The following is a 72,089-nucleotide window of genomic DNA, read 5'->3' as shown; positions in this document are numbered from 1 at the left end:
TTAACCATACCAAAAAGAACTCTTTCAAACATCCAGGCTAACATAATTCAGGCAGGGCAACTGGTGATTAAGAAATATCGGGGGAAATTTGAAACCTTACACCCAGATGGTGGGCAGTTAAATTGAAGCAGAGGATTTACCCACTGGCTTTCCACTCCAATTTGCCTCACTGTAATTTTAAACCACAGGCAGCTAGGACATCTAATCCTTCTACCAATCACCTTAAAACTGTTTAAAATCAAGCTTCAAAGGTGATAGGTGCCTGGAATTCGCTACCTGATTGGTGGTTGGGATAGAAACCCTCAACGCATTTAAAAGGTAGCTGGGCCTACCACTGAAGTGCTGTAACCTGCAAAGTTACGGACTGGTGCAGGAAGGTGATAGGTGCCTGGAGTTCGCTACCTGATTGGTGGTTGGGATAGAAACCCTCAACGCATTTAAAAGGTAGCTGGGCCTACCACTGAAGTGCTGTAACCTGCAAAGTTACGGACTGGTGCAGGAAGGTGCGATTGGAATGGGAAGCTAGTTTTTTCAGCTGGAGCAGACATGATGGGCTGAATGGCCTCTTTTTGTGCTGTAATTTTTCTACGGTTCTCTGGTTCTTTGGAGTTAATTCTCAATCTTCAATGTGATGGAAGGTGTCATCAACAGTGCTCTCAAGTGGCACTTAGCAGCTCACTAATTCTCAGTTTGGATTCCGCCAGCTAGCCACCACTAGGCTCCAGACAGCATTTCAGCCTTGGTCCAAAAATGGTCATAAGAGAGGAATTCCAAAGGTGAGTTAAGGGCACTGTCTTTGGCCCAACTATCTTCAGCTGCTTCATAAATGACCTTTCCTCCAACATAAGGTCAGAAGTGGGGGTGTTTGCTGATGATTGGCTGCAGTGTGCACCATTTACAACTTGCATTACAGAAACTCGCTACAGCACCTTCCAAACTCACAACCTCTACCGTCTGGAAGGAGCAGCCACCAGATGTATGGGAGCACCACAATCTACAAGAATCCCTAGAAGTCACACAACATCTTGACTTGGAACCATATCAGTGTTCCTTCTCTGTCGCTGGCTCAGAATCCTGGAACTGGCTCCCTAATAGCTTGTCGACATAGCTACATCACACAACCTGCAAAAGTTCAAAAAGGTGACTCACCACTATCTTTTCAATAGCAATTAGGGATGGGTAGTAAATGCTGGTCTTGCCAGAGCCACTCAGACTCCATAAATGAATAAAAAAAGGTGGAGCTCCTGCCTCAAAGCTGTCCCTAAAGTATGCACAGTGTCTGTGGCTATGTTGGTAGCTGTGAAGGTGAGAGTGAGTGACTGTCTTTCTTCTTCATCATTGCCTACTTACTCTTCCAATTACTTCTCTCCCCCCACTCTCTGGCCAGTCTGTAGATTGGTGCCTGAAAAGACAAAGGCACAAGCAAAAAGTTGAGGCAGGCAAGTGGTAGAGATGCATGCCAGAGATGCATGCTTTTATACCATTTGCAGCTTGTAAATCAGAAAAGATGAGGATGACGGAGTAGTTTTGCTATTCTTTCATGGAATGTGGACCTTGCTAGCATCTATTGCCCATCCCTAATTGCTCTTGAGATGTGAGATAGAGATAATGAGATGTGAAAAGGAGGATTAGGTATTGTTATGCCAATAAGATATGAAAGGAATCCAAACTGTCTACATCAGACTTTATTCTTTTTTTGCTATTTTTTAAAAATGGACTTTCTGCTGAACCCAACAAAATGGCTGCTACAAGTCACATGACCACAGGATTGGCCCTTTGCTCTGGAAGCTACCAACAGAAGGTACAAGAACAAAATAATCCTCCTCTCATGTCATGGAATCTCACACCCAGTTGGAAGGACATTATAATCATGAAACCAGGGAGCTCGTACGTCGAAGCTTGTTATCCCTGCATTGTTGTTAATGAACACATCTCACACCTGGGACTGTTCAGGTCAATTACAAGAGGGCACCACTGAGGGGACAATGGACATCATTTGCATCTTGATAAGCTTACCCCTCTAGTGGAGTCGGAGGGTCTGCCCAGACAATGGCTTCCTCACACAAGATCCTCAATATGGATGCTAACTCTTTCAAAAGCTAATGTCTGAGTTGTTATCAGTCCTGAAACCAAAGCCAGTCCCAAACAACAGATAAATATCCCCTTTGAAATCATTGTGGAGAAAGAAGGTCACATGACTCAAGTGACCATTTTGAAATTTCTATATTCCTTTGAGAGTTGAGAGACCTCAGTCTGCTGAATTACCAACTAATCAAACAGACCCACAGCAGGACTCCCAGCTGACAAAGAAGCTGATCACCTTGTCTCAACTCCTCGAAACCTGTCTGATTTTTAAAAGTCTCTGATCATGGCTTACAAAGCAGTCTAAGCACAGAAAGCCCATTGTGCTACATTTTCATTTGTTTCAAAGGGCAGAATACTGAGCTCGGCGGGCGGACGTGCGCCCGACCCAGCTGAGTTTAAAATGACACATGATGACGTCAGGTGAGCGTTCCTATGTCATCGCATAGTCCCGCGATATTTTTTCGGCGGGCGCACACCAGAGCGTTCCCAATAACAATTAAAAGGCCTAGTTAGGCCATAAAAAAATAATTGATTTCAACTTTAAGCTGCCTGTCCAACCTTACGGTTGGCGGGCAGACAAAAAATGTCAAGCAGCCTTTGCACTTTTTAGGAAACCTCATCCACAGACAGGATAAGGTTTCCTAAAGCAAATAAAAATAAAATGAAAATTTCACACTTGAATTAAAAATATGTCCCTGCTCATGCGACCACCCCTGCCCGCCCCTGCTGAGCACCCTTGCAAAGGGCAAAATTCTGCCCAAGGTGTTTTATGTTGCTGCCTCCAACCAGAAACCCATCTGGACTGGACTCCACCATGAAGGAAATACCCTCTGGTCTTTGATTTCTCCAGACTTTCCATGATTATTTTCCCCTTACTCTGTGTGTGTGTGTGTCTGTGTGTGTGTGTGAGTGTGTTTGTGTGTGTATGTGTGTGTGTCTGTGTGTGTGTGTGTGTGAACAATCTCCCTACCAACCAGGTTTGAATGTGAAATAAACTAACCTTTTGAGTTAATCATAAATAGAGTTTGCTGCGTGTTAGTTATAAAATTGGACTACACATTTGAGGGTTTGGGGAAACACACCACAGCCTACTTTAAAAGTAATTCAAAAACACCTTTGTTTACAGATAGATGGTGAAAGGATAAAGAAGTTCAGTTTGCCACTCTCCTGTCTGTAACAGTATGAGCTAGGCTTCTGTCCTACTGCTGGTCATAGCTTCAGTAGTGGTTACCCCAATGAAGGTAAGCACTGTTTCACCCATGGGGGTAAAGACATGCAGCTTTGTCTGCTCCCCACCTCCCAGCCCACCCCACATTTAGTTAGGTGCTACTGCATGTGGTTATGTACCATTTTGCCCTTCCACAGAGCACAAAATGTGTTATTGAGTGCACTGCATTGTGGTTGAATAGATGGCAGAGTGTGTAAATTGCAAAATTTGGGTGTGAGTGTTGCAGCAGTGCAAAATCTGTGAGGGTGAGTATAAGGGACAGAATCTTGGGACAGAATCAGCCAGGGGCAGCCAAAATTTATAACTGCACAAGAAAACAATGGCTTCCATTTCATTATTCTTTTTGCAGAATCCCTCTACTGGTACAAGTGTATTTGGTAGCTTCAAGTGAACAAAATGTACATTACAGTCTTTAATACACTACATCCCTACTCTGCTTAGTAAATGAAAGACAAGTATGTTTCAATGGTTTGTCACCAAAGTGTAAACAATAAACTTAAGCATGACAGGAACATTCAACTTACTACATGTCTATCTGTTTGCTAAATCAAAAATGCACTCAGTCCTATACAAGGAGATGAAAAAATTTGTTCATCAGTTGAAAATAGTTCATTTTGTGACATAATCACTTAAGTATGTTGGACATTTCCTCTCACAAGTAGGATATTGTCTAACATCAGGTGTGGTCTCAATTAACTCATGTTCTGCATCTAAGATGTTGATGTCAGATTCAATGCTTATGCAAGGTGTTTTCAGTGCTTTGAAGAATGATGCATTTCATGTGATGATTTGTGAACCATGCTTAGCAGTGATCGTTGAACCTTTTGTATTGGTCACAACAAATGGTTAGATGTCATTAGGGGTTTTTTATTTTCCAACATGACCATCACATTTCACAAGCACTTTATCTCCTGGCTTTAGCGGTATAGCTTTACATTTTATGTTTCGCTTTGCATTTACTTTTATTTGATTCTTCTGTTCCAAATGGTGTCTGCTTACATGTTGATCATTAGCTCCGTGGGATAGCTCAGGAAGATGTGTGTGCATAGGATGTGCAAAGATTAGTGTAGTTCTGTAATTGCGAAGAAAGTGATACAGCTTTTGCTTCTATGACTTGCTCTCAGCTCAGGCATGCATCAATCTCGCGACTTCTCCATTAGCCCTCGGCCAATGGGGTATGATTTTTCAGTGAGTGAATCCTAGATAGTTTGCAAATTTACTGAACTCATCGCTATTGAATGGGGGTCCATTGTCACTTCTCACTGTTTGAGGGATTCCAAACAAGGTGAAAATCTGGCCAAACTTTTGGATGACTGCTTCTGTTGAAGTTGATGTAAATACTTCCACAACCTAGAATCCACCATAGTCATCAATGACAACAAACAGGTGTTCGTCAGTGTGCAAATTTGTGAAATCAGCAATAACCTCAATCCATGATCCTGGGGGTAGTTCAGACATCTTGAGAGGATGATGAGGATTTGTCATTGTGGTTGTTTGACATGGCATACACTGCTTGATTTTACGTTCTACCATGCAGTCAATTCCTTTTCCCTAAGGAATTGTTTGGTTTTGATAATTCCCTGGTGACCTTCATGTGCTATATCAACAACACGCTCCCTCAATGATTGTGGAATGACAATGCTGTTATTGGGTTACAGGAGTTCAGATGTAGTTGTAACAGTGAGCTCACTTTGAACATTGTGAAGACCTTGTAGTGTGTGAGTGATTTCGTTTGTGGATGTATTTTCAATCACATCTTTCCAATTTTGTGATTTCATAGCCATCACACATAATTGTAACACCTCATATTGTTTTGTTGCCACTTTGATGTCAACCAGTTTTAGTAAATTGCATTTAGGTTTATATAGTTAAGATGTTGTTCAGCAATCTTCTCCTTATGACCAGTAATGCCAATTGTTGGCAACAGATGTTGTGGAAAGATAATCCATTAGGTTTAATTGCCCGGTTGATACTTAACACAGAACTCATGCTCTTGTAGCTTGAGTATTCACTCTACAGGTGTTAACAATCTGCTTGCCATTGCAACAGTCGATGGGCTCCCTAAGATAGGCTTTGCACGATAACTGCACCCAAGCCAGCCGGGCTTGCATCCATGACTAGCTGGGTAGTTTTGCCAAGGTCAAAATAGGCATTTGTGCAATTTGTTGATAACTATCGTTTGATCTAATGTACAGCCTGTTTGTGTGATGCAATCCATTTTGGAGTCTCTTTTGTTAGATTGTGTAACAGGGCAAATAGCGTAGCAAAACCAAGAATGAAGCAACTCCACAACGTGATAAGCTCCAGCAGACCCCCGACTTCCTGCATGTTTGTAGGATCTGCAACATTTGCAATGACTTCAACTTTCTGTGGATCAAGTGATACTCCTTCACTGCTGAACACATGGCTGGAGAATTTCATTCTGCTTTCATTGAACAAGCACTTTTCTTTATTCAAGGTGAGATTCACTCTATAAGACATTGTAGGCATGCATGCAGCTGTGTCTCATGTTCACTTTCAGTCTGACCGCAGATGAGAATGTCATCGCTTGAAGTCCAGACTGAATCATGTGTTGAAATACCTCAGCTGCTGAATTGACTCCAAATTTGAGCTTCTTGTATCAAAAAATTCCAATTTGAGTGGAGAGCACTGCAAGATTCTTCCGCAGGCTAGTTTTGATGGTATCCTGAATTGAAGTCGAGTTTAGCGATGTGTTTATAGCACCATTAATTTTCACTGTGATGCCATCGATTGTCAGTGTCTGGTGTCTTTCTCATTGTACGGCTTGTTCTGGTGACTGTAACTCAATGAATGTTCTAACCTGGCTAAAAGCAAAATCTGAAACAAAAACAGAAAATTCTGGAAAAACACAGCAGGTCTAATAGCATCTGTGAAAGACAGAGTTAACGTTTCGAGTCCGTATGACTCTTCTTCAGAGCTGGCTCTAGCTCTTGGGTTTTTTGATGACTTGTATGGGTGAGACACAAGTGTAGGCTCAGCCCCAACTTTCTCAAGGTCAAGTAGATGCTGAAGTTCCTTCTCAGTCTGCTTCCTTACATGAAATGCTATTCACTGCCTTTGATTTGGGGGTACAATGGAGTCTACATGCAACTTGCATATAACACCTTTCAGTTTGTCAATGCCAGAGAGGTGGTCAGCATACAATTCAAGAATGTTGTTGGTATGTATAGGAATCACATATGTGACAGCAACCATGTACAGATCTGTTGTTATTGGCAAATTGATAACCCTGTTACATTCTCCAGATATGACATTAACTACAACATTTGTTCTGGTGTCTTTGAATGAGATTGGCATTTCAAAAGTCCCGCGGATTTTCAGTGGCTTGTCACCATTATAAGGGAAATTTTTCAAATTCCCTGGTTTGCATAGAATAGGGCAATCTTGAAGTTTCTTGAACATTTTGTCTCCCATGACAGCATATCAATAAGAGCATCTGCATCTGAGCACCCAATGGTCACTGTCACACGTGGTTGGTCGCTGTGCCTGAAAGAGAGCACAAAAGTACATTCAGGACCATCTGCCTCTACATTGGCTACATTATGTCAACCTTTTGCTGTGGTATGCATACATGGCACCCTTCTATTGGCATTGGTTTTAGTAGTTGACTTTGTTGATGAGTGGCAAACATGAGCAAAGTGGCTGAGTTTTCCACAAGCCTTGCACGGTTTGGCAGTAGCAGCACACTGTCCGTTGTGGGTAAGCAATGCCACAGTGGAAACTGTTTGTGAGACAGCTGTTGTTGCTTCGCAGGTGGCTTCCGAGCATGTGAGTGATGAATAGCATTTACAGGAGTTGAACTTGGACTGTGGCAGCCTCAAATTCAGTAGCTCTGGACTTTGAAAGCGATAGTGATCTTGCTAATGCCAACAGCTCTGAAAGCTTTCTGTCTTTCTTGAGGGCTTTTCTGTATTGTTAACTAGAGACATAATCTTCAATTATTTGTGTTTGATTTTCCCATTCAACATGTTCAACATAATCAAAGTCACATTTGTTTGCTAGTTGTCTCAAACACATGCGATATTGATCAATGGTCTTGTTTGCATCTTGCCTAGTGCATCAGGAGACAATTGTTCTGATTATTTTATTTTTCTTGTACCTGAAATAGCTTGTTTTTTTTTGCTGAGTGGCAGTCATTTAGCTTGAGCATAAGTGTCTCAAAGATATCTTCCAATTCCTCACCACCATATTGGAGAAGTAAGGCCCTTTTGTCATTTGTGATTGAAAAACTTGCATGCCTTTCACATGTCACAACCAGTTTGGCCAACGATGGCTCTGAAAGCACACCAAAATGTGGTAGTTTGGGCATAGCCAATATCACATTCATCAGCAAAGTAGTGATGAAACTTCTCAATTATCTGAGATTAATGTTTTTGTTTTGATCAGGATGGTTGTTTTTGCAAGATCAGTGTGTATATGTACACTATGCAAGTTTTCCTGCTTGTTGGACCTGAGCTTGTGTGCATTGAACACAAATGTGTCTCTGAATCTGTAACTTAAAATGCTGTTTTGTTCTGCAGAAAGTAGGAAAAACCCTCCAAAGCATTCATACCTGGAAGCAGCGCTTCTTATTTTTCATAATTCACAACATTTTTTCGAGATTCCTTGGACAGAAACAGCCAGAGACACCCAGAATTTATAATTGCACAAGCAAACAATGACTTACTTTTTATATGCAGACTTCCTCTGCTGGTACAAGTGTCTATGATAGCTTCAACTGAACAAAATGTACATTGCAATTTTCAATATTCTACAGTGAAGTGAAGCTATGACCATTAGATATGAGCGTTGATTGAAAGAAATTGTCGGGAAGTGAGTTATGGGAATCTGCTGCATTGAACAGTGTGAGGCTATTGGGGTAGTTGGTGTGATATGGCATTTGAAGATCACTGACATTGATCATTCATGTGAGGTCATTTAACTTCTTGTGGATTGGCATCCCATGGCCTTGGCTAGACTCCTGACATTCACCACCATTATTTTATCCCACTGTCTTCTCAAAGTTTATTTGGAGGACCTCCTGCCCCCCATTGTGGATAGATGATGTCTCTGCTGCTCCCCAGTGTCTGTAGCAAAGCCAGTAGTGCAGTGCTTAAAAGTCTTACAGCCCACTCTGTGCCATGCTGTAGCATGCTTATGTCTTTCCCAGATTAAACTCGCTTTTACAGTGACTTCCAGAACCAGCTTCAGCCATTTATCAGGTGCAGGTTGGCTTTAAGTATTGCAGATTTGCTTTAACTCATGCTAGCCTCCAATGACTTTGTGCCCCTGGTCAGGGAAGCAGTCACTCAACAGCAGACTTAATACAGGCTGGATACAACAATGTTTACATTAGTAGGCAGCATGAAATTTGCATGCTGCTTGCATCAGAAGCAATGGTCATTTGAACATTGTGGCTTCCTGTGGCTGTTTTTGGGGTTATCGAATTTCACAGCTGAACTGTTTCCAAAGGCTGAAGCCTCAGTTATCAGAGGGCACAGGTTTAAGATGAGTGGGAAAAGGCCCAGAGGTGACATAAAGAAAAACTTCTGGCTTGACGAGAGGTTAGGATTTGAAATGCATGACCTGATTGGGTGGTGGGTATAGATTTAATGACAGTCTTTATAAGGGAATAGATCAATGCTTAAAGGATGACAAATTACGGGGATATGGGGGAAGAGTGAGGAGAGTGAAACTAACTAAATGACTCTTCAAAAGAATCAATGCAGACTTGATGGTTCATATGGCATCTTTCCATACTGTACTGTTATATGATTTTATGATAAGGATAAATGTTTCCACTGGTAGTAGGGTTACTAAGCAATGGATACAGATTTAAGGTAATTAGCAAATTAATTGGAAGGAAATGAGGGAAAGTTTATTGTACACAGTAAGATATGATCATCTGAAATTCACTACCTGAAAGGGGTTCAAAACGTTCAAAAGGAAATTGGATATATACTTGAAAAGGAAGCATTTCTACAGGGCTACAGGGAAAAAATGGGGCTGGGGGACAACTGGAAATCCCAGAGTACTGTGTAAAGTTTTGGCCTTGTTCTTTAAGGAGGGACATTCTTGCATTGGAGCCAGTTCAGAGAATGTTCACTAAGTTGATTCCTGGAACGAAGACGTTTTCTTAAGAGGAAAGGGTGAGCATTTTGGGCCTGTTGGGCAGGTTGGATTTTAGGAGAATGAGAGGAGAATTTACTGAAACATTTATTGAAAGATTCTGAGATGCCGAGAGGATATTCACCCTCATGAGGGAATTGAAAATTTGGGGGCACAGTTTCAAAATTAAGGGTCTCCCATGTAAGACAGAGATGAAGAGGAATTTCTTCCCTCAGAGGGTCATTCATCTTTGGAATTCTCTACTACACAGTTCAATAGAAGCTGTGTCATTGAATTTATTCAAGGCTGAGTTAGACAGAACTTTGATCTAATAGGGAATCCAGGATTATGTGGTTTGTGTGGGGGAGGTGGTGGGGGTGGGGGAACTGGTAGGAAACTGGAGTTAAGATCACAATCAGATCAACCGTCATAGGATCACAGAGTGCAGAAGAGGCCCTTTGGCCCATTGATTCTGTACCAACACATGAGAAACATTTGACCTACCCACCTAATCCCATTTACCAGCACTTGGCCCATAGCCTTGAATGTTATGATGTACCAAGTACTCATCCAGGTACTTTTTAAAGTGTGTGAGGCAACCCGCCTCCACCACTCCCGCAGACAGTGCATTCCAGACCGTCATCACCCTCTGGGTAAAAAAGTTTTTCCCCCTAAACCTCTCGCCCCTCACCTTGAACTTATGTCCCCTCGTGACTGACCCTTCAAATAAGGGGAACAGCTGCTCCCTATCCATCCTGTTCATGCCCCTCATAATCTTGTACACTTCGATCAGGTAGCCCTTCAGTCTTCTCTGCTCCAACGAATATAACACAAGTCTATCCAATTTCTCTTCATAACTTAAATGTTTCATCCCAGGCAACATCATGGTGAATCTCCTCTGCACCCCTCCAGTGCAATCACATCCTTCCGATAATGTGGCGACTAGAATCCATGATCCATCCAAGAACCATGATCTCACTAAATGGGGGAGCAGGCTTGAGGGGCTGAATAGTCAACTCCTGCTCCTATTTCTTATGCTCTCATGTGCAAAGAGCCAGCACAGAGGGACTGATGGGCCAAAGGAGCTCCTTTTGTATTGTATGATTCTATTATTCTATGATCTTACATATTTCAGATGTAGACTTTTATATTTAATAATGTACGTCAAACTTTTCCAACCTGCTGCATTCCACAATGTTGTGCGTGATAATAGATTGCAAGGCAGTGAGCCTACTGAATCGACTCAGGGCTTTTGAATTTTGTTGATATGAGAGTGTGAATGAATGACTCCTCCAGTCACTAGGTGTCTCGGAAGAGTGTCCTGCAGTCAGCATCATAGTGAAGCAGCCTGGGAAGAGTGTCCTGTCATCAGCATCGTGATGAAGCAGTCTGGGAAGAGTGTCCTGCAGTCAGCATTACAGTGAAGCAGTCTGGGAAGAGTGTCCTGCCATCAGCATCATGATGAAGCAGTCTGGGAAGAGTGTCCTGTCATCAGCATCGTGATGAAGCAGTCTGGGAAGAGTGTCCTGCAGTCAGCATCATGGTGAAGCAGTCTTGGAAGAGTGTCCTGCAGTCAGTTCTTGTTGAAAATAACAAGAGTGACATCAAAGACAGCGCAAGAGAGCAGCAGAGAGATCAGAACCAGCACGGGTACGGGGAAGCTTCAAAAAGTAACGTCAGCACAAAGGTGAGAGCTGATTGGTGAGTAGCGGATAAATGTTCTTCTCCAGTTTTTTCTCCAGTTTAAAATAGATTAAGCTAAAGAAAGGTAAGTGTTCTTATTTTTATTTAAAGTAAATAAATAATTTTTTTTTTACTGCATTTAACTTAAAGTAAGGGTTTTTTTTTCAACTAGTGGCATGGCAGGGCAACTCAGTCCTGTGTTATGTACCAACTGAAACATGTGGGAAGTCCTAGACGCTCCTTGTGCTCTGACTGACCATGTGTGCAGGAAGTGCCACCAGCTGCAGCTACCTGAGCTCCGGGTTTTGGAGCTTGAGCAGCAGCTGGAGCCACTGAGGTGTATCTGCAAGGCTGAGAGTTTCATGGATAGCACGTTTTTAGATGTGGCCACTCCAGTGTAGACAGAGAGGGAATGGGGCAATGGGTAACCACTGCACTGGAGCGGGTGCAGAGGAGATTCACCAGGTTGTTGCCTGGGATGAAACATTTAAGTTATGAAGAGAGGTTGGATAGACTTGGGTTGTTTTTGTTGGAGCAGAGAAGACTGAGGGGTGACCTGATCTCGGTGTACAAGATTATGAGGGGCATGGACAGGGTGGATAGGGAGCAGCTGTTCCCCTTAGTTGAAGGGTCAGTCACGAGAGGACACAAGTTCAAGGTGAGGGGCAAGAGGTTTAGGGGGGATGTGAGGAAAATCTTTTTTACCCAGACGGTGGTGACGACCTGGAATGTGCTGCCTGGGAGGGTAGTGGAGGCGGGTTGCCTCACACCCTTTAAAAAGTACCTGGATGAGCACTTGGAACATCACAACATTCAAGACTATGCAGGTAAATGGGATTAGGTAGGTAGGTCAGGTGTTTCTCACATGTTGGTGCAGACTTGATGGGCCAAAGGGCCTCTTCTGCACTGTGTGATTCTGTGATCAATCAGAAGAAAGGTGTCAGGCAGGCAGTCAGGAAATCCCCAGGGTGCATCTTGCTCAAGAACTGTTCTTCTATGTTGGAAAACGGTGAGAGTGATGGTTCCTCTGGGCAGTGCAGCCACACTCATGGCACTGTGAGTGGCTCAGCTGCACAGTGGGGGAAGTAAAAAGAGCTGAAGAGCAATAGTGGTAGGGGACTCAATAGTAAGGGGAACAGACAGGTGTTTCTGTGGCCATAGATGTGGCTCCAGGATGGTATGTTGCCTCCCTGGTGCCAAGGTCAAGGATGTCACTGAACAGCTGCAGGGCATTCTAAAGGGGGAGGGCAAATAGACAGAGATCGTGGTACATATTGGTATAAACGACATAGGTAGAAAGAGGGATGAGGGCCTGCAAGCAGAATTTAGGCAGCTAGGAAGCAGATTAAAAAACAGGATCTCAAAGGTAATAATCTCTGGCTTACTTCCGGTGCTATGTGCTAGTGAATATAGAAATAGGAGGTTAGTTCAGATGAATGCATGGATGGAGAGATGGTGCAGGAGGGAGGGCTTTAGATTTCTGAGGACATTGGGACCATTTCTGGGGGTGGAGGGACCTGTACAAGGCGGGTGGGTTGCACCTGAACCAGAATAGGACCAACATCCTTCCAGGGAGGTTTGCTAGTGCTGTTGGGGAGAGTTTAAACTAACTTGGCAGGGGGATGGGATACTGAGAGGAGGTTCAGCAGAGGGAGATGCGCAGCCAAAATTAGAAAAGAGAGCAAGTGAGTCTGGAAGGCATAGAAATTAAAGGCCAGTTAAGGCACAAGGGAGTTTGGCAAGGTTGAAAGGTGTTTATTTTAATGCAGGGAGTCTGACGAATAAAGCTGAGATTTGAGGGCACAAATTAACACATGGAAGTTTGATGTCATTGCTGTCACCGAGACATGGTTGAGAGAGGGGCAGGACTGGCAGCTCAATATTCCAGGATATAGGGTCTTCAGACAAGACAGAGAAGGGGGGAAAAGAGGCAGGAGTATCAAAATATTGATCAAGGGATCAATTACAGCAGTAAGGAGGGATGACATCTTGGAAGGCTCTTCAAATGAAACCATATGGGTAGAACTGAATAACAAAAAAGGAGCAATCACATTGCTGGGAGTGTAGTATAGGCTCCCAAACAGTCAGAGAGAAATAGAAGAGCAGATATGCAGGCAAATTTCAGAGAAGTGTAAAAATAATAGGGAAATAATGGTGGGGGATTTCAATTTCTCCAACATTAACTGGATTAGTCATAGTGTGATAGGTTTAGAGGGAGTGGAATTCTTAAAATGCATCCAGGAGAGCTTTTTAAGCCAGTACGTAGAAGGTCCTACAAGGGAGGAGGCAGTCCTGGATTTAATTTTAGGGAATGAAGCCGGGCAAGTGGTAGAGGTATCAGTGGGGTGCATTTTGCAGATAGTGATCATAACTCCATTAGATTCAAGGTTGTTATGGAAAAGGACAAGGATGGGCCAGAAATCAGAGTTCTAAATTGGGGGAAGGCCGACTTTAATAAGATCAGATATGATTTGGCCAAAGTGGACTGGGAGCAGCTTCTTTTGGGTAAATCTGTTTCAAAGCAGTGGGACTCACTCAAGAAGGAGATAGGGAGAGTACAGGGCCAACATATTCCAGTTCAGATGAATGTTGGGATCAACAAATCCAGGGAACCCTGGATGTCGAGGGATATACAGGATTGGATAAAGAGAAAAAGGGAGGCTTATGGTAGATACTGAGGGCTGAAAACAGCAGAAGCCCTAGAGGAGTATAGAATGTATAGGGGGGAGCTTAAAAAGTAAATTAGGAGAGCAAAAAGGGGGCATGAAAAAACATTGGCAGGTAGAATGAAGGAAAATCCAAAGTTATTTTACAAGTACATTTAGAGTAAGAGGATAACTAGGGAAAGAGTAAGTCCCATTATGCACCATAGTGGTAATTTGTGTATGGAGCCGGAAGACGTAGGTAGGGTTCTAAATGAATACTTTGTGTCGGTGTTCACCAGTGAGAGGGACAACGGGTATGGACATCAGGCAGAAGGGCTGTGATATAATTAAAGAAATTAGCATAGAAAGGGAGGAGGTTCTAAGTGGTCTGGTAGACTTAAAAGCAGATAAATCTCCAGGCCCAGATGAAATGTATCCCTAGCTGTTGAGTGATTGGAAAGAGATAGCAGGGGTGCTGGCAATAATTTTCAATACCTCCCTGGCCACAGGAGAGACGCCAGAGGACTGGAGGACAGCCAATGTGGTGCCGTTATTCAAGAAGGGATAAACCAAGGAACCACAGGGTAGTCAGTCTAATCTCAATGGTGGGGAAACTATTGGAAGCAATTCTGAGGGACAGAATTAATCTACACTTGGAGAGGCAGGGATTAATCAAGGACAGTCAGCTTGGTTTTGTTAAGGGGAGGTCATGTCTGACTAATTTGATTGAACTTTTTGAAGAGGTGACCAAGTGTGTAGATGAGGGCATTGCATTTGACATGATCTACTTGGACTCAGCAAAGCTTTTGATAAGGTCCCGCATGTGAAACTGATAATGAAGGTAAGAGCCTATGGGATCCAAGACAATTTGGCAAATTGGATCCAGAATTGGCTGAGTGGCAGGAAGCAGAGGTTGATTGTTGAGGGGGATTTTTGTGACTGGTGCCTGTTTCCAGTGGGGTTCCACAGGGATTGGTGTTGGGTCCCTTGCTGTTTGTAGTATATATGAACGATTTAGACTTGAATGTAGGAAGGTTAATCAGTAAGTTCGCGGATGACATGAAAATTGGTGGGGTTGTAAATAGCGAGGAGGATAGCCTTAGATTACAGGAGGATATAGGTGGGCTGGTCAGATGGGCTGATCAGTGGTAAATGGAATTTAATCCGGATAAGTGTGAGGTGATCATTTGGGCAGGACAAACAAGGCACGGGAATACACAATGAATGGTAGGACCCTGGGCAGTACCGAGAATCAGAGGGACCTTGGTGTGCATATCCACTGGTCCCTTAAGGTAGCGGGACAGGTAGATAAGGTGGTTAAAGAAGGCATATGGGATACTTGGTTTTATTAGCCGAGGCATAGAATATAAGAGCAGTGAGGTTATGCTGGAATTGTATAAAATGCTGGTTAGGCCACAGCTAGAGTATTGCGTGCAGTTCTGGAATCCACATTGTAGGAAGGATGTGATTGTACTAGAGAGAGCGCAGAGGAGATTTACCAGGATGTTGCCTGGGATGGAGAATTTTAGTTATGAGGAGAGATTGGATAGAATGGGGTTATTTTCTCTGGAGCAGAGGAGATTGAGGGGGTACATGATTGAGGTGTACAAAATTATGAGGAGCATAGATAGGGTAGACAGGAAGGAACTTTTCCCCTTGGTGGAGGGATCAATAACCAGGGGCATAGATTTAAGGTAAGGGGCAAGAGGTTTAGAGGGGATGTGAGGAAGAATTTTTTCAACCAGAAGGTGGTGGGTACCTGGTACTCACTGCCTGAAAGTGTGGTCGAGGCAGAAACCCTCACAACATTTAAGAAGTATTTGGATGCACACTTGCGATGCCATGGCATACAAGGCTATGGGCCTAGTGCTGGAAAATGGGATTAGAATAGTTAGGTACTTGTTTGACCGGTGCAGACTCAATGGGCCAAAGGGCCTTTTTCTGTGCTATAAACCTCTATGACTAGTTTGGAACTTTGGGGTAACTTTGTACGACTCTGTTACTATATTGGAGTCTTGCTAAATGCAATTATGGGTTGGCGATAAGGTGATAGAATAAATTTAACAAATGTACACAGATCCTGGCTCCCTTGGTGTGCCTATTAGGGATAATTTCCCAAGTATGTACTAGGCATGCCTGCAATTTTCCAGTGTGGAATGCTAGTGGGTGAGTTTCCTCTTGCCATTGTGGGATGGGTTAATTACTCCCATTGGGCAATGATATGTGCAGGACCCTACAATATTCCACCCATAACTTGGATGGCACCTCTACCATTTCCTGATACATATTCCCAGTGGGTGAGAGTGAGTGCCAGAAGTGTACAATAGTCAAGTGCATCCATGTGCCACTAATTCTCTGTACTTAACTGTAACACATCAGTCCCATTTAAAATTTTTTGCTATGCAGGTGCAGCCACTGTTGCAAGTTCTTCATCATGACCAGCATTGGATGATGCTCCATGGAATAGTGAGCTAATGTTACAAACTGATTCTTTCAGATGGTGAATATGTTTGAAGACCCTTTCCTGTATACAATATACCAACATTGCTCTTCAGATGTGTCACATATCAAATATTGCTCAGCTGTCTCCATTTCACCATTTTTGGTTTACTTGCCTGCTCTAAACTCCAGTTTCCCATCTATTCTTATTTCCTTTTGGTTTTGCTTTCATTCCTGTTAAGGGCACTGCCATTGGCCTGTCATTTTTAGTGGGCACTCAAAGAGTGAGACAGGAAAGTATCCAAGTATCCAAGAAGAGGACTGGAAAGCCAGAGGGCTTTGGAAAAATAAAAATAGGATGAAGAGGGTCGCTGAGGTGAACAAAAAGATTGGGAGGTTGTCAGGTTTGAAGCACATCTGTGCAGACAAGAAGAGAAATTGGAAAAATGAAAGGAAATAATGACAAGTTTGTTCTCCAAACCATCGGTTTTTAATGTATTAATTTATTAAGATAATAAACAGGCACTGCGAACATTCAGTTACATTAGTATGCATTAATCCCTAATAAACAGCATCCAAGCTAATGTTTTAAAATCAGTTTGTATTGATTTGGGACTGTTATTGTCCACTTACCTTTGTTTCCACCAATTTCCTTCATTTTCTGCTTAAATTACTGTGACTCTATTAAAATAGCAGGAAGTATGGCTGTGCTTTATAAATGTCCTGCTAATCTGAAAATAAACAGAGCGTGGCCCAATCTGCCCACTTCCTGTTTGAATGGTATATGTGAGACAATGGCTCAACTTCCCCAAATTATTAACTGAAGAAAGGGCATGATGATCAAACTTGTTGATAAAATATTGTTTTAGACAACATCAAAATAAATCTTATTCATAACTGTGCAACAGAACCTCCCAAACTGCCAGTTGTCCTGAATGTTACAAATCTTACCTCAAGCAGCATTGGACACCACAGCAATTAAGGGGGACCAACAAATGTAGTTCAAACAAAATTAAGTATGAAAGAAACTGGTTAAAATGCATTAAACATCAGAACTAAACTATATTGAATAGGTTAAAAACAATAAACTGCGGATGCTGGAAATCCAAAACAAAAACAAAATTACCTGGAAAATCTCAGCAGGTCTGGCAGCATCGGCGGAGAAGAAAAAAGTTGACATTTCGAATCCTCATGACCCTTCAACAGAACTGAGTGAATATTAGGAGAGGGGTGAAATATAAGCTGGTTTAAGGTGGTGGGGGGGAGAGGGGTGGGGGGAAAGAAGTGGGGGTGGTGTGGTTGTAGGGACAAGAAAGCAGTGATAGAAGCAGATAATCAAAAGATGTCACAGACAAAGGAACAAAGAGGTATTGAAGGTGGTGATATTATCTAAACTAATGTGCTAATTAAGAATGGATGGCAGGGCACTCAAGGTACAGCCCTAGTGGGGGTGGAGTGGAAAGACTAGCAGGGCATACAAGATTTAAAAATAATGGAAATAGGTGGGAAAAGAAAAATCTATATAAGTTATTGGAAAAAACAAAAGGAAGCTGGAAGAAACAGAAAGGGGGTGGGGAAGGAGGAGGGAGTTCAAGATCTAAAGTTGTTGAATTCAATGTTCAGTCCAGAAGGCTGTAAAATGCCTATTCGGAAGATGAGGTGCTCTTCCTCCAGTTTGCGTTGAGCTTCACTGGAACAATGCAGCAAGCCAAGGACAGACATGTGGGCAAGAGAGCAGGGTGGAGTGTTAAAATGGCAAGCGACAGGGAGGTTTGGGTCTTTCTTGCGGACAGACCGCAGGTGTTCTGCAAAGTGGTCGCCCAGTTTACGTTTGGCCTCTCCAATGTAGAGGAGACCGCATTGGGAGCAACGAATGCAGTAGACTAAGTTGGGGGAAATGCATGTGAAATGCTGCTTCACTTGAAAGGAGTGTTTGGGCCTTTGGATGGTGAGGAGAGAGGAAGTGAAGGGGCAGGTGTTGCATCTTTTGCGTGGGCATGGGGAGGTGCCATAGGTAGGGGTTGAGGAGTAGGGGGTGATGGAGGAGTGGACCAGGGTGTCCCAGAGGGAACGATCCCTACGGAATGCCGCCGGGGGGGGTGGGGGCAGTAATATCTCTGACACTTCCCTTCCCTTCCTTGACCTCTCTGTCTCAATTTCTAGTGATAGACTGTCCACCAATATCCATCACAAGCCTACCGACTCCCACAGCTACGTCGACTACAGGTCCTCACACCTGCTTCCTGTAAGGACTCCATCCTATTCTCTCAGTTCCTTTGCCTCCGTCGCAGAGCTCTGATGATGCTACCTTCAAAAACAGTTCCTCTGACATGTCCTCCTTCTTCCTTAAGCGAGATTTTCTACCCACGGTCGTTGACAGGGGCCTTAACCGTGTCCGGCCCATCTCCCGCGCATCTGCCCTCATGCCTTCTCCTCCCTGCCAGAAACTTGATAGGGTCCCCTTTGTCCTCACCTATCACCCCACCAGCCTCCTCATTCAATGGATCATCCTCCGCCATTTCCGCCAACTCCAGCATGATGCCACTACCAAACACATCATCCCATCACCCCCCTGGTGGCATTCCGTAGGGATCGTTCCCTCCGGGACACCTGGTCCACTCCTCCATCACCCCCTACTCCTCAACCCCTACCTATGGCATCTCCCTATGCCCGTGCAAAAGATGCAACACCTGCCCCTTCACTTCCTCTCTCCTCACCGTCCAAGGGCCCAAACACTCCTTTCAAGTGAAGCAGCATTTCACTTGCGTTTCCCCCAACTTATTCTACTGCATTTGTTGCTCCCAATGCGGTCTCCTCTACACTGGAGAGACCAAACATAAACTGGGTGACCACTTTGCAGAACACCTGTAGTCTGTCCGCAAGAAAGACCCAAACCTCCCTGTCGCTTGCCATTTTAACACTCCACCCTGCTCTCTTGCCCACATGTCTGTCCTTGGCTTGCTGCATTGTTCCAGTGAAGCCCACCACAAACTGGAGAAACAGCATCTCATCTTCCAACTAGGTACTTTACAGCCTTCCGGACTGAATATTGAATTCAACAACTTTAGATCTTGAACTCCCTCCTCCATCCCCTTTCTGTTTGTTCCCCCTTCCTTTTGTTTTTTCACACAATTCATATAGATTTTTCTTTTCCCACCTATTTCCATTATTTTTAAATCTGTATGCCCTTCTACTCTTTCCACCTGACCCCCACTAGAGTGCCCTGCCATCCATTCTTAATTAGCACATTCGTTTAGATAATATCACCACCTTCAACACCTCTTTGTTCCTTTGTCTGTGACATCTTTTGATTATCTGCTCCTATCACTGCTTGCTTGTCCCTACAACCACGCAACCCCCCCCCACCACTTCTCTCCCCATACCCCCCCCCCAGTCTTAAACCAGCTTATATTTCACCTCTCTCCTAATATTCACTCAGTTCTGTTAAAGGCTCATGAGGACCCGAAACGTCAACTCTTTTCTTCTCCGCCGATACTGCCAAACCTGCTGAGTTTTTCCAGGTAATTCTGTTTTTATATCGAATAGGTTATTTATTTATATTTGTTGCGAATAGCAAGCTTTACTGAGTCTTATAAAATGAACAGGTCTAAAACAATATAGATAATTCCATGTAGCGTCGTCTGGGGCTTAGTTAGTAACACTTTCAGTTTGTGAATCAGAAAGTTCCAGTACCACTTCAAAAATTTGAGCACAACATCTAGGCTGATGCTCCCGCCTTGCACTGAGGGACTGCTGTATTGTTGAGGTTGTCATATCAAGGATATGTGCGCTATGTGTACATATGACTTATGTGTGTTATGTGTACATGAGCTATGCGTGAATGTATACTGTATTTCAGCCAGTGAAAAACCTTCATCAGCATTATCTGTATCCTCTTCCCCAGGTAGATTTCCCTGGTAGGTTCAGCTACATGACTCCTGGTGCTTTTCCCTAATGAGGGGGTCAGAAGTCTGTTGTTGAGCAGGTTACCATCCTAGGCCTGATGTTCCCAGTAGTTTTGGGCTATCTTCTCCTGCAAGAGAGAACACATGGGTATTTCAATGATAGGCAAAATCTTAGAACAGTTTGACACAGAAAGCAAGAGAGAGCGAGTGACTAGTGTCCATGCGTTAGGGAGGCTTTCTCATGTATGGTGCATCACATTTATAGGTGAAACAGGATTCAGAATACAATCCCAGATTACCAAAGAGTGATGAATGAAGGTGTATACAAAACATATAAAGATACTGAAGGAAGGATGAGTGTGGGCAGGTAATTTATCTTGGCTACTTCAGTGAACGTCTTCTGCACTGTGATAGTATTTTGGCATTTAAGGAGGTGACAATCACTGCCCTCGTCAGCTCCTCTCCAAAGCGTAGTCATGCTTCATGGCTTTCATGCCCCCAGTTTAAAACAGCCCAACAATCCTTCACTCTATCGCCATACCAGAAGCAATCCATTGGTGGTAAAGTACTTTGGAACATCCTTTGGATGTGTTAAGGCACCACAATCTACCATTGATAATCCAAAGTCATTTTTGTCAAAAAGAAAATCTCAAGTTATCCAGTAAAACAAATTAAGTGACTTCAAATTAATTTGGCTGATGGCTGATGGTGTCATATGCATCCTCCACTTCTCTACCTCACCATTGGTGGGTATGCCTTCAGCGTTCAGACTACACCTTGGAACTTCTTCCCTAAATATCTCCCTTGCTCCTCCTTTAAGATCCTCCTTAAAACCTATGCCTTCAATAAAGCTTTTAATTGCCCCACCCCTCCCCATAATATTCTTTCTGTGGCTTGCTATCGGTTTCTGTCTCATTACTTATTTGTGAAACATGTTGGGACATTTTGCAATGTAAAGACACTATAAAAGTGCAAATTGTTGTGAATGCAAGTTTTTTTCTTTCTAAGGGATTTGTTCATAGTTGGTTAACTCATGTTATTCTATCATGGTGGTCAATAAGTTAGACAGAGTTAAGTTAGGCATTAAGTCCTTTGACTTAGGAAAAATAAGATATTTTAACTACTCTGTTTTAATTTTTTAGAAAACATGAGAGAGCTAAATGGAAAACTGATGGCAATGCATCTCACTATAACAGCTAAACTGATTTTAAGAATTTCTTAGGTCTTCACCATAACTTTTAAATTTTGTTTTCTTTCAGGATGTTTGAACGTATTGAGGTTCCTTGTGTTTACAAATTCCAGCAAGCATCTTGAATTACCTCTAATCTCAAAGTGGAGATCTCTTATTTTATTTGACTGAACTGCATTCATTGTAAGTCCCTAATCAGGTGGAAGGAAAGGAAGGAAGTTCTAATAGGCTGCATTGTGAGGTGTGCTAGAATGGAAGCTCAGTATAATTAGTCTACAACAATTATTTAGCCTTTTTAATCAACAAATCTCAATTAGTACGACCCAGAGTTCTTTTGTAGTGAGATAGATAGGAAAGAATGCCTGTGACCCACGAAGAGGGTTCCCGTTTACTTCCTTTTGCTTCAGTGGACTTTAGTGGGCCATTCATAATAAGGTAATAATGGGCCCTGCAACACAAAAGTTTAGGATAAAGATCACATCCCCTTCAGCTAGTTAAGCAATTTTCAATTACACTTTTTGACCTAGCTGATCTGTTGTTTTTCTTATGGCCACTCAGGGGCCTCAGTTATCTCCAGCTGTAATATGATGACTGTAAAATGTTACACATCTTTCAACGTAAGTACTTGACTGGTAGGTTGCATTATATGTTGTTGGTGGTAAGTGTGGAAAATAAGGTGTATAATTCTGCGAGTCTGGAATGTGTACGATCTAAAGGCTACATAAACAAGTTATCATTTTTTACCTTGCGTATACAGTGCCAAATAAGAAAGAACTGAATAATTCATTGGCAAAATTGGTTAATTTTGCCTCATAAGAACATAAGAAATAGGAACAGGAGTAGCCCCCTTGATAAAAACAAAAAAACTGCGGATGCTGGAAATCCAAAACAAAAACAGAATTACCTGGAAAAACTCAGCAGGTCTGGCAGCATCGGCGGAGAAGAAAAGAGTTGACGTTTCGAGTCCTCATGACCCTTCGACAGAACTTGAGAGCTCAAGTTCTGTCGAAGGGTCATGAGGACTCGAAACGTCAACTCTTTTCTTCTCCGCCGATGCTGCCAGACCTGCTGAGTTTTTCCAGGTAATTCTGTAGCCCCCTTGAGCCTGGCTGATCTTCTTGTGTTTTGATTTCCACATTCCCATCTAACCCCAATAACTTTTGATTGCCTTGCCGAACAAGAATCTATCTACCTCTGCCTTAAAAATATTCAATGACCCTGTCTCCACCATCTTCTGAGGTAGAGAATTCCAAATTCGCAGAGCCCTCTGAGAGAAAAAAATTTCTCCTCATCTCACCTTAAAAAGGGTGACCCCTAATTTTAAAACAGCGCCCCCTTATTCTGGACTCATCCACATGAGGAAACATTCTTTCGATATCCACCTTGTCAAGGCCATTCAGGATCTTGTATACTTCAATCAAATCACCCCTCACTCTTCTGAGCTCCAGTGGAAACAAGCCTACTCTGTCCAACCTTTCCTCATAAGACAACCCACTCATTCCAGGTATCAATCTAGTAAACAAAAACAAAAATGCTGGATAAACTCAGCAGGTCTGTTTCAGATTTCCAGCACCCACAGTATTTTGCCTTTATCAATCTAGTAAACCTCCTCTGAACCGCCTCCAATGCATTCAAATCCTTCCTTAAATAAGGAAACCAAAACTGCACACATTATTCGAGGTGCAGTCTCACCAATGCCCTGTATAACTGAAGCATAACATTCTTACTTTTATGTTCAATCCCTCTCATAATAAAGGATAGCATCCCATTAGCCTTCTTAATTACTTGCTGTACCTGCATACTAACTTTTTGTGACTCGTACTAGAACATCTAGATGCCTCTGCTCCTCAGGATTATGCAGCCGTTCTCCATTTAAGTAATACTCTGCTTTTTTGTTCTTCCTGCCAAAGTGAACAACTTCACATTTTCCCACATTAAACTCCATTTGCCAGATCTTTGCCCACTCACTCAACCTATCTATATCCATGTGTCCACTTCACAACATACTTTCCTACCTATCTTTATGTAATCTGCAAATTTAGCTACCGTGCCTTCACTCCCCTCATTGATGAAAATAATAAAAAGTTGGAGCCCCAGTACAGACCCCTGTGGGACTCCACTCGTCACATCCTGCCAATCAGAAAAAGACCCATTTACGCATGCTTTCTGCCAGCCAGCCAATCTTCTATCCATGATAATATGTTATCCACTACACCATATGCTTTAATTTTCCGTAATAATCTTTGATGGGGCACCTTATCAAATGCCTTCTGGAAATCCAAGTACAGTACGTCTACAGGCTCCCCTTTATCCACAACACATGTTACTCCTTCAAAAAACTCCAATAAATTGGTTAAACATGATTTTCCTTTCACAAAACCATGCTGACTCTTCCCAGTTGCCTTGAGCTCATCTAAGTGCCCAGCTATAACCTCCTTAATGATCGATTCTAATAACTTCCCCAAGACAGACGTCAAGCTAGCTGGCCTATAATTTCTTGTTTGCTGCCTCCCTCATTTCTTGAATAGAGGGGTTATATTTGCTACTTTCCAATCTGACGGAACCTTTCCAGAATCTAGCGAATTTTGGAAAATTAACACCAGCTCATCAACTGCCTCATTAGCCAACTCTTTTAAGACCCTGGGATGTAGTCCATCGGGACCCAGAGACTTGCCAGCCTGCATCGCCATCAATTTGCTCAGGGCTGTTTCCCTAGTGATTTCAATTTCACCATGTTCCTTTCTCCCATTCATCTCCTGATTTGCAGCTATTATTGGAATGTTTTTTATATGCTCTATAGTGAACACAGAAGCAAAATATTTGTTCATCTCTTCCACCATTTCCTTAATAACTACTATTAACTCCCCACTGTCAGCCTCTAGAGGACCAACATTCACTTTACTTACTCTTTTCTTTTATAAATACTATCCATTTTTACATTTCTAGCTAGCTTCCTCTCACACTATAATTTCTTTCTTCTGACTAACCTTTTAGTCATTCTCTGCCATTCTTTATATTCTGTCCAATCACCTGTCCTGCCACTCATCTCTGTGGAGTTGTATGCTTTTTCCTTAAGTTTGATGCTTTCCTTAACTTATTTAGTTAATTACGAATGGTGGGTCCTTCCTTTAGAATTTTTCTTTATAGTAGGAATGTATTTATTCTGAATACTCTGAAATATCCCCTTAAAAGTCTGCCACTGTTTCTCTATTGATCTATCCTCTAGCCTAATTTCCCAGTTCACTTCAGCTAGCTCAGCTTTCATCCCCACATAGTTGCCCTTATTTAAGTTTAAGATACTAGTCTTAGACCCACTCTTCTCTCATTCAAACTGGATGTAAAATTCAATCATACTGTGGTCGCTGCTACCTAGGGGTGCCTTTACTCTGAGGCCATTAATTAATCCTGTCACGTTACACAATACCAAATCTAATATAACCTGCTCTCTGGTTGGTTCTAGAGCATGCTGCTCTAAGAAACTATCTCAAAAGCATTCTAAGAACTCCTCATGCAGGTTACTACTGCCAAACTGATTTTTCCAGTTTCTGTGTAGATTAAAATCACCCATGGTTATTGTCATCCCTTTATCACAAGCACACAATATTTACTCTTGAATACTTTGTCCTACACTGTGGCTACTGTTAGGGGGCCTGTAGACCACTCCCCCTAATGATTTTTCCCCCCTACTATTCCTCAACACCACGCAAACTGATTCTACATCTCGATCTCCTGAACCAAGGTCATCTCTAATTACTACACCAATGCCCTCTTTGATTAACAGTGCTACCCTTCCACCTTTACCTAGCTTCCTATTCTTCTTGAATGTCACATACCCTTCAATATTAAGGACCCAATCATTGTTGTCCTGCAGCTATGTCTCCGTAATTGATACCAGATCATATTTATTTACTTCATTAACTTTTTATATACTATGTTTAAAGAAAATGTACAGTCAACTTTTATAATTAAACTTGTAATTTTGAACATCTTAAGACTCTCTTCTCAAAAAAACATTATTCACGATATCATTCAGGTGGTAAGATATTGTGCCTTCATTTTGTGGATTTGGTATTCATCGTTGTTTGTGATGAGAGCACACTGTACTGGCATTGTTCTGTGTGTTGCTCCTGGTGTTGTAGGAGTTGTGCTTGATGTTGCTGATTCTGTACCGTTTGTTGGTGATGTTGATGTTGTACCACTTGTTGTTGGGCCATCTTGATTTTCTGGGACATCATCCCAGTTGTTTTCTTAAACATTAGGCCCTCTAGCCCTGACTTGTCACACCCCCTCATTCACTTCTCATGCCCTTACATGCCAATTCATGCCAGCCATGCCACTCACCCATCCCTAATGGCCCCTTATAGCTCCTACAGCAATTTAGTACCAACTCATGACCCCACCAATGGCTCTTTATAGCCCCTATGTTAACTTATTGCCAACTCTTGACCACTTATCCAACCCCATGACCTCTTATAGTCCTATTCCAACTTAGTGCCAACTCATGATCCCTTATATACTTATGCCAACTTAGTGCTAACTCATGCCCCCCACTCACCACACTTTGCCCTGATGCCTTCCATATTCCATATCAACTTACCCAGTATCTACCATAAGCAGATCTCAGGAGCTATGCTGAAGTGAAATAAAATAAAGTTCTAAATATCAATTACAGACTCCACTGTATAAAAAAACCTCCCATGCATGAAAGACCATCCACTGGATTTCAAGTCCCTCGAGTACTTAATTCATTATTTTGAGCTTCCAATCAAACTGTGAACTTACAACCACTCTCTCTCCCCAAACTGTGATAACAATAGGTTGTGGAAAGTAGCCAAGCATTAATAATGCTATAATAATAGCATTTAGGACTATGTCAAAAAACAGTTACTGAAACTGCTGGAATAGATTTTCTTCAACTCTCAAAACAGGTAGGCATTTTTTTTGGAGTCTTTAAAAGGTTGGCCATTGAAATAACTTGACAGCTTGTCAGTCCTACAGACCTTAACCACTCTTCAAGAGCATATACAACTTCTCTAAAGATTCATAACGCCCAAATTACAGGATACGACCCCTGCTGCAGTCAAAATAGGCTTTGTTTGAACTGAGCATTCAGTTCAAATGGCTCTGCTGAGCTCAGGTTTCCTATATGTGGGAGTCACGTCCTGCCCCTGTTTATCCTCCAGCAAAAATGACGACAGCACTTCCAGGTCCTACCCACCATTTTGGAAGGGCCTGGACGCTCCACAATTCCAACCTATTTTTGTAGCATCATCAAATTTGGCTACAATACAGTTGGTCCTTCAAACAAGTCATTAATATAGATCATAAATAGTTGAGGCCCCAGCACTGATCCCTGTGACACCTCACTCGTTACAATTTGCCAACTTGAAAATGACCCATAACTACTCCCTGGTCTGAAATGTTCACTGTTGTCATATGTTTTGTTATAATCATAAAAGTTACCAGTTTCTGTTTCATCTATCTATTAAACTATAACTGGGGTTCTTCTAGCCATGGGTTTGATAACCTCAGCCATTTTCAAGTTTCTCCAGCAGCTAATGAGCTGAATTAATCAACAATCCTTTTAAATGTCTGTAAATACAGCTGCACAGTGAGACTAATTGAATGTCTTCACAATGGCTTGTTAACAGCACATACACAGTAATTAACAGGCTGTGGATTTTCTATCAATTGGCTATGAATGGGTGGGATCTAATTGACCTAGCATATGCCTTGGCTACCTTTTAAAGCACACCAACAAGTATCATTCAATGGTACATACTCTATGTTACAATGACGGTGAAATTCTTTGGAACCTCTCCTACAAAATTGCCACAATTTTGGCAGAAGTGAGACAGAGTGACACATATGCACGCACACGCGCACACACACACTCTCCAACCGTTGCCACCTTTGCAGTTCTTCTTACCTCCCAGAGCAGGTGAGATAATTAAAAGTTTAGAAATGGGTCCTAAACATTGAATTAAAAATTCAACCTGATCTCTACCTGCCTATTTCCAGTTTTAATAGATGTGGGCCATGGTGCCAGCATGCTTTCAGGAGGTGGGTCGGTCCTTGAAATATTTTAAGGTGAGTGCTTGCCTCCATTTTAATGTAACTTTTATTTTTGATGCATGCAGGCTGGATTTCCTGAGCATCAGGTAACTGGGCAACTGAAGGACTGTGTGGCTGAAGAGAGAGCGAAGGACTGAATCCATTAGGTGAATGCTTTTTACAGCTCTGCTTCTGGGCCAAGGGGAAAAGGATTGTTTCTCCCCTCCCCAAGAATCTCTTGTGTAAAATCCCCTTGATCTGTTTGACACTCTTGCTCTCCGCCCCCTTGATCTGAACAACCCTCACCCAACCCCCTTACTTTCTCTGTTACAGATCACCAGCTGTGGGCCAGAGCTGTAAGTTTATAACCCAAATCTTGCCTGCACTGCACTGCACACCACCCCACCCCCTACCCACCCCCCGCCCACCCCATTGCCAGCCAGCCTTCAATCTTGCTGTTTGCAGATGGGAAACAGAATTGTTTTAAACTTCAGGTCTTTCAGTTATTCATTGTAACTCCATTATTTGAAAATAAGCAAATAGTTACTGCAGCTCAACATTCCTCATTCAACCAACAGCAACAAAAGAGAATAAATAGTTGTTTGGTAGAACAGAACTTGAATATTGCTGAAAAAAAGAGACATTTCCTGCCGAAGCTTTTCGTCCTGCACTCAACATAAAAGAGAATAACTTAACCTAATTGAACTTGTTTGTTGTTTGTCAGAACTAATTTTGCACAAATTGTCTGCTTTGTTTGCCTACGTGACAACAGTGATTTAACATGCAAAAAATTGCTTCAGAAATGATGTGCCTTTGGATATCCTGAGGAGGTGATAAATGTAAACTTGTTAGTTTCTATTCTAATTATTAATAATTTCACTCCAGAAAACATTAAATGTGGAGAAAGCTGCTGTAATGCTGTTGCTTATATGTCTTTAGCACATCAAAGAACTCCTAACAAACTTGTGCAGTAGCGGTCCTATATCAAGTCAAGCAGTATATTTAATTTAATTTCCAGTAAACTCATAATAAATGGCAATTAAAATACCTCAAGCTATGCCTGAGATGAATGCCTCAAAGAAACTTCAAACTTTCAGCATTGTTTTCTGTGCAGTAATTAGAGAGGCTGCTGTTCCTCAGGGTTTTCACACAATACATGTGACAGTGAAAGAAGTAATCGATTGCCTGTCCAGGACTCAACAACAGCTGGAGTGAGTTAGATTCTCTACAGTTGTTTTATTCCCTTCCCATCATACACCATGTAATATTTTGATGCCACAGCTGCCAGTTTTTACCATGCTTGGTCGACATTACTAACAAGAAGCAGGTCATTGCCTCATTACATTCAATATCTCAATGCAAGGGCATGTTGAAGTCTGCCAACTTTCTTGGTACCATGCCACACCACTGAGTCTTCAAATCTGCAATTAGAACATTACAGGGTGAATTTTATACATTTGTACTCCAAAAGAATTGGTTCATTCATTCTAAGTGCACATCTGCAATTCAGACATCTGCTGGGCCTACAGGATTCTCTGTCCATGCTTATCCAAAGTCCAGTTTCCGATCATTCTTTTCTACCGTTCTAATTCTCAAGTGCTCGTCCATCCCCTCCTCTATACATAGCCACATTAACACATGCTGCAAATTTACATTGGCATAAATCTGGTCCAAGCAAATGTTTATCCTCTGTTATCGACAGGGGAGAGAGGCAAACTGAACTCCTTTATTTTTCTTGCTGTCTGTCCATAAGCACAAGTTTTTTAATTTTTGAAATAGGCTGTGGCGTGTTTCCCCAAACCCTCTGTTTGTGAAGTCAATTTTAAAGTGACTCACAGCAAACTTTGTTTAGGGTTAAATCAGAAGTATTGTTTATTCATACATTCAAACCTGGGGGATGGTCATAGTAACTACATACACACACACACAAGCACACGAGAAGGAAATGGGAAAGAAAAGTTTTACAACTAACAATAACTTTAAAAAGAACCAAAGATATGGATATTAATTCACATGAATGTCAGAGTCCAGAATGTCAGCATCCAGTCAGGATTCCAACATGTAGGAGGTAAAATTCAGGTGGGTTCAGCTGGCTGGAAGCAGGAGTTGCAAGATTCCTTTAAAGCTGGTGATGATGGAGCAAGATGAGATTGATACACAGAGACTTAATTCACAAGCCTGAGGGTTGAACTTTGTCCTGTAATTTCTGTTGGAAATTTCCAGAACTGTAGTCAACTTACAATTCATGTGACCTGTAGCAGCCATGTTTTGGGTCCAAAGTCCATTTTTAAATAAGCAAAAAGTAAGGTTTGATTTGAACAGTCTATGATCTCTTTCATGTCTTATGGAACATGGCATCTCCTTCAATGTAAGTGACTGAAAACAGAACAGCGTTCAAAGAAAATCAAGGGCAGAATTTTTCTGTTGGCATGCAGGTCGCACGCTGACGTGTAAAATGACGCGTGGTGACATTGGGTACATGTCCCGATGTCACCACGTGCCATTGCGATATTTCGCTGGATGGGCGCGTGCCCATGTCTGTTGTGCGGCCAACAGTCATTACTGGACCAATTAAGGTAATCGAGGCTCCAATTGTTGTGGATTTTAAGGGGCCCGTGCGATATTTGGTTCATCGCACAGGCGCAACGGGCTTGCGGTTATCTGAAACTTTAATGATCCCCATCCACAGGCGAGAAAGAGGGATCATTGTTTTTGCGAATCTACACATTTAACAGTTAGTGCTCAGAAGTTATTGAAAGTTGCGTGTGTGAGGCGGAGAAGTCTCAAATGCACAGTTACTGCTTGGACTGCATTCATTACCTTCAGGTCAGCACTTATCATTGAGGATTTGTTTTGGGGATAGGTTTCAGCAAGCCTCCCTGAGCCTGGGAATGGGAAGTGATCTCCCCACTGGAGGCACCTCATCTGAGGAGTAAGGGAGGGCTAGAAGGGAGAGGAGGCCAGGAGTGCACTTTCAGCCACCAGGGGAGCCACCTTTAGGAGGACAGGCACAGGCACAAGGGGTGCAGGGCCAAGAGGTAGTCCAAGATTGAAGGGGCCGCAGAAGACACCATTATCCTGCTGCCAGGTTATACAGAGTGTGAACCACCTACCTCAATACGTCTGAGGTGCAGTGCCGAAGGAGGCTCCGTCTGTCAAGGGAGACAATCAACTATATCTGTCAGATGATTGGTCCAGAGATCTCAGCTAACTGTGTGGGTGGATGCCCTATGCCCGCCTCTCTAAAGGTCACAGCTGCCCTCAACTTCTATGCCTCTGGCTCTTTCCGGGGCTCAGTGGGTGATCTCTGCGGCATCTCTCTATCAGCTGTCCACGCTTGAGTCAAGCAGGTTATAGATGCTCTGTTCAGGGGTGCATTGACCTTCATCCACTGCCACTGGGACCAGGCAAGCCACACAGAGTGAGCCAGAGGCTTTGCGGCCATTGCTGGCTTCCCCCCGCGTCCAGGGTGCAATAGGCTGCACACATGTGGCCATCAAGGCACCAACGGGTGAGCCTGGTGCCTTTGTCAACAGGAAGGGCTTCCACTCCATGAACGTGCAGATAGTGTGTGATCACAGGATGCTGATTCTACAAGTCTGTGCAAGGTACCCAGGCAGCTCTCACGACACCTACATCCTCAGACACTCCCAGGTACCGGGGCTGGTTGGATGGCTGCTGGGGGGAACTTCTTCACTCAGAGAGTGGTGGGAGTGTGGAACGAGCTGCCATCTGATGTGGTAAATGCGGACTCACTCAAGTTTAAAGAATAAATGGGATAGATACATGGATGGGAGAGGTCTGGAGGATTATGGACTGGGTGCAGGTCAATTGGACTAGCAGAATAATACTTCAGCACAGTCTAGAAGGGCCGAATGGCCTGTTTTTCTGTGCTGTAGTGTTCTATGGTTCTATGGTTCCATGGGAGACAAGGGCTATCCCCTCAAAAGGTGGCTCATGATGCCTCTCCAAGAACAGAAGCTGAGCAGCAGTACTATAGAAGTCACACCTCCTCAAGGGCTGTGGTGGAGAGAGCCATCAGCCTTCTCAAAATGCACTTCAGATGCCTGGACTGTTCTGGGGGCGCAGTCCAGTACCCCCCATATCGAGTGTTGCTTTTGTGGTTGCGTGCTACGCTCTGCACAATGTAGCTCTACAAAGGGGGTGCGCTGTGGACAAAGAAGACGTAGATGGAGTGGCTGGGGCTGAGTACGATGAGTCCAGCAGTGATCCAAGGATGAGCACTCACAGGGAAATGATGAGGGGCACAGGCTGATCTGGGCATGATCCAGGGAGGCAGGGATACCCGGGACACTCTAATCCAAAGAAGTTTTAGCCGGCGCAGCACATATGGATCTGCAACACAAGCCTGGTATGTATCCTCCATCCTGGAGACCTCATTTGTCTGAATAAGAGGATTGGTGATGGGCGCGGTCAATAAATCTGAAAGACACACAAATCACTCATCCAATCTTAGGAATCCATGCACCATTCCAAATAAAGAGGAACCCACAGCCATTTGAGACAACATTAATTTAATATTGTTACCAAAGTCTTGTCAAATTACAGAAATCAAAATGTGTTGGACTTCACACAAAATTCTAATCAACTCTTGTAGGGGGCAGCGGGGAGGGGTGGGGATGCGGTAGCGGGTGGGGGGGGTGCGGTGGTGGCAACAAAAACAGTGATGAACCCAGGGTGCAAGGTGCCTTCATCTTTCGTTTGTGGGTGCTATGTCTTTGTGGCGCGCCATCGCTGGCACTGGCATCTGAGACAGCCTGTTCTCTGTCATATCCTGTTGGCCTCGATGACCTTGGCGGACCTCCTCTGGCCAGTGGAGCCTGTGCTTGCTCCGCCTGGGACGGAGCTGCCAGCTCCGCAGCTGGCATCTCCCCAGTCATCTCAGCCTCACTGGGTGCCTCGGTTACTAGCAGAGGGGCGGAGAAGCTGCTGCCCTCATTGCCTTCATCCAGAGCGCCCTGAGAGATGCCTGCAGAGACAACGGGCAGCTGCTCCACCGACATGAAGTCCATTTGGCCCTCCCTGCTCACCATAGATGGATGGGCACCAAGGTGGGATACCTGGTGGTCAAACCACCGCCCACATGGTCACTGACCAGATGAGGACAGTGCCCCTGTGAGGGCACACAAGTCCAAGATCAACTCCAGGAACCCCTGATCCTGTCCCTGGAGCTGCATTTCCATGAGAGTCACCAATCTCTCCATGGAGGAAGCTTGGCGCTCAGCCTTGAGGCTCAATGCATTGGCTACAGCCCACATAGACTCCTTCACCAGTGACACTAAGCCAAGCAGAGCCTCATGTATCTCCATCAGATGTTCCTGAGCACCCGGCCACATGTCAGCTCTTGGCTGCATCGCCCACAACTCCAGAGACTCATCATTTGCCACAGGCTGAGCATGTGCCTGGGCCCTTTCAGACCTCTGACTACAGGCACCATCAGCACTCTCTGTCTCTGCCATTTGCTCCAGTGACAGTGAAGTGCCCTCACCTCTGTGACCCGGGACACTAGCTGAAGATATGATGCCCACTGAGGTACCAGTATTTGCGCTGGTGCCTGCCTGGCAGAGATGGTGTGACTTCCAATGGTGCAACTTCATGTTCCTCAGATGTCAGAGGGGGCTCCCAGCTGCTCCTGCTCCCAGCCATGCGCCGATGATGCTGAAAGGAAGGGTAAGGAAATTCAATCAGTTAACTTGCGAGCAGGATCAGGGGTGCCTGTCCCCCAGCTCATCAAACGCTCATCATTCCACACGCGCTGGGCAAGCCATGTCGGTAACGTCACTCACTCAACAATCAGCAATGGCATGGATGTTGGGAGACTACTGGTGACATGAGTGCTGGCCATACATACCTGCCTGTGGAATCCCAACCTCTCCGGCTCCATTGGTCCTGGGCATGTGCCGCTTCTCTAGGTCCAGTGCCTCCTGCTCATAGTGTCTGAGCATCAATATCTGGCCTGGTCCACCACCAGTCCTCAGCCGCTTGGCGCTGTTATGAGAATTCTTCTCCTGCAAATGAAAAAATTGCATTGATAAGTGATACTTGTACCGTCAATCTCCTCGCGGCCAGCCCACCCCAAGCCCAAGTTGGCCACTTGGCAACTTGGTCCGCAATGCATCCTTCCCCCCACTGGTGACTGGCACTCACAGTACTATGCCTAGTACTTTCCCCCTCCCCCCCCCACCCACACGCTGCCTTCATTACAGTTGGGAGCACACAGTTGTACCAGCCGTTGTAAAGAGGCGCAATGACATGGGCTGCAGAGGGCAGCACATCCGTCTGTGCCACAGGACCTTGAAGATCCCCTCACACCATGTCATCACCCTGACTTCCACATGTCTTGGAGTTCGACCAGTGCGCCTGGGTGTAGCTCCTCCAGGTTGAACCCACCACAGTCATGTGGGTGTCACTGCACCACATGCTGCGAGTGCAGAACCCATCTCATGACAACCCTCTCATGCTGATGAACACATAGGCAATCTCTGGTGGGCCGTCCAGCTAGGGACACATGCCATCACTAATTCATTGCACTCAGGCCGCTCAGACACGGTGGTCCGCCAGCGGGGGAGAAGGTTACATGATGGGTGCAATGAATGATGCCAACATGTTGCTCACCCTTCCCATGCGCAGCAAGTCATTGAAGTGTTTGCGGCACTGGGTTCATGAGCGCTGCACCACATTGTGGGAGCTCACAATCTCCGCAACCTCCTCCCCCGCACACTTTGTCAAGTGAGGTGGCCTCCTCCTCCCATCCTCAGGGACAAGCACATCCCGCCGTGCTGCCACCTCCTCGAGGAGGGCAGCAAGGCACTCATCAGAAAACCTGGGTGCACACTGGCCACCGGCCCTACCCTCCTACATGTCTCTTGCTGATTTGCCTTTCCCCAACCTCTGGCCATTACAGCAGCCTTGGTGCGGTTGCAGCTTGGCCTTTAGACAGGCTTCCTGGTCACCATTGGACCCAGCAGCGATTACCATTCCGCCTGCGCCCGCCCACTCCCGCCATCCCCGGGAGTCACCAAACACACTGAGCAGGCCTTAATTGGCCCGCCTGCGCAAAATGACGGCGCAGTCCTGATCGCCACCAGTGATTGGGACCGCGCCCACCAGCGCCCATACCCGCATTCCCTGCCTGATATGGGGAGAACTCTCCCCCATGTTTTACAATGAGTGTGGAGCCCATAGCAGTGTGATATTTGGTTTCATTCATAACCATCGGCTCCCATCAACAGCCCTGCCCCTCCACCCACCGCCCTTGTATCCCCCCTCAGATGATTACAGAATGTCCAAGCTGATCTTCTATGGGGAACTATCTCAGGACAAATGACATCAAGGTAGTCAGTACAAAGAGGGATACCCTAAAAAGTGCTTTACAAACTGCTGCATTGTAGACCACCTCTTGGGAAAATACTAGAGCTGACTGACTCATATAGAGGCAAGCACTGTTGCGACGACCACCTTTGCCAAACTTGCAAAATCTAATGTGCCCAAAGAAAGGTGGTTCAGCTGCAGCGGCTCCCCAAGCACGAACGACAAAATGAACCACCAGTTCCATGGATGTCCTTGCAAATCTCGCACTGCTCTCTTCAGACATTAAATGATCCACAGAAGATGATGAAAACACATACAGCTTGGACATAACTGAATAACAAGGAGTCTGCCACCACATTCATCTCAGTACATCTCCTGCAATTGTTTCTCAGTCCATGGAGGCCACTTCCAGCATTCTTCAAGACTTGATTCATTGCCTTCCCTCCCAGTTGTTATGTCAGATGCAAACATGGGGTTCTCCTCCATACACATTAATGATACCTTGATCTTCTCCACCATGTCTGATTCTATAACAATCTCCATGTTGCCACATTTCTATCAAAGTAAGTGCTTAATTTTATATAGCATCGAACTACATCCTTTGGATAACACCATGTAGTTCACATCCATTACCTTTGAATGTGGTTGCAGCAGCAGCAGTGAGTACCATCTACAAGCTACACTGCAGGAATTCACCAAGGCTCTTTATTCAGCATCTTCCAAACCCACAACCACTACCACTAGAAGGACAAGGGCAGCAGATACATGGGAACACTACCAACTGGAAGTTCCCCTCCAAGTCACTCATCATCCTGACTTGGAAATATATCGCCATTCCTTCACCGTCGCTGGGTCAAAATCCTGGAACTCCCTTCCTAACAGCACTGTGGATGTACCTACATCACATGGACTGCAGCGGTTCAAGAAGGCAGCTCACATCACCATCTTCTTGAGGGCAACTAGTGATGGGCATTAAATGCTGGCCCACATCCCATGAATGAATAAAAAAAAGTAAACAAATCTGCACACCAAAAAAGGAAGAAAACATAAATGAATGATTACTTGATTCATTTTTGGTGCTATTCCTTGGGGGGCAATTGTTGGCCAGGACACTGAGATAACTCTCTGTCCTTCTTTGAATTGTGTGATGGAATCTTTTTTAACTGGTTATCTAGAAGCTTATAGGGTAAGATAAAGTACAAAAAGGAAGTTTATGACAGTCACAAAATAAAATAAGTTAGAAAGCCTAGAGGAGTATAGAAAATACAGGGGTGAAGTAAAAAATGAAATTAGGAAAGCAAAGAAAGGAAATGAAAAAATTACGGCAGGTAAAATTAAGGAAAGCCCAAAGATGTTTAATCAGCACATTAAGAGCAAGAGGATAACTAAGGAAAGGGTAGGGTCTATCAGGGATGTACAACTTAACTTATACATTGAACAGAAGGTGTGAGCAGGGTTCTTAATGAGTACTTTGTCTCTGTCTTCACAAAGGAGAGGGGTGATGCAGATATTCTAGTTAATGAAGAGGAGGTTGAAATATTAGATACAATAAGCATGACAAAAGAGGAAGTACTGGAGGGACTGACACACTTGAAAGTGGATAAATCACCAGGGCCAGATGGATTGTATCCCAGGCTGTTAAAGGAAACCAGGGAGGAAATAATGGAAGCCCTGAGGATAACTTTTCAATCGTCACTAGATACAGGTGAGGTCCCGGAGGATCGGAAGCCTGTGAATGTTGTACCATTGTTTAAAAAAAGTGCAAGGGATAAGCCAAATAATTATAGGCTGATTAGTCTGACTTCAGTGGTGGGAAAATTATTAGAATCAATTGTGAGATCCAGAATAAACTGTCATTTAGAAAGGTATGGGTTGATCAGGGATAGTCAGCATGGTTTTGTTAAGGGGAAGTTGTGCCATACCAACTTAATTGGATTTTCTGAGGAAGCAACAAGGATAATTGATGAGGGTAGTGCAGTGGATGTTGTCTACATGGATGTTAGTAAGGTATTTGACAAGGTCCCACATGGCCGACTGGTCAGAAAAGTAAATCTCATGGAACACAGGGGAATGTGGTGAATTGGGTCCAAAATTGGATCAGTGACAGGAGACAAAGTGTAATAATCAATGGATGTTTTCATGAATGGAAAGCAGTTTCTAGTGGCATTCCACATGGGTCAGTGTAGGTACCTTACTGTTTGTTGTACATATTAATTATATGGATTATATGTGAGCTATGATGGGGAAATTTGAAGATGGCACAAAAATCAGTTGTGTAGTTGATAGTGAAGAGGATAGCTGTGGGCTCCAGGATGATATCAATGATTTGGCTGAATGGGCAGAAGAGTGACAAATGGAATTCAACCTGGAAAAGTGAGAAATTACGCATTTTGGGATGGCAAACAAAGCAAGGGAATACTCAATAAACAGGGGGATATTAACAGGGGTAGAGGAAATGAGAAACCTTGAGTGCAAGTCCATAGGTCCCTGAAGGTGACAGGACACGTAGTTAAGATGGTAATGAAGGAATATGGAATGTTTTCCTTTATTGCATGAGGTATAGAATACAACAGCAGGGATGTATGGCTTGAACTGTATAAAACGCTGGTTGGCCACAGCTGGAATTTTGTGCACGGTTCTGGTCACCACATTACAGGGAGAGAGTGCAGAGGAGATTTACATGAATGTTGCCAGGGCTGGAAAATTGCAGCTATGAGGAAAGATTAGTTAGCTGGGATAAAAACAAAAAAACTGCGGACGCTGGAAATCCAAAACAAAAACAGAATTACCTGGAAAAACTCAGCAGGTCTGGCAGCATCGGCGGAGAAGAAAAGAGTTGACGTTTCGAGTCCTCATGACCCTTCGACAGAACTTGAGTTCGAGTCCAGGAAAGAGCTGAAATATAAGCTGGTTTAAGGTGTGTGTGTGGGGGGCGGAGAGATAGAGAGACAGAGAGGTGGAGGGGGTTGGTGTGGTTGTAGCGATAAACAAGCAGTGATAGAAGCAGAATATCAAAAGATGTCAACAACAATAGTACAATAGAACACATAGGTGTTAAAGATAAAGTTGGTGATATTATCTAAACGAATGTGCTAATTAAGAATGGATGGTAGGGCACTCAAGGTATAGCTCTAGTGGGTTTTTTTTTTATTTTATATAATGGAAATAGGTGGGAAAAGGAAAATCTTTATAATTTATTGGGAAAAAAAAAAAGAGAAGGGGGAAACAGAAAGGGGGTGGGGATGGGGGAGGGGACTCACGACCTAAAGTTGTTGAATTCAATATTCAGTCCGGAAGGCTGTAAAGTCCCTAGTCGGAAGATGAGGTGTTGTTCCTCCAGTTTGCGTTGGGCTTCACTGGAACAATGCAGCAAGCCAAGGACAGACATGTGGGCAAGAGAGCAGGGTGGAGTGTTAAAATGGCAAGCGACAGGGAGGTTTGGGTCATTCTTGCGGACAGACCGCAGGTGTTCTGCAAAGCGGTCGCCCAGTTTACGTTTGGTCTCTCCAATGTAGAGGAGACCACATTGGGAGCAACGAATGCAGTAGACTAAGTTGGGGGAAATGCAAGTGAAATGCTGCTTCACTTGAAAGGAGTGTTTGGGTCCTTGGACGGTGAGGAGAGAGGAAGTGAAGGGGCAGGTGTTGCATCTTTTGCGTGGGCAAGGGGTTGTGCCATAGGAGGGGGTTGAGGAGTAGGGGGTGATGGAGGAGTGGACCAGGGTGTCCCGGAGGGAGCGATCCCTACGGAATGCCGATAAGGGGGGTGAAGGGAAGATGTGTTTGGTAGTGGCATCATGCTGGAGTTGGCGGAAATGGCGGAGGATGATCCTTTGAATGCGGAGGCTGGTGGGGTGATAAGTGAGGACAAGGGGGACCCTATCATGTTTCTGGGAGGGAGGAGAAGGAGTGAGGGCGGATGCGCGGGAGATGGGCCGGACACGGTTGAGGGCCCTGTCAACGACCGAGGGTGGAAAACCTCGGTTAAGGAAGAAGGAGGACATGTCAGAGGAACTGTTTTTGAATGTAGCATCATCGGAACAGATGCGACGGAGGCGAAGGAACTGAGAGAATGGGATGGAGTCCTTACAGGAAGTGGGGTGTGAGGAGCTGTAGTCGAGATAGCTGTGGGTGTCGGTGGGTTTGTAATGGATATTGGTGGACAGTCTATCACCAGAGATTGAGACAGAGAGGTCAAGGAAGGGAAGGGAAGTGTCAGAGATGGACCACGTGAAAATGATGGAGGGGTGGAGATTGGAAGCAAAATTAATAAATTTTTCCAAGTCCTGACGAGAGCATGAAGCAGCACCGAAATAATCATCGATGTACCGGAGAAAGAGTTGTGGAAGGGGGCCGGAGTAGGACTGCAACAAGGAATGTTCCACATACCCCATAAAGAGACAGGCATAGCTGGGGCCCATGCGGGTACCCATAGCCACACCTTTTATTTGGAGGAAGTGAGAGGAGTTGAAGGAGAAATTGTTCAGCGTGAGAACAAGTTCAGCCAGACGGAGGAGAGTAGTGGTGGATGGGGATTGTTCGGGCCTCTGTTCGAGGAAGAAGCTAAGGGCCCTCAGACCATCCTGGTGGGGGATGGAGGTGTAGAGGGATTGGACGTCCATGGTGAAGAGGAAGCGGTAGGGGCCAGGGAACTGGAAATTGTTGATGTGACGTAAGGTGTCAGAGGAATCACGGATGTAGGTGGGAAGGGACTGGACAAGGGGAGAGAGAAGGGAGTCAAGATAACGAGAAATGAGTTCTGTGGGGCAGGAGCAAGCTGAGACGATCGGTCTACCGGGGCAGTTCTGTTTGTGGATTTTGGGTAGGAGATAGAAGCGGGCCGTCCGAGGTTGGGCAACTATCAGGTTGGAAGCTGTGGGAGGGAGATCCCCAGAGGAGATGAGGTCAGTGACAGTCCTGGAAACAATGGCTTGATGTTCAGTGGTGGGGTCATGGTCCAGGGAGAGGTAGGAGGAAGTGTCTGCGAGTTGACGCTCAGCCTCCGCGTGGTAGAGGTCAGTGCGCCAGACAACAACAGCACCACCCTTGTCAGCGGGTTTGATGACAATGTCAGGGTTGGACCTGAGAGAATGGAGTGCAGTAAGTTCAGAGAGAGACAGGTTAGAATGGGTGAGAGGAGCAGAGAAATTGAGACGACTAATGTCGCGCCGACAGTTCTCAATGAAAAGATCGAGAGAAGGTAAGAATCCAGAGGGAGGGGTCCAGGTGGAGGGAGAATATTGAAGATGGGTAAAAGGATCCGTTGAACTGGGAGAGGACTCCTGCCCAAAGAAGTGAGCCCGGAGACGAAGACGGCGGAAGAAGAGTTCAGTATCATGCCGAGCCCGAAATTCATTGAGGTGAGGGCGTAAGGGTATGAAACTAAGTCCTTTGCTGAGCACTGAACATTCAGCATCGGAGAGGGGAAGGTCAGGGGGTATAGTGAATACACGGCTGGGGTTGGGATTGGAAGATGGGGTGGGGACGGAGGGACAGGCAGGGGTGGAGGGTCCTAGATGGGTGTTGGTGTCGATGAGTTGTTGGAGCTTGCGTTCCTTAGCACTTGAGAGAAAGAGAAAAAGTTTCTTGTTGAGGCGTCGGATGAGCCGAAGGATAAAATGAAACTGGGGGCACGCGCAGCTTTGAAAAAGGGTACGGCGGTGCTGCTGGAGGGAGAGGTCGAGTGTGTTCATATGGCGGCGCATGGCACTGAGAGTGGATTTCAGAATGTGACGGGAACAGCAGTCCGAGAAACGTTTTATGTCCCGGAGATACCTGTAATCCTGGGTGGGTTCGAAACATGAGGGGTGGAATTTCAGTTGAAATCCATGTGGGGTAAGTCGGAGACGGAGACAGTCACTGAGAAAGGAGATATGGCTGTGAAAGCGGGTTTTAGTAAACATTTTTTCCTTTTCCCACCTATTTCCATTATATAAAATAAAAAAAAAACCCACTAGAGCTATACCTTGAGTGCCCTACCATCCATTCTTAATTAGCACATTCGTTTAGATAATATCACCAACTTTATCTTTAACACCTATGTGTTCTATTGTACTATTGTTGTTGACATCTTTTGATATTCTGCTTCTATCACTGCTTGTTTGTCGCTACAACCACACCAACCCCCTCCACCTCTCTGTCTCTCTATCTCTCCGCCCCCCACACACACACCTTAAACCAGCTTATATTTCAGCTCTTTCCTGGACTCGAACTCAAGTTCTGTCGAAGGGTCATGAGGACTCGAAACGTCAACTCTTTTCTTCTCCGCCGATGCTGCCAGACCTGCTGAGTTTTTCCAGGTAATTCTGTTTTTGTATTAGTTAGCTGGGGTTGTTTTCCTTAGAACAGTGGAGGCTGAGGGGTGACTTGACTGAGGTGTACAAAATTATGAGGGGCCTAGGTGGAGGAGACAGGGAAGACTTGTTTCCCCTAGCAGAGAGGTTAATTACGGGGTGGTATAGATTTAAGGTGATTGGTAGGAGGATTAGAGGGTGTTAAGTGTCTGGAACTCGCTGCTGGATTGGTGGTTGAGGCAGAAACCCTCAACTCATTTAAAAGGCATCTGGACTAACACCTGAAATGCTGCAACCTTCAAGGCTACGGACTGGGTGCTGGAAGGTGAGCTTAGAATGGCGCTTTCTGTGCCGTAACTTCCCTTAGTTTATATATCCATCTGAACAGATAGATGTCACCTCAGCTTAACATCTCATTTGAAAGAGAAAATTACCAACCAGTACAACACTTTCTCAGTACAGCATTGAAGTCACAGTCACAATCTAGATCGTACATTGAATTCCAAGATCTGAGGATTGTACCCTCAACCTTATGATTCACAAGCAGAAACACTACAAACTGAGCCAGCCCGACACTGGTATTGTCGTAATCTGAGGTATAATATATCTTTAAGAGAATGTGAGCAGATTGAGCACTTGACTGTATTACCTAATTGCTGTGTAGCATGGAATGCAATGTTAATCAGTAGTTTAGAATAGGAGCTGGTTGGAGAAGCACACGTGTTAGTGCTCTGTTACTTGTGTTAATAAATAGCAAGTGCTTCACTTTACATTGGTCTCTGCATCTGTAGTATCTTAATTACCAACTCACTCACTAATAGATAGGCATGCAGCCATGTTCGCTGAGCAAAGCGACCCAACAGAAGGAACATAACAACTGGTGACGAGGCAAAACACGACCTGTCGACAACACCGAAGAAAGCTGTGAAAATTAAACAGAAGTAAATCAGCTTGCAAGGCGATTGTAAGTATAGCTTTCATCATAGTCGTCTAAGTTATCTCCCTTCGATATGCCACAGTTTGGCTGTATCGAACTGTTTGATCAGACCACCAATGACTGGTCACATTATATTGAACATTCTTCTTTTTGGTCAACGACAAATTGGGGGAGGAGAAGAGGTGAGTGATCCTCTTATTGGCATGTGGCAGTAAAACATACAGTCTAATTCGTATTCTAACGGCACCCAACACTGCAGATTCCAAGAACTTTTGATGAGTTGATAGATCTTGTGAAAAGCCATTTTCAGCTGTAATCCTTGTTAACAACGCAGCGTTTTAAATTTAATTCAAGGTGTCACACCCCTGGAGAGACAGTTGCTTCCTATGTAGCAGCTTTAAACAACTCATAGAGCACTGTGAGATCGGGACATCAATTAACGACATGTTAAGAGACCGATTGGTATGTGGGATTAATGAAGACGCCATTGAAAAAAGGCTGTCAGAAACAAATTTAGACTTCAGCAAGGTGCTGGAGTTGGAGCTCACAATGGAGAGTGCAGTCAGGGATTCAGAAGCAATCAAGGGAGCACAAAAAGGCGCCGTCCTTCATGTCAGGAGGGAAGCACCAGTTAGAAATGGTGTGGAAGCGCAGGGCTCTGCAGAAAGGCAGGAGACAGGCAACGTTAACAGACCAGCAAAAAGCAATGGTTTAATAGAACAAACACACAATAATAATGACAGAAATGGAACCAGACAGCCTGCAAGTGAATGACAATTTAAAAGAATCAAATGTTTCTACTGTCATCATAATGGGCACATCATGCAATATTGTAAAGACAGATTAAGGAAAAACTTTAAGCAAAAAGGAAGAAATCATGAAATCTACATAATAGAGGAACCAGAAGAAACAGTCAGATATTTATTCACTATACAACTTAAAAATGGGTAAAACATAGTCAATCTACGTGACAATGAAAGCCAACAGGAAACCCACCCGAATGGAGGTGGATACAGGGGCATCTAGGACAGTTGTAGGGGAACATACATTCAAATACCTGAATGAAGGAAACCACTCATTAAACCTGGAAAACTCAGATGCTAAATTAAAGACGCATACTAGTGAAGACATATCAGTAAGAGGTATATGCAAGGTTCCACTACAGTACGAAAATTGGTCTATTAATTTACCCCTGATAGTGGTAGCAGGGGAGGGTCTAAGTCTACTTGGTTGGAACTGGTTTAAGGGAATAAAGTTGGAGTGGACCGAGATTTTTCAACTCAGAGTGAAAGATCTGCATGAATTATTACAGAAATATGCCTCTGTCTCCAGAGGACAGCTTGGGAAGATTCAAGGGCTGCAAGCTAAAATCCACATGGATCCCGGGGCACCGAAAAACACCATAGAACTCAAGGTCTTCTTTGGAATGATTAACCATTATGGCCGTTTTCTTCCAAATTTGTCAATAGTACTGGCTCCATTATACAGTTTGCTCAAGTAAAACCACAGGCTAAATTTTCCCCCCGTTGGGAGGGAAGTTGATGGGTGGGCATGTACGGGCATGCTTCCAATCGGCGCCCCTGATTGGAGGTGCGGCGCCATTTTACGTGGGTGGGCCAATTAAGGCCTGCCCACTGTGACGTCCGCAGGGAAGCACTATGCGTTCCCTGTGTGGGCAGGGGGTGATTCCCACTAAAGAGCGCACTCATCTCCCTGAGGCTAAGTGCTGCCTCAGGGAGGTCACCTCTACTTTCAGAAATATTAAAAAATTTTTAAAGCCTATGTGAAACCTCATCCCGCTCAGTGTGGCAGAACGAAGATACTCACAAATAAAGAAGGCTTATCCATTATATTTGGTGTTAAGAAGTTCCACCAATACATCCATGGTCGCCACTTCACCATTGTATAAGATCACAAGTCACTACTGGGCATGTTCGGGGAAGATAACCACAATTGCCTCTGCATGCATCCAAAGGTGGGCACTGATTCTAGCTATTTATGAATATCCTTTTATCCATTGATTGGGAAGCCAGATTGCCAATGCTGATGCATTGAGCTGTTTACCTCTAAAAGGAAGCACGATGAACGTCCAAATTCCTCAAGAACTTGTTTTGTTATTAAACTTTCTGGATTTGTCACCAGTGCATGCCAAACAAATAAGAGAGCGGACAGACCATGATCCAGTTTCGTCTCACAAAAGGGAGCAAGCCTTACAGGGATGGGTCTAACAAGCCAAAGTCTGACGAATTGAAGCCCCATTTTAATAGGCGATGAGAGCTCACCTGCCAGGATGGCATCTTGCTGTGGGGAGCGAAGGTCGTTATGTCTCCAAGAGGAAGAAAGCCATTATTGACTGAATTGCATCGTACTCACCCTGGCATCTCTAGAATGAAAATGTTGGCACACAGCTACTTATGGTGGCCAGGGATAGAAATTGAAAACTTAGTCAAGAGCTTCATGCAGTGCCAACAGGTGCAGAAATTGCCCCCTTCCGCTCCATTGTATCCCTGGGAATGACCAGGAAGGCCATGGGTCCGCCTCCACATTGGCTATGTGGGGCTTTTTTTGGGCACAATGTTCCTCTTGATTATAGACGCTCACTCGAAGTGGACGTATACGAGGTGTGATCGCTCACATCTGCCACCACTACAGACAGATTGTGTCAGAGTTTTGTGATACATGGTTTACCAGAGATAACGGTGTCTGATAATGGAATGGCATTTACTAGTGGGGAATTCCGAAGATTTACAAATCTCAATGGCATAACACATGTCAAGACCTCGCCATACCACCCTGCATCCAGTGGGTTGGCCGAGAGGGCAGTCCAGACCTTCAAGGCCGGAATAAAAAACTGGATGGAGACTTAGACAATTAGATTATCACGTTTTCTACTTAGCTAAAGAACTATGCCACACACGACTATTGGTATTGCCCCCACAGAGTTATTGATGCAGAGTCGTCTCAGGTCAAGTTTGAGTCACATAAGGCCAGATTTAGGGGAGAGGGTAGAGAGAAGTCAGGAGGCCCATAAAAATGGACATGATTACAACAGTTGTGAAAGAAACTTCATTGTTGGAGACACAGTTTTTGCAAAGAACTTTGGAGATGGACCCAAATGGCTATCAGGTGAAGTTACTGCAGTGGCAAGACCCCTTTCCTATCACATATCGGTCAAAGGTTGGATAATTAGGAGACACGTAGATCATCTTAGGAAAAGGGAAACAGATCTACAAGGAAGGATGCACAAAGCATTCCCTTTGGAGTCTACACCACATGTGGAAGGAACTCCACTTGGTTTGGAAGCGCTTATAGGATCCGTTGAGCCTGATAGAGTCAGAGAGACAAACTTATAGAGTCCTCCTGGAGAGCCCAATGGACAGACGACTCCTGAGAGGGAGGCCTCAGACAAATTATCCAAAGTCATAGACCTACGACATTTGATTCATTTGAAGAAACCTCCAGAGAGACTGAATTTGTAAATAGTTTTTTTATGTAAATAGTTGATCTAGTGACAGAACACTCAGTCACCATGCAGCAGTACCTATAATCTTTCCCTAAACCTCCTCAACTTGGTGTATGTCCCCAACTACAATTATATTTCAAGTTACACTCCTCAACTTCTCTTTTCCTTTCAACTCAATAACCACCTTGCTCTCTCTCAAGTTCATTGGGATATTTTGTTATGTGAAGGGCATCATAGATTAATGTAAGTTTTTGTTGATGAGAATGGTGATGATGATTTGATAATAATACTAAAAATACTGATGATGTTGCTAATGAGGGTAACTGATTAGCAGAGTGACAATTAGGAGGCTGGTGATGATGATGATGATGATGATTATGAGAGTGATAATGATATTGTTGTTGGTGGTGAAGGTGGTAACACCAGTGTAATTCCACTTCCTGAGTGGACTACTTTCAATATTGCAAACTGTTTCACATGACCAGTTGTTGTGAGCTGCTGTTCCTCTTCTTCATTCTGAATTCAGCCATGGCTCAATGGTCACAGACTCATTTCTGAGTCAGAAGGTTGTGAATTCAATGCCCACTCCAAAAACTTGAACCTTGATCAAGCCTAACGCTCCAATTCATTTCTGAGACAATGCTGTCCTATCAATGGTGCTGTCCTTTCGTTGAAATGTTAAATCAAGGCTCTGTCTGCCCTCAGTAAAAACTCCTGTAAAACTAGTTCAAAGACGTGCAGTGGCATTCTTTCCAGAGGCTGGGCTAATATTTATCCTACACCAGTGTCATTATAAAATAACAGATTATTTGATGACTATAAGATTAATATTTCATTATTTTTGTCGAACTATGCTATATGCAAATTGGTTGCCATGCTTCCTATACTTCAACAGTAACTATGCTTTAAAAATACTTCTTTGTCTGTAAAGCATGTTGGAACAATCTTTGGTGATGAAAGTTGCTATATAAATGCATTTATTTTTTCTGCAGAAAAAAATAATTAATTTTATCTCAATACCCACTGAAAACGAAAATGCTGAAATTGAAGACAAGTTGCAACTTTATTTTATAAATCTTCAAAATGGATGAAAGTATAAATTAAATAATTCCTTCATCTGCTACATTCAGATTCACTGTCCATAACCTTCAGTGCTACAAATCTTGCTCAACGCCAATGTTCTATCTCCATGACAGATGAAAAAGTTAGCCCTTCGATCAATTAAAAATGTAAGGAAACCTAAATTTATTGACCTAATGTATAACTTGAAGTTTCATGCTTATTTAAATGGCTAGATCCAAACAAACTGAATGCACATTACTTTAGTGCCTTATAGTTTGACCTGCATTACAGTCAGATTCTGAAACTCCAAAGAACAATTTTAGCTGGGTATATGATAGTGTTGCTAAATCTGGTTTGATATGTTTCTGGAGATTTGATCAGATGACATTTAATCACATGGCATTCAATCATGTGACTTCACTTGTGATGCTTACTCACATGATGTTGGATCATGTGACATCTGTCCACTATTTGCAAACGTTATTGCGTTTACCATGAAGAGTATCTTAATATTAGGAAATTTTAAGTAAAGTCCACTGATTTAACAAAAAAATTAATATAAATAGCTACCAACTAAAGTTTCCATACAATATTACAACTTTTTACAATACACAGCAAGTAATAAAATAATAAATAAAAGCAAAACCAAACCTAACTTAATTCATTAGCACCCACATCTCATTGGCTGAAGTCTAGTTTTGGGAAGGTGAGGTTCAATCCTCAGGGAGAAGCACCAAAACCACTTGACTCCCAGGGCAAACACATTGTACAGCACTGCACATCATAGGCTGACATGAACTCTCCCTTGCCAGTTTATTTTGCACTCTCTTCATTCGCCACTTTGCACTGCTCTCTATTCTCCTTCTCAGTTTATATTCCTCTCTCTCTCTCCCCTTCCCATTTAACGTGGCTTCTCTCTCTCTCTTTCTCTCTCTCCCCAGTTGTGTTATTCTCTTCTACCCCAGTTTGTGCTTTTCTCTCTCTCTCTCCCTTTCCCAGATTTTAATTCTCTCACTCTCTGATATTTGAACAGCGTCTCCTGAGTAACTGGGAAACCAGCGGACATAGGCAATGCAGTTCAGCTGCAAACCACAACAGTTGGATTTCTGTGCACATGCAAACTGCACATACAAGGACTGTTCTTTCATGTTGTCAGCAGCAGCACTCAGGAGACCAATCGCCTACTCTGTTAGACCCCTTCCCAAAGCAGGAGGCTTGGAGACTCTAGTCTATGGCATTTGCAGAAACCAAATTTAACAGAATGAATGGCAGGAGTCAAACCAAGATTATAAAAGACTAATATAAGAGTATCTTTTGTTCTTTGTGTGTTCTGCTTACGACCGCCATAAACTCAATTCCCTAGCTACCAACTCCATCCCTCTCCCTGGCAATGGTTTGAGCCTGAACCAGACTGTTCACAAGCTCTGTGTCATAGTTGATCCCGAAATAAGCTTCTGATCACATACCTGCGCCATCACTAAAACTCATCATTTCTACCTCGGTAACTTTGCTTGACCCTGCCCCTGCTTTATTAGCTGCTGAAACTCTCATCCATGTCTTTGTTACCTCAGGTTTTGACAATTCCAATGCATTTGAGGCCAGCTTCTCATATTCTACCCTGCATAACTCTGCTGTCCATTGGCAGAATTTTGCCCTCGTTGGGCAGGCTTGGCGGGGGTGGGCAGGAGCGGTTGGGAAGCTGACTGCCACCCGTGATCAGGCCTGACCGTGATTTCACGCTGGGCGGGTCTGCAGTGCTCAGTGTTGCCTGTGTGGGGCTGGGAGGAGGGCAAGCAGGGAACTTCATGCACAGAGCTGCCTCAGGGAGATGAAGATATGAAAAAGTAAAGATAACATATTTTAAGATGTTAAAAAACATGTCCCTTCATGTGACTGTCACAGGAGCAAGGACATGCTAGAAATTAGTATGGAAATGTTTTATTTTTGTTTAATGACGGATCGAAACCTCATTCCGCCAGTGGATGAGATTTCACAAAAAACGCAAAGGCCGACTTGGCCTTTTCGTCTGCCCACCAACCGTAAAGTTGGACAGACAACAAAAAAAATAATCCAATTAGACTGTTAATGGACGTAATAGGCCTTTTAATTGTCGGCGGGTGCGCTGCCAATTCCCACATCCACCGGCCGATCGAGATATCACACGAGTGTCGGGAAGCTCGCCCGACATCGTTGTGCGCCATTTTATACTTGAGCATATCGGGTGCATGCTCACACACCGAATGAAAAATTCTGCTCCATGTCTTAAATTGCACCAAATACCATTCACCCAGCACCCCTGAGATCACTGACCTATAATGATTCTTGGTTAAGCAACCTTGGTTAAGCAACACCTTGACTTTAAAGTCCCCACCTTGTTTTCTAATCCCTCCAATGCCTTACCTCTTCTTATCTTTGTATTGTCATCCAGCCCTACAAACCTTGAAGATATCGTCACTCCTCCAATTCTGGTTTCTTAAGCCTCCCTGATTTTAAATGCTCCACTCCAGGTGACTGACTGTGCCTTCAGCTGTCTGGGCCGTAAGCTTTGGAATTCCCTCCCTAAACCTATCCAGCTTTCTTTTCTCCTTTAAGACACTCTTAATACCTCTTTGGCCAAACCCACACTAATACCTGCTATGTGGTTCAATTGCATTTTTTTTGATAATGCTCCTGTGTAGCATTATTAAAAGCATCTTATAAATACAAATTGTTATTGTTAATGTGCATTCCATGTTATATTTTCCATATAAATAGCATCTTGTCCTAACAGAGCAGCTTATTTACTCTTGCATCAAAACCATTAAACTGCTAAGAGATATGCCACAAGTTTATAAATAGTGTTGAATATGGTTTTAAGATTCCTTTTATGTTGAATGCGAAATGTGTCAACCATGTCATTAAGAATTTTGACTCAAGGACCTCAAATTGTGTCAATGAAAAGTTGTATTCTGTGCATGGTTTTTGTATTCAAAGTTTATAAAATATTAACTCATTGATGTATGTCATTTCCCTATTAACAATTGGGCAGAATAGTTTGTGGCTATGAACCTTTAGACTAATGTCAAGAACAGATTTGTTGATTGCATGCATATATTACTGGTGGATCATTTTGGGTGTTTTATGATATTGTTTCTTTTTAAAGTAAATGTTAATCTTTTTCTTAAAATAAGGGATTAACATACATTCAGTGGAAAGCATACACAAATGCCCAGTGCTAATGCTATCCTTAGCAAAGATGCTTTTGATCTGCTCAGAGCCCACAAGGTTCTCATTACTCAGCTTTCTGCTACTCACAAACTTAATACTTTACACAGGAAGAATAGTAAGTCTTGGAAGCAGCAAATGGATTCATTATTGTTTAGATATATATCAAAAGTTGGGAATCAGGCATTCCGTTTCTCACCTCTGTAACTGGGTTCAAATCCAGCCCAACTAATGAGATGAAATTCTGTTTTGTCTGTTAGCTGTGAAGGAATTAATGTGACGTTCTGAATTCTGATCCGAATGAATATATTGTCACCGCACAAAATTGTGGCATAAATCGGTGACAAATTGCGAATACCATGAACCAGGCATGGAGAGCTCTGTGTCCAATTTTTTGATTGCACTTTTGGCAAACGAACCATGTTGGGAATATTGGCTTTGCAGTTTTGAGACTCAGTTTTGTCTCCTTACTCAGATGGAGCGCAGGATGGGCGATATGAAAAAGTAGCACACTGAATCAGTTGCAATCGTGGCTGAGATACATTGGGCTGGGCTTTCAATTGCCTGTGGAAATGGATGCTGGCACAATTTGAAAATCGTGTTCTCGGAGGGTGGCATTGGACCCCGCTGCCTATGGAACACAAATGTAACTTTCAATGAGATGGTTGGGGTGGAGGTCAGGAGCCTACCACATCACTAATTGATGCCCCTAAAGCTACTTTTGGAGCTGATTAAAAGGCTTCACTAGGCCAGTTTTGTATTTTCACTCAGCAGGCACAGGGGACCTGCAGAGTCAGGGACACATCAGGTTGAACCTGACATACATACAGCTGGGAGCCATGAGGAGTAATGGAGGCAATTGACAACTCATTTAAAGGATGCTCAGCTGCCCAAGCCATATGGCACAGAGTTGCCATTGTTGGTCCTGAAAGATGTATACTTTTCACCAGAGGCTATAGCCCTGAGAGGGGTGTCAGGCTGCTGGCATCTCCTGGGTATCAGGGATTGGTGGCCCCCCAGCAGCCCCCTACCTGCAGCTGTCAAGCTCACCTTCACACTGAACTTTTATGCACCTGGGTCATTCCAGGGATCAGCCGTGGACCTGGGTGGCCATCTCACTGTCGGCAGCTCATCACGCCATCAGGCAAGTCACGGATTCCCTATTCCAGAGGATGAGGAAACACATACATTTCGAAACAGTTGAACCAGTGCGGGCATACAGAGAATGGACTTTGCTGCCATTGATAGGTTTCCCCAGGTCCATCCCAGCACCAACTGACCAGCCAGTTCCTGAACAGAAAAGTCTTCCACTCACTGAATTTCCAACTGGTTTGTGACCACAGGAAGCACAGCTTGTCGGCCTGCGCTTGGTTCCTGGGCACTGTTATGCTTTCTTCATCCCGTAAGAGTCCCAGGTGCTGTGCATCTTCAGGCTAACATTCAGACTCTGTGAGTGGCTGCTGGGGGTTGAAGGCATCCTCTGAGGAGGTGGCTCCAGATGCCTGTCTGGTGCCCAGACATGAGTGGAGAGAGGTGCAACAACCAGAGCCATTTCCTCACACAAACCTGCTCAGTGCTCAACTACTTTCAGGATGGTTGCCGATTAGTTTTGACTGGCTTTTGCTGAGTTTGTAAAAGTGTTTGGTGCTTTTGCACTGCTATTTTACTAAAGCTGCTGGTGTCTACTAGGAGTGGTGCAGCACATGCTAAAGGCCTTAGTTCTGAATTCAAGGGTTTTGCTCAGACCACTCGTTCCCAGACATGGGGTGCAGTATTTTGTATCCTCCTTATGACAAGCATGACAAGCAGAGGTGCTTGAGCAGACATGACACAGGGGAGGATGAGCAGCTCAAAGAGGGTTTGGGGTGGGTGGGTTGGGGTGGGGGCAGTGTGAAGGTGGGGTGAGAAAGGCTTTCAGCAGGAGCCATTTCTACACAGGGTCTTCAGGGACCAATTCTGCCTAACCCTCACAATGTATGAGATGTCTGAATGTCACCGAAGGGTGCTCACTGAAATTTGCTACCTGTTGCTGGGAACTGTGACCTCAGAGCAGGGTGGGAGGACAGCATTGCCAGTTATTGTGAAGGTGTCCATGGCCATAAACTTTTCTGTATCAGGTTCCTTCCAGACTGGAGCAGGGAATATTCGCAACATCTCTGAGTTTGCCATCCACTGTTGCACCAGGAATGTCACTGAAGATTTCAATATTCCAAGACAGCTGAATACATTTTATTCTCTCTTACCAGAGAAAAGCAGGCAGGGCGAACACACAGTTTCCCTGGGATTGCAGGCTTCAGCATGTGGCAGGGTGCCATTGACACATTGCTTTTCAGGCATAAATTCTGTGATGTACTGCAACTGGGAGGGATTCCATTCCCTTCATGTCCAGCTGGTTTTCACAACCATACTCGGTGTATCATGCAGGTCACTGCTTGGTAACCTGGCAGCAATTATGATGCCTTTATTCTGTGCCATCTGCTGTATAATTTGCAATTGAACCACATCAACAAACCAAAGGCCTCCAGGGTGACAAAGGCTACCTCTGGCCTCCTGCTCTGTCAGCCCTCTTCCCACAAATCCGCTGACCACCCAACTTCCCATCCTGGCTCCTAGGCCCAGCTGATGTTGTAAACGTTTCCCAGTGCTCAGATATGCTCCCATCTCTTTCACATTCCATCAAAAACCTGATCCTTGATCCCTTTGTTCATACAAACTATCACCCCATCAATGACCTCCTGTCCTTGAACATGTTGGCACTTTTCAAATTCATGCCCATATTTCCCACATGACCATGTTTAAACCTCTCCTTTTAGTTTTCTTCCCCAGCCAGGGCATTGAAATGGTGCATTACCTCTCCTTGTTCTGCTTAACCTGTCAGCAGCCTCTGATGTTTAATTCTTTTCAAATGCTTCTCCCTAGTTGCCCAGCTCCTTTCATCTGCTTCCCTTCTTACCCCCGGCAAATGTAGCCAGAAAGTCTCCTGCAATGACCTCATTTCACACTTTTGCAGTATTCCCTCTGGAGGCTTCTCATGATCTATTGACATCTCTTCTGATTCCTCATTTACATGCTGTCTCTCAGTGAAATCACCTGAAAACACATCAGATTTCACATATATGCTGATGACATCCAGTTCTAACTCACCATCACCTCTCTTGACTCTTCCACTGTGTCTGTGTTGTCAGTTGACTTGTCCAAAAAACAAACCTGAATGACCTGTTGTTGCCTACAAATAATCACTGTGAGATAAGCTATTGTTTTTGTCCCCTGCCACAAACTCCCTTCCTTAGTCATTGATTCAATACCTATCCACTATCTCAGATTAAAGCAGATTGGGCACAACATTGGTGTCAATAGTAGCCCAGTGGACAGCACTCATGCCTTTGAGTCAGAAGGTTCTGGATTTAAGTCCTATTCTATAGACTTAAACACAAAATCTAGGGTAATGCTCTAGTACAGCACTGAGGGAGTGCTGTGCTGTCAGAGGTGCTGATTTTTGGATGAGACATTAAACCAAGGCACTGTTTGCTTTCTCAGGTAGACCTAAAAGATCACCTAGTATTATTATCCAGTATGTACTGGCCAATATTTATTCCTCCATCAACATCACCAAAAACAGATTGAAATATTGCTATTTCTGAGAGCTTGCTGTGCACAAACCTACTGCCACTTTCCCTCATCACAACAGTGACTACTGTTCAAAAGTACTTCATTGACTGTGAAATATTTAGGGATTTTCTGGCCTCATTAAAGGTGCCTTGTAAACCCAAGGGTGGGATTTTCCAGTCCCGCCCACCACCGGGATCATTCCATCCCACAAAAAGTCAATGGAATTTTTGGCTGGGTCGCTGCATTTCCCACGGTTGGTCCTGCAATGGCAGGGCCAGAAAATCCCAGCCCAAGTCTTTTTTTAAATTTTACACTTAAGTAAGCTTCCAAGCTCATGTACTCCCTGGGCTCGTCAAGCGGGCGCACGCCCACTGGCAATTAAGTGGCCTATTAAGGCCCTTCATCAACTCATTGTTTGGAATTTTTCACTGCCCATCCAACTGTTCAGTTGGTGGGCGGGCGAAAAGGCCAAGTGGCCTGTTCATTTTTGGCAAAACCTCATCCATGGGATGAGGTGTTGTCCATTAAAAAAAACTCATGTGACAGAATCACATGAGGGGACATGTTTTCATTAGTTTAAAATTCTTTATTTATATTGATAAAAATCTTTAGCTCCCTGAGGCAGCTCTGTGCTCCCACCCCAGCAGCGTGCAGTGCGTGTTTTACGCTGGCTGGCCATTAATTGGCCAGCCAGCTTGAAATCCGTGTCGGGGCCCGATCGCAGGTGGCAGTTGGCTTTGCAACCGCTCCTGGTCCCGCCCGCTGCACCTGCCCGACGAGGGCAAAATTCTGCCCTCCATCCCCTTTCACCTCTGTAAGATTGCACATCACAGCCCTTTTGCTGCTATTCATGCTTTTGTTAACTGAAGACTCAACTCTTCCAGTGCTATTCTGTCTGGCCTCACATCCTCCAGCCTCCATAAACTTATGTACATCTGAAAATCTGCTGCTGGTATCCTAACTCGCACCAAGTCCCACTCACCTATCAATCCTAACGTCACTGACTTACATTAGCTCCCACCTAGAGAAAACTCATTTTTAAAGTTCTCATCCACTATTGCAAATTCCTATGTGGTCTTGCCCCTCCCAACCTCTGTAACCTCCTCCGCAGCCCTAGAACCCTCCACAAACTCTTCATTCCTCCAAATCTAGCCTCTTGTCCAACCTCATAAACTTCACTCCACCTTTGGCGACCGTGTCTTCAGCTGCTTAGGCCTTAAGTTCTGGAATTCCCTCCCGCAAACTCTATCTCCCTTTCCTGCTTTAGGATTCTCCTTTAATAGATACCTCTTTGACGAAGCTTTTGGTCACGTGTGCTAATGTGACTTTCTATGATTCAATGTCATATTTTGTCTGATAATGGGCAGAATTTTCCCAGAATTGCACAAAGTGCAGTAGGGGGTGGGTAAAATAGAGTCCTAACCGTCAACGAAAATGGCGGGCTTTCATGACGCACCTTCCTGAGTCCACCTCATTATTTATTCACTCCCAGTCAACACACTGTTTCCATGGTGGGCAGGCTCTCATTCGCCTGTCTGCCATCACGCCGCTGTTGCATCATGCTGACTGCCATCTTTTAAAAGCAGCTGCCAGCAAAGCGCTGATCGCCACCAGTTCACCACCGCTGCCCGGGAGACATGGCCAGCAAAGGAAAAAAGACTGCAGCCCCCCGCTTCAACGAAGCGTCCCTCGAGCGACTGGCCCAACGGGATGTGCTCTAACCCTGCTCTGGCCGCAGGATGGGTCGCAATGTTACCAATCTGGCTTGGGAGGCGGACGCAGCGGTGGTCAGCGCAAGTACCCTGCAGAAATGGACAGCCACCCAGTGCCGCAAAAGAATAAATGATCTCCTCCGTTCCGCCAGGGTAAGTCACACTTTTCATCACTCCCAACTCACACTCTCACAAACCCATCACACATCCACAGGGCCCTCACTCACTGCCAGTACAAGGGACATCACCATTCACTCTCTCACACACACCATCATTATCTTGAACCCATCCATGGGGGCCACTCACCACCCACACAGGCCAGGCATACTTATTATCTGATAAAAACAAAAATAAAAACAAAAAACTGCGGATGCTGGAAATCCAAAACAAAAACAGAATTACCTGGAAAAACTCAGCAGGTCTGGCAGCATCGGCGAAGAAGAAAAGAGTTGACGTTTCGAGTCCTCATGACCCTTCAACAGAAGGGTCATGAGGACTCGAAACGTCAACCCCATACTTATTATCTGGCCCGGCAGATTCTCCCCATCTCTATTCATGCAGGACAAATTGGCTCACAGCAGGAGGGAAAGATCGGAGACAGGCAGACAGATGCCAGAATTCAGAGTTCTGACAGAGTTTGAAAACAGAGCCGGTGATGACCGGGATTGGTCCTGTGTTGACGGTGAGGTCAGCGCTGCTGTACCAGGTGAGGATCCAGCAGTGCAACATCCATCAGACAGCCATGCTGTGAATGATGTGTCCTCTTTCACAGGCCACTGCCATGCACTAATTATCTCCCCTTGCTTTCGCAGGAACATCTGCCAAACAGCCGACAGAGTCCATGACCCAGAGTCTCCAAGCAAGCTCCGAAGAAACCTCTGAAGAGGAATTTGAAGGCACCTTCCTTGAAATCCCATCACAGCGCTCATCCACACCCTCCACCAGCGCAGAGACACACACCTCGGTGGGACCTAGCTTTAGAGTAGCCCTGGGATCACAGTCTGGGGAGCACATCGCACTTTCTGATCCACAGCAGGCGGAGGCAGGGACTTCCCAGGTCCCTGGCACTCGGAGGAGTGCTGGAGGCCAGAACGCTGCTGAGTCTGAGTCAGACGACGAGCTTCTGGATTCGGTTATGTCTCAGTTGCTGAAGCTGCAAAGACGAGCTCAGAAACATCAGGAAGGGATGTTTGCCGCACTCCTCAGATTGCAAGGCACGATGGAGGAGTCTGTCCACCTTCAGGCTGAGGTGATCGTGCCGGCATTGCAAAGTATCGAGGCCAACACTGGCAGGATGGCGGCCGCCATGGAAACTTTGGTCCAGGACGTTGCTCCTGCACTGCTGCACGGGCAGAGCTCCATCGCTGAAGCCATAGTTGGCCTCCAACGATGTTTACATGAGGAGGATGCTGGGCAGCTCGATCTCACTCCAGCTTACAGAGTCAGCCAGGGGCCCTCGGGCACCCATAGAGAGGAAGACCAGCAGGTGCACACTTCGGGACCATCCACCAAGGTGACTCTGGGAGTGACCGGCCCATTTGAATTCCCTCTTCCTGTGACCTCTGCAGCTCCAGATCCACAGGCCAAGGAGGGTGCCACTGCCACACAGCAGGACTTTGAAAGCAGGCCGGGGCCCTCCAAGTCTCAGCCCTCCAGAGGACATCCACCAAAGTCATCACAGACAGGGCGTCACAGTCAGCAGGCTGCCTCCACCTCTGCTGTGGATGTCCAGGGAGCACCAAGATGTAGCGGCAGGGTTAGGAAAGTTAAGAAGATGTTGTTATCAAGCCTGGGCAGGATTTTGATCACTTGTACAGGTTCACTATTGTCAATAAACTCCTAAGAATGTCTCCCTGCCTGTGGCTCCTTGTTCTGATGAGCAGTGTTCTTGACATTCAAATGTGAAACAAGATAAAAGGCAGGTCCCTCAGTCCAGGGCCTCTTCCCTGTGCTCTGTGCAGCCTTCAGGCCACAGTGATGGTCCAGCCTCACACTCCCTGGAAACATTACTGATGTCTGCACCTCGGCAGTGTTGGTCATTGCTGCCAGAATGTAGTGGGCAGGCGTCACAGAGTTCTCTCATTCTCTCTGTATGCTCTCAGCACCTTTAAGGTAGGGCTGGCCCCCATCACACCAGCATTTGTGACCAGTGATGCTGTGCACCAGCTCCTGAAGGGCTGAGGTGCTGAAAATGGACACAGCATCAAATGTGTCTAAAGTTTCATGGTTGTGTCTCTGAGATGGCCCTGATCATGGAGTGCCACATGAGTGCAGTCAATCGCATCCTGCACCTGTGGGAATCCCGAGATCCAGGAGAATCCAATGGCCCTTGCACCCTGGCTCTCCCGATCCTGGGCAAAATGCACAAAGTTGTGTGCCATGGAGAAAATGGCATCTGTGACCTCATGGATGCATTTGTGGGTGGCGGATTGTGAAATCCCACAGAGGTCGCCTGAGGAGCCCTGAAAAGAGCCACTGGCATAGAAATTGAGCACCATGGTCACTTTCACAGCCACTGGCAGTGGATGTCCTCCATGTCTCCTTGGCACCAAGTCCTGCAGTAAGTGGCAGATGTGAGCCACCAGGTCCCTAGACATGTGCAGTCATCAGCGACACTGGTTCTCAGTCATCTGCAGGAATAGCAGGTGGCATCTATAGACCCTGGGTGTTGCTAGGTGCTGACCAGTCACAGCTCTCTGTCACTCCTGGGCAGCGTGTGCGGGAGCTCCTGCTGCCCCTTCTTCATGAGGTTGTTGCTCCTGCATTTGCGCAGCCAGGAGCCTCAGTTACTCTCTCCTCCATCTTCTACGGTCTCTGTAGACAATCTGGCATACAGCTAGCTCACCAGGATCCATGATCCATCCTGCAGCATGAAAGACAAAGAAAGACATGGTTATCATGGCTGTGCTTTCCTGTCCCTATGTGACCGTCCCTTAATGCTTCCCGGAGAGTGCTGGTCACCCCTTGGATGGCCAGAGATGAGTGCGCTGCATGGCTGCCCTGTCAGCCTGCGACATGAGGGACACTGCTCCTAACTGGGATGCTGAGATTGCAAGGGGCTGTGAGCACCTCCAGCAGAGACTGCTACATGGCCAGCGTTGGCGAGGAGATTGTACAACGCGTGCAGTCCAACTGCTCCATGGTCCGACAAAGTGGTGGTGGACTGTGCTGGGGGGCTGGTGAGCTCGGTGGGTGGCCTGGCCGAATGGCCTTTTAATTATATGCTGAAGTATTACAATTAGCTCCCTGCTGACCAATGGCAGGAAACGCAGCCCGCCGTCAGTGCGCTGAGTTGCTGATTGCGACCTGCCTTCACACCGTCATGAGGCAGGTTGCACCATATTTTCTGCGCACGTCACCTATCATGCCCGCCGCCAGCGGGCTTGGAAAATGTTTCTGTAAGCACCTTAAAACATATTAATACGTTAAAGGTGCTGCATAAATGCAAGCTGTTGATGGGTCCACAGTCACTGCTTTTCAAATAAATGGGCACAAAATCAAGTTCTTGTGCTTTCACAGTTTGCCAACTAGCCTTCCCTGAAGCACCACCCCTGACTGTGAATGCCTGATCAAAGCATCAGCTCTGATACACACTCCCAGTATGTGAGGATCCACACCATTAGTACACATCAGTACACAGGGAGCAGACATGACTACTAGTCTTTCTGCTAGTGAAAAGTAAGGGGCTTTTATAACAAAAGCCACTTAAAAAGGAATCAGTTGGCAGTGCTTAACCCGTTAATATATCCTGGATATAAAATTCTTCTGTAATTAACTGCAGACTATTCCTTACAGACTTGCAGCAAGTCTGTTACAATCATTAATCCTCTGGTGTGAATGTCATCATATATCAAAGATATGGAGCACACTGACAGTAACTGCTGGCACAGAAATCAACTGGAAACTGAATAAAAAAAACCTGCACAAAATGAGAACTGCATGTGTTATAAATAATAGATATCAGGTAATGATTTCAAGGCAGTAATCTAGTTTCACAGAGTAAGTGAGATCATTGCATCATCAATCATACCTGGCACTATAAGTTTATTATTTTGATTGTCATTTTAATGCAATCTGATATAAAATTACTGGCAAATATCTTTACTTGCTGCACCAGAACCTTATCCTGCTGGTCAGCATAACAGCACTCAAGTTGGGCTTTAAAAATAAGCAGGTATCAATGACAGTGTCACCCTGAAAACTAATAGGGTCAATTATTCTAGGCCCTCATTTTGCCCTGACATTGAACACGAGCAGAGAACCTGACTTTTACTGTGGTGTTCAGCCCCAGGAGTATCTGAGCTATCGGTGTAAGCCCAGGACTGCCTCCCACAACATTAAAAATGCAAACCAAATTGAAAATCCAAAATGTTCATAATTAGGCTGTTTAAAATAATATCAGTAAGGCTCAAGTACAAACCAACCCCACTGCCTTTTCTCTTCCACTCCTCCCTCCACCTCCGCCACTGGCCTAGTGCCTACAGAAAAGCAACTAAATCTGAACTCAGCCAGAGGTCTCTCAGGCCTCATACTGCATGTTGGCCTCAGAGGCTGTCTGTTGATGGCATCAGGTATGGGGGAGGGAGGGGTGGTAAACTGTTCTAACTTTAATATACTACAGCATCTTCCCTGCTTCGAGTTCGGCAGCATTCCAGGGACAGTTCCCAATGTTGTAATATATGCATGGTGGTCTATCAACGATGAGATCTTGACACTTGTATATTTAAAGATTTACAAATCCAATCATGCATGGTGCTGTTACTTCCATGCAGGATGGTTCCAGTGTGTTCTCTCTCCACTGTTCTCTCAGTCTAATACCATGTGACTCTACACATCATATAGTGGGCGGTGCTGTTCTCCAGTCCCACAATAACCCTTGGTCTGCTGAGCACCTTTACATTACAATGGCATGTAGGCACATAACACAAAACCCCCTTTCTTCTCCAAAGCAAACTTTCCTTTCCAACAGAGTATAACTATTTGTAATACAATCTTTACTTGCTATGCCTGCTCCCTCATCTCAAGTCTTTGACTTTATAAATCCACACAGTCTTGAGGCTTGACAACTCTTCTACACCTCGGTCTGTCCCATTTGGAGGAATGGTAGTAACACTTTGTGTTTCTGGTACTTGGCTATCTCCATTTGATTTGCTTTTTGTGCTCCTTCAAGTTGCATTTCTCTTTGTTAATGACTCATCTGCTTTTTTCAGACACTCTGGGTTTGTCCCTTTCCTTCCACATAAAAGTGCACTCCATTCATTCCTAGAGTGGACTCGAATTTTCTTTTTCCATGGTGTCCACCATGATCTTGCTGATGTATACATTTCGCAAGTGGAATCTTCATCTCCACTTGTTTCACAATTTAGCCAAACATTTGTTTGCAATTTTATTTTCAAATCTTTTTACAAGCTTATGAATCATTTAATTCAGCTCAGCTTTTTCTTCTTCTAGTGCTTTGTGCCACAATGTCAGATTTACATTTTCCACTCTCATTCCCGTCTTTTCTTTTTCTGTCTGCAACAGGACTTCGTCGTTGTCCTTCATTTTGGATTCACTGTTGGCCGGGTCTGTCTCCAGCGAAGGCTTATCTTGTTTCAGTTCTGTAAATTGTGCAATTCATGGCTTCATTATCTGAATAGAGTTTGGAAAGTTCAGTAGCTTTTCCTTTCAATGCCTCCTCTTTTCCACTCAACTGCTTCTTCAGCTATTCAGTCTGTTTCTTGTAGCTTTCGGGTTCTTCCTGGAATATAGAACATTGCTGAGTCTTCTCTGCCAGTTTGTTCAGAGTGACACTAAATTCATTTTGCTGCTCTTCGTAATTTTCCAGAAGAATAAACTTTGTCCTGAGGGGTTCTTATAACATATGCAGCTTGTTTCATCTTGAGCTTTCCTAAAGCCTAGAGCTTTCAATAGAATCTCTTTGAGTTTCTTCTGCTGGGCTTCCATTCTGCTGTTTAAGACAGTTTTCATTCCTTCAAGCTGCTTTCATTTCATTTCTTCATGCAATCCTTTTGCATTTGATCTTGAAGGACAATCAGTTGTTCTTTCACCTTGCTGAGGGGTTTTGGCTCACTCTGGGGCTTCATGTTGTCCTTGCTCTGGAGTCTTTTGTTGCCCTCCCTCTGGAGTCTTTTGTTGCCCTCTCTCTAAGGTCCTTTGTTGCCCTCTCTCTAAGGTCCTTTGGCACCCTTGTCCTGGGGTCTTTTTTGCCCTTGGGACTTTATTGAGAGTTGCCCTCTCTCAGGGGTCCCTTGCTGTCCTCAGCAGAGTTGCCCTCCCTCTGGGGTCTCTTCCAATTTTCTGTCCATGGTAGTTACAGCTTTAAATTCCATTACCCCTTTAAGACTATCTGTGCGGTAACCATTTTTTAAACTCAGGCTGTAGTTGCTAGGATACAGCTGGCTTCCCTCTGACTTTTTTGAGACTTGTTGCTGGGGGGATTTTTGACTCAACTTTGAAAGAAAAGCCTTGCAGGTGTTGTATTTTGCAACAAATGTATCAATGCAGGTACAGAGCGTTCCAGCTTTCAGTGCTGTCCTGTATTTCAGTGGGCTGGAAGCCTAAATCTGCTCTCCTTATTTTAAAATGAGGCTGTTTGAAGCTATTTCCCTTCAGTTTAGAATGCTCTTACAACAAAGATTTCAGAAATTTACTATGTGCACAAAGACAGAGGCCCGACTGAAATGGGTTCCTTTTCTCTTAAACTCTGCAGTCTTTTTATTTTTTCTTACTATGCTCTGTAGGTTTCTCTATTCAATTCTGCCAGCCTTTTTTTCTGCGGTTTTCTTAAAACCTCTTTTTTTTTTACAGCTCTCTTTCAGCTGCCCTTTGGATGTTGAGCCCTTGGGACCACCACCTATTCTAAAATGTAAGTACAGCTACTTTTTAAAAATATTTTTGCTCACCATTTCACGATTGTGTTGCTCATGTTCTTGCAAATGCCTGTAATGGACTTCCACTCACACTGGTGGATCCCCACAATTCCACTTCAACTTTTTCTTCTAGCTTTCTTCTAAGGTCATGTCTCTTTAGTGAGGCATCGGTTGCTTTTAGGATGCTGTTCTGGGTTCATGCATTTAGCTGCCATCTTTCATATCACCGTAGATCACCATGGTGGATTATGGTACTATCTCTGATATGATATCTTGTAGAAGCAACTGCCGTTGTCAACCATGTTGTAATATGATAAGATTTTGGGACATATATTTAAACATGAACTGTTTACTGTTAACCCTTAACTACTTACAGATTCAAGTTGGGGTCATGCATGATGCTGTTACCTCCATGCTCGTTGGTTCCATACTGTTCTCTCTAGACTGTTCCCTCAGCCTATTACCATGTGACTCTATACATCACCACCATGGGTGCTGTTATTCTCTGGTCCCACATTAACCTTTGCTCTGCCAAGCACCTTTACATTATAATGGCATGCAGGCATATAACACAGCACCCAACACCCATGTTTCACTGGGTGTGGCCAATGAGTGCTCTATCAGAAAAAGTAGGCAGGAGGCCATTTGGATTGCTGCAATAGGGTCGCTTTGCAGGCAAAGGTTTAGCCCTGTCCAAGAACTCTCCTCCCAACTGTTCCCCCGGGAAAGCTTCAGAAATCCTGCGCAACATTAAAATAGTAGAAAGCTGGAGAAATGGACACTTCCATTCTGGGAGAGGTGATGGGGTATTGTCGCTGGGCTAGTAATGCAGAGACCCAGGGTAATGCTTTGGGGACCTGAGTTCCAATCCTGCCACAGCAGATGGTAGAATTTGAATTCAATAAAACTCTGGAATTAAAAGTCTGATGACCTGGTTCACTAATGTCCTTCAGGGAAGGAAATCTGCCATCCTTACCTGGTCTGACCTACACATGACTCCAGACCCACAGCAATGAGGTTGGCTCTTAAATTCCCTCTGAAAAAGGGCAATTAGGAATGGGTAATAAAAGTTGACCTAGTCAGTGATGCCCACATCCCATGAATGAATAAAAAAATCTTCCCTATCTTGTGCCTAGATAAGTGTGTGTTCCATGGAGACAAGAGGCAGGAAAATCATCTCGATAGGCTACTCTTTATTCAAATTTCCTTGACATGTATGGGCCAATAGCTTCCAGTCTCTGGAGAAGCAGTTTGTTCTAGAGGATCCCCACATAAGGTTACATGGCGATTGCCCAGGAAATTCAAACTTTGGATAATTCTGACCATCGTTCAGAAAAAGTTAGAAGAATTAAAATCACTTCTAATGCCTGGGTAACTGTAGTATTGGCACCTCTTCCCTGACCCCCCCACCAGAACCATGACCACACCCCCACCCCAACTATCCTTATGACACCCCTCAACCACCCTCCTGATAGCCCAATTATCCCCCCACCCCCCGGCTAGCCCCACCCCACCCGACGAACCCCATATCCCCAATTACCTACTCCCCACCCCCACAACTGGCCTCCTCCCCCAACTACGTTCACCGACCACACTCCCCTGACCACCCAACCCTTCTCACCACCTGACCCACCCACTGATCACCTGACCTCCCCCAATGACCACCCAACCCCGCCAATGACCATCTGACCCATCCTCCACTGACCATCCATCCCCCCCATCATCACTCTATCCTTCATGATCATCCTACCCTCCCCTACCCACCATTCTGCCCACTTACCTTCTCCCTGGCTTCTCAAAGGTGGCTGGACCTTTACATTTACCTGCTTTACACCAGCTTGTGCCATAAAAAAGGAGGCTTCTCTTCCCTTCATCCGACTCTCCTACACTTGACTGAGAGGATTCCTGGGCAGCTGTCTTGCACTTTTCTCACCCAGCCCAAGTCGGAAGATTGGGCAAGGAAGGTGCAGCTGCATTTTAGTGTAAGTAAATAGGAGCGGATTGACAAACTGACTGTGATTGTAACTCCACTGCTTAGCGTAAAAGTTTCCCATTTGCTACTGATTTTACATTGCTTGATTCAAATACATGAACAATGCACATTTTTCTAATGCAGCAAAAAACATAGAATTATCAGAAGTGGACTATATTAACAATTCTACAGACAATGGGAACTAGAACTAAGTTTTACAATATTATACATTAGTGAATTGTAACTCCAAACGACATTGCTGGTACAGAGCAGGAGTACAATAAGATTGGACATTGAGTGTTCCTTCCATCAGGTTGCATAGGGGAAATGGCCTGAGAGCCTCCAACTTTCTTCAGCATCTTTGATGTCCGAATCTTGCTGAGTATAAAGGAGCTGAAGGACAGGACTGCCTCCACACTGCAACAAAAACGCAAACTGAACTGAAAACCCAAAGTGCCCATATTTAGACTGTTTTAAGAATATTTCATTTGATTCAGAGGGAACAGTGTCAAAGTTCCAAGATATGCTTTTACCCATCTCAAATTGTTGTTATCCTTTTTCATATGTTGGATGCTACATTCTGAATCTGCAAATAATATACCTTTTGTTTTTTTCCAATATTTTATACCTTACAATCTGGTGGGGAAGATGGTGAGGGCAAAGCTCTAATCCATGCAGATCAATTGTTGGGGGGGTGGAGGGTTAGTTGCAGTGGGGGGTACGGGGAAGGGTTTAGAGGTGTGGGGGTGGTGGGGGGGGGGCGGCATCTAACCTCTGCAGTTCTTCTGCAGTTTGTTTTGGTTGGATTCGTGGAGCAGTTGGAATATTCTCACCAGTCTTCCCAAGGAGAAATATGCATAGAAAAGAATTGAATCATCACTGAATTTAGATGTCAGTATATATAAAAGGACATATTCCCTAAAATAAAAGCAAAATACCACAGATGCTGGAAATCTGAAATAAAAACAGAAAATGCTGGAAAAAATTAGCAGGTCTGGCAGCACCTGTGGAGAGAGAAACAGAGTTAACATTTCAGGTCCAGTATTTCTCTTCTATGGAACTGTGAGAGCAGACCTGCTGATTTTTTCCGGCATTATCTGTTCAAACCCTATGCAGGCTTCACGGAATTTGTATGGAAACTACAATTCTGTAGCTTTTCGACGTTGAAGGTTGTTGTTTTGTTCTAAGTGGTAAAAATTCCACTGTGCCACTTGTTTGTATTCACTTGAAGTACATATCACAGCATTGTGCACTACCATCTTATAAAGTCCCATCTTTTCACTTTAATTATTTGAATGCAGAGTGAAGTAAGTGTGCACAATTTTGCAATATGTGTTCTCAGTGTGCTTCAAAGAGCAGGGCAGTGGAAATGACATTTAGGATTCACTCAGTATAGGGCCAGTTAGCTCAGTTGGTTAAATGGCTAGCATGCGCTTCAAAACACATTTTCAATGCAGACATTGATAGATTTCTGGATATTAATGACATCAAGGGATATGGGGATAGTGGGGAAAATGGTGTAGAGGTATATGATCAGCCATGATCTGTTTGATTGGTAGAGCGGGCTCAATGGGCCAAATGGCTCACTCCTGCTCCCATGTCCCTAACTAACCCGTGCTAGATCAGTGAGTATTATGGAACAGGAAGCTCTGCATGTTAAACGCTCATTTTAGCAGTCATTATTTTAGTAGAAAGCTCGCAATTTGATTTCCAGATATCGTGAAGGCTTCATGGAACCAGGGAATCAAATTTGCCGAATTATATGGCAATATTTTACAGCAGGCAGACAATCCTATTAAAAAAGCATACCGAGTGTGGTGCATTTTCTACATTCTTGGGAACTTGCCGGAGATTGTGGATGTCTGTGTTTTGCTGGCATTCTGCATGAAAAAAGTATCTCCCTGAGGATATGAAAACCATTCCAGTGGTTGGTCTTAACCCAGCACTGTACAAATAAACTGCTATGATTGATGGAAATATGTTGCTGGACTGGAGTCCAGCCACAGCACAATGGTTTTGTCGATGGCTGAGGGGAACGATCTCAGGTTTACACAATTAATCTTATTAATGGAAACCCTAGGTACAATGCTTTATTTCTGTTCTTCACTTGGACATTTACCCACAGCTTTCTGATGTTGCCAGCGACGTTTCTCAAGTTTTGCTCCAATCTTTGAGAAGGCTGCCACACTGTTTTGTAACGTTTATGCCCTAGCTGTCAGTGCCTGAATGAACAGCCAAGTGTAAGAATATACAACATGTGCATGCTGTCTAGACTGCTGACACCGTCCGAGCAATTTCTTTTCAACCTATTGGGATAGGACCAGTTTTTTTGTAGGCTGCCTGCACCTTATATCTGTTATTTTACTTTAATTTAAAATCTGTAAGGAAAAAAAAGATTTTTTGTTTAAATTGCTGCCCTTGGCCAATGTCATCTGATGTTAATAGGGAAAGTGCAGTCGTATTCCCAGGGCAGAAGCAGGCAGGAGTGCTGGTCGCCCTTAATAAATGTTCATTCCAAAACTATACTGCTCGTATCCTATCCCGCAGCAAGTGATCTTAACTTATCAGCCCTGACCTACATTTTGATCTACATTGGTTCCCAGACAGTTAATACCTTATATTTAAAATTCTTATCCTCATCAGTTTGAATCACTTTAGTCTTGCCCCTTCCATCTCCTGCTGCCTCCTCCACTCATACAACTGTCCTGAGCTCTCCATTCCTCTGGCATCATGTACATCCTCCCTATTAATTTTTCCCATCACATGCCTTCAGCCCAGGCTGTACATTCTGGAATTCCTTCCCTAAACCTCTCTGCCTCCTTCTCTGCCTTTAAAATGTATCTCTTTGACCAAGTTTTTGCTCAGCCCTCGTAAGATCCCATTCTGTGGCTCAGCATCCTTTTTTTGCTTACCTCTGCCTCAGTGAAGCACCTTGAAAACTTTTCCAGAAAAATAAAAATTGTTGTTAATAGCAAAGGGATGATCCTGAGATCTGATTTTCCAAGGAATGAGGTTGTATGCCAGATATGCAGCATCACTAATATTGTATTACCTGGAAAAGCTCAGCAGGTTTGGCAGCATCGGCGGAGAAGAAAAGAGTTGACGTTTCGAGTCCTCATGACCCTTCGACAGTTCTGTCGAAGGGTCATGAGGAGTCGAAACGTCAACTCTTTTCTTCTCCGCCGATGCTGCCAGACCTGCTGAGTTTTTCCAGGTAATTCTGTTTTTGTTTTAGATTTCCAGCATCCGCAGTTTTTTGTTTTTATCACTAATATTGTGCCCGTCTCGAAATGCAGAGTAAATTGTCCAACCATGCAAGCCTGTCAAGAAGCCTCACTATCGCATAACATGTATTGGAAACTCACCTACCTGTGGACCTATGAGTTCCCACTTTACAATCCCGGTGGGTGATTCTCTACACATTTGAAAAATTGAATTGTTTATCTGTAATAATTACATCCTAAAACTGGAGAAAAAGCTAAATAAAATATAAACTCCATGGGAAGAATTTGAAATCTGGAACCTGTTTTACAACTAGAATACTCTCTGGGGACTGGAACAAAAAACACTTGTTTATGTTGTTTCTACAACTCATTCACACCCTCATGACTCTAAGCTACAAATTTCCCATAATTACTCCGCAATCAAAATTTTCGGCCTGGCATGCAGGGTGGGGTTATTGACAGCAAACTGTCGGCATTCTCCATCATTACCCCTCTAAAGCTGACCACAACTTCAGGGTGTGAGGCATGCACAGATTAGCAGTGAAATTCTGAAGTCTGAAGTCTCTATCACTCAATGCTCAGTTATGCTGTGTGCCCACCCCAGATCCAGTAATCACTGAAATCAGTGAGAGCATCAACTTTCCCACTACCATACCGCTGTTAGAAACTCCTTAAAAAAGTTACACCTTGTTTAATTAGGTGTATCTGGATTTTTTAATGGTGATGTGTTTAATATTTGATGAACAACAAAATTTCCCTGAAAAATAATTTTGTAATATTCGAGTGCTGTTAAATTAGCAGATTTTTAAAGTTAATTTGTATTAATTTTTAGAAGTTTTTTTTTCAAAATATTTTATCTGCTACCTTCCCCCATGTTCCAATCTAATTTGCTGCAGGTAAAATTGTTTGAAAAGTGATTTCCTTTCAGCGCTGTTTATTTCTGGTTTGTGTGTCTGTGAAAATCCTTTAATGTGACTGGCCTAATGGATAACCTGATGACATCACTCCAGCTCCAGTTAAGTACAGTGCAGTCAGTTTCAGTAACACTGCAGAGCCATAGAGATGAAACTCTCACCAGAGACATTGCTAAACCTCTCAGCAAGACTTGAGGACACCGGTGAGCACTCTTGCTCCACCTCTGACCACAAACTCCTGGCCGATATCTCCATTACAAAGGTTGTCTATTATACTCCCAGATTCACATGCAAATTTCTGGTGTCTCACTTTCATCTGATTGACTTACTTTCCATATTCCTAACAGAGCAACTAATAGGAACTCTGTGACCATGAGCAATGACAAAAAGCTAGCAATTAAAAAAAGAAATTGAAATGGATCAAAATATTTTTCCAACTGCTATTTTTCCCATGAGTTATATGGCTGGCATAATTTGTTAATTCACTGCCAGTAAACCCTGGTGAGTTCGAAGATATGTTATTTTATAACCACAGGGTTATTATGCCATCTAATGCGCAATGTGTTATCAGGCTCGTGATTAACTGAATTTCACAGGAGCTTGAGAGTTTTACTCCCTTTTTGGTGATTGAATACCTTGATTCTATCCACTGTTCTGTATCAACTGTAAATCATAGAAATATGCAGCACAGAGGGAGATCATTCGGTCCATTGTCTCTGTGTCAGCTGTTATGAATATTTAACTGTATGATTCATTTATTTTAAGAGCATAACATTTAGTTTGGGAATTTAAATTTGTAAATGTAAAATAAATTAAGGCAACTGGTTTGAGAGGATGATAAACAAACCCAAAGGCCTGAATTTTACCTTTGGCGGGCCTGGGAGTGGTTGGGAAATGGCTCCCCCACCGCAATTTCATGCTGGCTGGCCAATTAACGGCCAGCTAGCGTGAATAACGTGCTGAAAAGCTCAGCGCTGCTGGGGTGGAGGCGGGAAGAGGGCGGGCGATGACGTTTCCACAGGCGTGGGTGAGCGCTGCGAGAGAGCTCCCTGAAGGTAGACAGCTGCTTCAGACCTGAAAATCATCAAATAAAAGTTTAAAAAGCTACAAAAAAATGTCCATGCATCACAATCAGGCACCTGAAAATAATCAGACAGCTGGTAAAAATGCTGTCCACAGATATTTGTTTTTATTTTATTTCATAACAGAAATTTCATCCTGCACTTGGATGAGGTTTGATGAAAAATGTAAAGGCCGCCTGACTGATTCGCCCGTCTGCCAACTGTAAGTGTGGACGGGCCACCAAAAATCGGAGATAATTGCACCATTAATGGGCTTAACTGCCCTCTTAATTATTGGTGGGCACGCTTCCGACTTTTGCGTGATATGCGATATGTTGGGACGTTCACCCGATGTCTTCTCGTGCGATTTTACACCCAATCAGGCTGCTGACCTAGGTAGTGTCTCCTTTCCAGTAACTCCTGAGGCCTTGCATCTGTGCCCAGATGAGTAGGGCTGTATCTGTCCTGCCTCCAGGATCTCCACCTTTCACTCTGCTGCTTACAGTGGCAGCAATCTCCAGCCAATCTCCAGGCCTGCTTGGCCTCAGCTGGTGGCTTCTGTTTTGTCATGTGTTTGTAGTCCAGATGAGGTTCTTTGGAGCTTGTCTACTCTCCCAAAGTAAGATGCTCGAGTCTGTAGTTTGTTAAAATCATTTCTCTTTATTTATAGCTATTCTGTACAATTTAGGAACTTTGCACGAGGTTGGAACTTCTCCTCCCTCCATATCACTGTTACTCAGTCATGTGATATTATACCATTATTATATCAGTGTCATGTGCTTTTGATGTTAACCCTTTACTGAAAATCTTCCCCTATGTCTTTATCCTTATCGTATTTACATCCTCCTACATCTCCCACAAAGTCTCAGACTTCAGAGGGTTGGTCTCTGAGGTGCCTTGACCTATCTCCCTGATTTCGGTTTGATCTCTTTCTGAGGTTGAGGATATTCTGACTCTCCCTCTGTTGGTGTGAGTGTTCTTCTCCTGGGTGGCTTAGAATTTCCTCTTACTTCTTCTTTCTCTTCAGGATCTGAGTAGTCAGCCCAAGTTTCTATTGGCTTTCTTTCCAAGGATATTAAGGCACTGCGATTTCTTCTTATGGTGCCTCATACTGTCTCAATCCAGTATGAGCTTGGTTATGGAGTTCTTTCCATCATTATGCCTTCTCTCTGTTAGTCTCATACCCATACTCACTCCCTGGGCTTCAGCACTGGTAACTGACATGCTCTGTGCCTGTGGTTAAAGTTAGGAGCCTGTTTGTTTCTCTATTCTTCCTCACACTGTTTTACCTTCTCATGGTCATTTGTAATGATATTGGGTATAAGCTTCTGTATCAGAGATGGAAGCTGTGTTCTCAACCTCCTTCCCATCAATAACTCTGATGGTGAGAAACCATTTTTTAGTGGTGACGTTCAGTAATTCAGAAGTGCTGATTAAGGTCTTCACTCTCTTTCAGCAAATCTTTGATGGTTTGTACACCTCTCTCAGCTTCTCCATTCACTTGAGGATAATGACGTGACCTGGTTATGTGAACAAATCCATATTCCTTTGCAAATTTTTGGAATAGCTCATGAGCAAATTGAGGCCCATTGTCTGACACTACAATGTCAGGAATGCCATGCGTTGCAAAAATTCTCTTCAATGATTGAATAACTGTTGTTGCCGTGATACTTTACAATCTGTTTACTTCAATCCATCTCAAGTAGTAATCAATGAAATTAAGGAATGTTTCCCCCTCAACATCAAATAAGTCCACTCCCAGGTGCTTCGACAGCCTTGATAGAAGAGTAGAAGTTGATAGTGGTTCTTTTTGCTCTTGGCTGTTCACTGCATAAGTAAGACAATTAGAAATCATTTCTTCCCTGGAATGAGTAATACCTGGCCACCAGACTATTTGCTGGGCCCTTACATGGCATTTTGTTCCTGCTAAGTGACCTTGGTGAGGCCTTTGAAAAATATCAAGCTGCAGTGTTCTTGGTATGACTATTCTGTCATTGAAAACTAGTAAATCATCAAAGACTGTGAGGTGCTTGCTCTGTTCAAATTAGTGGTGTAGCACTGGATTACTGGGGATATCGTCTGGCCATCCTTCCAGACAATATTCTCTTATCTGGTAAAATCTGTCATCCTGCTGTGTGCTTGTTTTATTTCCTGCAAGTATTTGCAGTAACTGGTAAGCAAAGAACAAGAACAAAGAAAAGTATAGCACAGGAACAGGCCCTTCGGCCCTCCAAGCCTGCGCTGATCATTATTGCCCATCAAACTAAAACATTTTGCACTTCCGGAGTCCGTATCCCTGTATTCCCATCCTATTCATGTATTTGTCAAGCTGCCTCTTAAACACCACTATCGTACCTGCTTCCACCAGCTCCTCTGGCAGCGAATTCCAGACACTCACTACCCTCTGCATAAAAAACTTGCCCCGCACATCTCCTCTTAAAGTTTTCTCCTCTCACTTTAAATCTATGTCCCCCAGTAATTGACTCTTCCACTCTGGGAAAAAGCTTCTGACTATCTACTCTGTCCATGCCACTCATAATTTTGTAAACTTCTATCAAGTCGCCCCTCAATCTCCATCGCTCTAGTGAGAACAATCCAAGTTTCTCCAACCTCTCCTCATAGCTAATAACCTCCAGACCAGGCAGCATCCTGGTAAACCTCCTCTGCACCCTCTCCAACGCCTCCATATCCTTCTGGTAATGTGGCGACCAGAATTGCATGCAATATTCCAAGTGTGGCCTAACCAAGGTTCTATAAGCTGCAGCATGACTTCCCAGCTTTTATACTCAATATCCCTGCCAATGAAGGCAAGCGTGCCATATGCCTTCCTGACTACCTTATCCACCTGCGTTGCCACTTTCAGTGACCTGTACACCCAGATGCCTCGGCCCGTCGATGCACTTAAGGGTTCTGCCATTTACTGTATAATTCCTACCTGTATTAGACCTTCCAAAATGCATTACCTCACATTTGTCCGCATTAAACTCCATCTGCCATTTCTCCGCCCAAGTCTCCAACCGATCTATATCCTGTTGTATCCTTTGACAATCCTCTTCACTATCTGCAACTCCTCAACCTTAGTGTCCCGCAAAGGTAAAA

The sequence above is a fragment of the Carcharodon carcharias genome, chromosome 3 (genome assembly GCF_017639515.1).
Source record: "Carcharodon carcharias isolate sCarCar2 chromosome 3, sCarCar2.pri, whole genome shotgun sequence".
Classification (NCBI taxonomy): Eukaryota; Metazoa; Chordata; class Chondrichthyes; order Lamniformes; family Lamnidae; genus Carcharodon; species Carcharodon carcharias.
The sequence above is the reverse complement of the archived record's forward strand: the minus strand, read 5'-3'. Positions refer to the sequence as shown.